Below are 72,089 nucleotides of genomic sequence, written 5' to 3'. Positions count from 1 at the left end.
CCATGGAGTTTCAATCCTGCATATACTTGAACTGATGTCCACTTATATTTTCATAATTCATTCATCTGCAATAACAATTTGCAAGACTGGAGACGTGAAGCACCTAGACATGATTTTATTCTCATCCATTTGGAAGATTAATCTTTAGTCAACAAGAAAGTTTAAAAATGGCTTAGAATGTATTCCTAACTACCAGTTTTTTTAAAATGGCTTTGTACAATTGTTTGCGATTATTTAATTTTACATGGGATAATATTTCCTACTACCTACAGGTTTTGCAAAAAGAAGAAAACTATAATTTACTACTATAGAGGAATATGATGGAAATAGAAGACAGATTTTATGTTCGTCACATCTCTGATGAGTACCCATATTCAAGACTTAAAAAATCATATTTCTTAGATAGGGAAACATATGTTAGACAGATAGGGAAACATAAAAAACAACGTATGATAAGGCAACTATTTTTGACTTTTTGAAATGTACCTTATGTGATGACATTTATTTTATTAACTAATGTTTTGGTTTGAAATATGAGTGGCTGATCTATTTAACACATTTCTGGAAGGCACCTACTGAACAAGACAAATGGTGAGGGGTATTATTTCTACACTTCAATGAATGGTTGAACCTGTTTGGCATTAGTGCTGGGTAAATAAATCAACTCTGTTGTAATTTGCTCCCTACACATGAAAAACTGTAATGTCATTAAGTATCATTTACTTGTCAAATGTTATTTTGGTGAATGATTTTAAAAAGTTTATTTGAAAAGTAATATACTTTCAGGAGATTAAATGTAGGTTATCATTGGTTTGCGAATGACAACATTTTTATACTACAGAACCAAGTTTTACTGAAGTACCAATGTTTTGAAGCACTAATGATATTCTCAATTAATATTTTACTGAATTGTATTTGACTTCTAAGTCATTTATCTAGCCTTGGTAGACCAATTATGAGTCTATCATTCCAGGAAATATTTTTTGTCCTACTTACTCTGTACTGAAATTTTTCATTAATCATTAGGGGAGGGATATTAAAAATACTTTTGTGACATTTGTGATCTTGTTCACTCATATGGGCTGGTCATTTGTAAATTGAAATTTTGAATTACTATTCATTTTCTCAGATTTTGTGATATCATCTTTCATTTTAAGATGCCTTGCACTTCACAATTGCTTACCGCTACTTTCTGTGTCTTAAGGAATTGGGGCCCTGAAATATAGGAAATGAGAAATTGAGATGAGTTTTCAATTATTTTTTGTTGGCATGTTGCATGGGCTTAGGTGAGAAGTCTTGCCCTTGTTATCTGATGATGCGGATAACTGGGACCTGGGATCCTAAGACTTGTGGGTCCTGCAGAAGAATAATAGCTTTTAGACATCATATCAGCAAAATTAGGGTATAATCAGTAGGAATGCTTCAGAAATATGGAGAAAAACATTTTGAGACCGGCGAGTTAAAACAATAAAGAGAGCAGCAGAGTAAAATCCCTTATAGATTAGAGGAAAACAACACATTTTTTTACCATGTGAATTCAAAAGACCAAGTACACTTAGAACATATCACAAGTTTATACCGAAGACATTGCATTGATACTTTTTATATTCTAATATATATTCTAAACCTATTTATTTATATTCCAATCTATTTATTGGCATAAATATCAATTTATTTGTCAAATTATCAATTAATTTTAGTAAGATTCACTGTATGAAATATACAATATAAAATATATATATTTATAAATATAAATACAAAATATATAACTATATATAATATGAGAAAATGTTTTGCATTGTTCTGTTATGGTTAGGGTATCAAAAGCAACTCTGTTTTAAAGTATTATTTCATTATCTCTACCTCAGTGTTTGGTAGAGTTAGACCTAATGTTTTACCATTTGTAGTTGTACAACCTAGAGGCAAGAGGAAACACTGTGATTAAACATTACCAATTTAAGGCCTAATATCGAGGAGAAACATATGGACTTCTCCTGGAGCAATGGAAATATTTGGTGAAAGAAAGTCAGTAGTGTGAGTTCCTGCCTGGTTGGATGGTAGACAGGCCAGGACACTAGGTAATCATGCATATGAACAATTTTTTCATCTTCTTGACTTTAGCTACTTTGAAATGGTAGGTATAATAAACAATTAGATTTTGATAAAATACCTTCTAGTCTGAATAGTTCTGTCTTAACCGTTCATCTCTCTATGATCCCTTGTAACATTTTAGTTTTGTTCCAGTAAGACAATCTATGCTGTCAGGGTAAGATATTCTGGTTGCTCTGTTCATACATGGAAGAAGGGTAAAGGGTCAGGTAGACATTTGTGACAGTAAGACCTCATTTGGGAAATTTTAAACTGCAGAAATTTAGAAGTAGCTCTTAAGCAAGGCTTATATTGAATCCATTAGCTCCACAAAGGTAACTCAGTTGATATATAAGTACTTGAAAAGCCATCACTTTTTTGGGGGGCTGGGAGGGCAGGTCGTAGGGCTTGAACTCTGAGCCTGGCCACTGCCCCTCAGCTCTTCAGCTCAAGGTTTGCGCTCTACCACTTGAGCCACAGTGCCACATGCCCCCAGCCCTAAATTATCCTGATTAATTTTCAGATAGAATCTGGCTTCCTACTTGTGTATGATCATAGGCACTATCCATTTGATGTTATTCTTCCTGGAAATTAGAATAACTGGTGCCTGGGATAGTGTATAGATCTTTCTGTCCTGTCTGGGCTTTATCCACTAGCCTCACAACAGTAGACTACCATACAGTCAGGATTTTCATAAGCTTATCATACCTGATTTTTAAAAAATCGTTGCATTTCCTGCAGGTTCTTGAATACTGAATTAATTTGTGTTTTCTTGGGTTCTTTTGTTTCATTTGAATATATGTGTTGACTTATTCCTCACTTTTCCTTTTCTTTCACTCACGTTCTTACGTAAAGTGCTGAGAAACCAATTCTTCTTTCTCAAGATAGTCAAGGTGAACATTATTTAGTCCAAAGCAATTTAAGTAATATTTAAACACCTGCATATTTATGAATGGTATATGAATGCTAAGCGCTGACAAGGGTCTTTTTATTTTCTCAGCCGTCTTTGGCATACACAGACAGATCATGAATTATATGCAGATAATAAAGCTACAGATGCTTGCCAGGAAGAGAAAAATCTATTACTAATTGTTTGATAGAGGATTCCTTCTCATGAAAGAAATATGCTGCTTGATGCAGGATTTCACAAAATCATATTGCTAGGAAGAACCTAAACAATCTCCTAACACTACAGATTTGAGGGAGATGAACTGACCTCCTGCATAATTTACTTTTGAGTCAAATAAAATCAGGCTTCCAAAAACAGAGTAGACTTTAGAGAAACACAGTGTAAATAGGTGCTTAGCTGTTTTTGTCAATTGGTGAACTAATACAGGGAAAGTACAGCAAGGTAAAAATATAAAGAACTTTGCATTGAAATACTCATTTATATGTGTGTGTGTGTGTGTGTGTGTACACGTGCGTGTACACACACGTGCATGTGCATGTGCTCCTGCATGTATTCATCATTCCTGAGGCTTGATAGTGCCTGGGCACTATCCCTAAGCTTCTGTGCCCAAGGATAGTGGTGTACCACTTTGAACAGAGGTGTCTTCAGATCTCAGCCTCCTGAGTAGTTAGCTAAGCTGATTCAGCCTCTGAGTAGCTAGTTAAATTCTTCTTGTCCTCTATGATTCATTGCTCTTTTATTCTTTCCTGAGGTAATCACAAGCCAAAGTCATAATATGTCTAATTGCTTTAAAAATACTATTACTGCTTGGCAGCAGGGGCTACAATCTATACGCTTAACTACTTAGGAGGCTTGAGAACAGAAACCAGGCCAAATTTTAGTGGACTTCCTTCTCAATCTATAGCTGGGTGTATTGGATCATTTCCACCATCCTGCACTATCTAGAGACTAAGATTGGAAGGACTGCAGGATCAAGGCCAGCCATGGTCGGAAGCTAGAAAGTTGGTGTGCAACTCTGATGCCATTGATGATGGGAAGGCTAAAAGGACAGATCAGGTGCATATTCTTGTGGAAAAGGAACCCCTATCCCAAAATTAACCACTGATATGACGCCAGCCTAGCAAGAACCATACCCCAAGTTGAAATCCCCATAATTGCCCACAACCAAAATAGGTATATACATTAACATCCAAAAACATATTACAATCTGTTCTTTGCTATAATATAATCTTTATCTGATTATCATATGATGTGACAGAATAGTTTCTTCATTTACTTATGATATATTTAAAAAGATCTAGAAAATTCTTTCTCACATATTAAGTGAAAACAAATGGCAAATTGCCTCATTCTTTACATATTTGACTACCACTAAAAATTCATCTAATGATTATTATAGTAATATATTCTGATTTATTACTTTACTTTGTAAGTTTTTAAACTTTTTGCTTCTCTGCTGAAGTTTAAGAATTCAAATAGTATCATCAAAGTATATTCCTCGGGTACTTGGGGGAGTTTTGTACAAGGTTTTTAACCGATGGCTTCTAAGAATTCTTAATTGGTATATTATTTGGTTTATTTTTAATTTCAAATTAATTTCATTGTAAAGGTTATGTACAGAGGGGTTACAGTTACATAAGTGAGGTAATGAGCACATTTTTTATGGAAAGAACATTGTTATCCACTCCATCGATTTTTTTTTTGTACACTCAAACAACTACTGATGCTTTTGCTGTTGCTATTGATCACTGGGTACTTTTGCTTTCTTTGTTCTTGCATTTTTTTTATTACAAAATTGATATACACTGGTTTTACAGTTACTTAATTTAACTAAAGAGTAAACTTCATTTTATTTTATAAATTTCAAATTTTGAACTTAATTATTTTCTTTTGTTTTTTGAGGTAATTCTTTTTTCAGAGTTGTAGGATTAGTTAATTTAATTTTGCATGATTTTTACACATGTAAATTATTCAGATATATATTTTGCTTTAAAAATGTTTAACATGTGAATTTCTAAGATTATTTTCTTAATTTTTATATGGTTGGTAAATTTAAATAAATTTATTTTCTTAAGGTACTAAACATATTTTTCCAGTTAACAAATACTTACTGTATTTTCAAGAAAGACAAACTTTATTATGAAGGGCTTCATTACCTGGTCACTTTTTTGTAAATATTTGTGCTTGAATTAAAAAAAAAAAGTTTAATCTGGGCATGGTGATTTGTGGCTTCCATTTTCTAGCTATGGTAGGAACTGCAAGTAGGGTTTATAAATAGGGAGAGCCTGAGAAAATATGAGACCTTAGTACAAAAATATCCAGAGTGGGGCTGGGAAGGTGGCTCAGTTGTAGAGTGCTTGCCTTGCATGAAGCCCTGGGATTGATTCCTCAGCACCACATAAGCAAAAAGAAAGAAGCTGGAAATGGCGCTGTGGCTCAAGTGGTAGAACACTAGCCTTGAGCTGAAGAGCTGAGGGACAGTGCAAAGGCCCTGAGTTCAGGCCCCACAACAGGCCCCACAAAAAAATATCCAGAGTGAATTAAAAAAAAAAAATATCCAGAGGGGTTCCGGGAAGATGGTGGAAGAGAAGCTGGAATCTGAACAAGCTCTCTCATAGAAAGCAGTTTTAGAGTTCCAGTGAATAGTCTTAGGCCAGAGAATCACACCAAGTGTGCCATCACAGGACAGAGAGTTAGACAAGAGAGGGAAAGCCAAGGCAAGAAGACACATCTGAGCGCTTGCTAGCAGCTGCCACGGCGGCAGCGGCGGCAGGGTCCCAGCGGAGACCGCACCCGGGGCCATACCTGAGCACTCACACAGAGAGTCTGGGACGAAGGAGCCAGACGCAGCGAGCGAGCGGATTCTACTCAACACCAGCAAGAACCAACAAGGAGCGGACATCTTCATCCTGCAGTTTTCAGACCAGAGAAGACCCAGGATCCAAGACTCGGCGTGAGTAGAAGCTCGACGTCCTCACTCCTTCTCAGGGAGCAGAGGAGGGAAGACCACCCCTCCCCCACCCAGCACCGGTGATCTCCATCTTGGATACCGACAAAGCTCAGAGGAGCTGCCAGCTCCAACTCAGGCCTTGGAATAAAACGAGTCATTTAGCAGGTCACAAGAACTTAACGGCAAAGTGACCTGCCAGACTCAGCTCCATCCAGGGAAAAGTCACCCAGCTCAGGCACCAGCCATTGGAGTGGCTTTCCTCACTGGGTAACCAGAGCCAGAGGCTGCCCCTCCCTCTAGCAGCCTCATCAATCAATTGAAAAACAGAAACCCTGAGAATGGCTCCAGGCTGGGCTCTGTGAGTTTTTTCACAAAATAGCCCCAGGGAAAAGCTACTGTTTGTTGAAAGGCCTCAACTCTACCCAGAACCTAGCCTCACCACTGCATCCCACTCTTTTCTGATTCTCAAAGCAGATCACCCTCCCATTAAACTAATCTGGGAGGGGATCTCAAAATCTTGGGTAAAGCAGAGCATTTTTCTGCCTGTTCCAACAAACTGACTTAAGAAACCAATCAAGCCACAGGACCTCAAGCCAACCAGAGACTCGAACAAGAGGCTGGTTACAGACAAAAGGGAGATACAAGATTCTTCCCACCCCTCCCAAAAAAATCAAAAAAAAATCAAAGAACTTTTTTTTTCTTTTCTTCTTCTTTTCTTTCTTTTTTTTTTCTTTCTTTTTTTTTTTGGTACCATATATATATAAAAAATTTTTTCCTTTACTAAAACTTTTATTAATCTTTAATTTTTGCCTTTTGTGAAAAAATAATTGTTTTCCAGTAACTTTTTTTTCCTCTTATAATTTTTATTTTAGGAATAAGTGAATGTGCGTTTTCCGTTCTTTTCTTGTCTTCTTTCCCTTTTACTTTCTTTTTTAACTATCTTTTTGTTTTTTGTCTAGCTCTACTGAACTTCTGATCTTTTTTTCCCCCTTTCTTATCCTTTTCACCTTTTCCTCTCTTTTGATCTTCTTTATGTGACTTAACTCTTGTCCTGCACATCCTCAGATAAACCCGTAGTTAACTAGTAGACCCTATCCCCCATTGTGTACACACTTAATCCACAAATTTATTACTCAATTCAAAACCTCTGAGACTTAAATTCCTTAATAGCAGTACTACGTCTTTATACCTATATAATATTTTAAGCATTTTTTTAACTTTTTCACTTCTCCTCTATGTCCCTTCCCTTCTCTTAATATACTCACATTCCTCTCTAAATAGATGGTCTTTTAATCTCCATAACAATATTAATTTTTACGTTTCTATTTTTTTCTGGTCTCTTTTCATTTCCCTTTCCCTTTCTTCTTTTTTTCTCTCTCTCTCTACATGCATCCTACCCAACCTAATTCCTGCATTGGGATTAGGACATAGTTAACTCTCCCTGTGCCTCCCCACACCAATCTATTCCTATTTTTTACCCACATCTCTCACTAACCCTAATAATTTCTGGTTTTCCAAATTCTTCTATGCGGTTCGAAGCCCATTGACATATAGTTATTTGATGTTGAATAGATGTATCTGTTGAACTAGATTGTATCTGTAAACTATTGACTGTACAAATGCAAACTTTGATTGATGGTTGCCTCAAGATAGTGTTCTAGCACAAAACTGGTGCTATTTTCATCTCAAATGGGCAGAGTAAGCCGGAAAAACACAAGAAAAATGGCAAATCCGGATATCTCAATTCCCAATCTTCATAATCAGGGGTCAGAACAGATAATGAATAATCCAGAGGAGAGTTCCCAAATAGCTCTACAAACACTGCTGGCAAACATGATAAATGAGAAGTTTGACAAATTACAAAGGACTCTGTATGAGCATGAAAGTGAGAGAGAGGAGGCATCCCAAAAGCTTATACAGGAATATCATAAGGGTGAGGAAGCTACTCAAAAACTGATACAGGATTTGCGTGAACAACTTGAGAATACTCAAAGAGAAAGGGAGGAATGGCATGAGCAGGCTGAGAACACTCAAAGAGAACTGCAGGAATCCCACGAACGGGAGGAAAGAGAACTACAGGAATCCCACGAACAGGAGGAAGCTAATCAAAGAGTAATACAGGAATTGAGAGACCAGGTAGAGAATACACAAAGATCACTAAAGGCATTCATGGAATCCATTAACTAAGAACAGAAAGAAGTCAGGGAGACCACAAAGGGAATACTGAATGGAACCCAACAGAAGGAATGGGAGTCCAAAGAAACCATAACCAATCAACTAAGTGATTTGAGAACAAACACTGAACACCAAATTAAGGAAGTAAAGAAATTCATACAAGACCTAAAACAGAGCTTCAACAAAGAACTTGAAGCCATCAAAGCTGACCAATTAGAAGGAAAAGAGATAAAAAACAAAGTGGAGAGTCTTGACAGCAGGTTAGACCATGCAGAAGATCGAATCTCAGGGATTGAAGACAGCCTAGATATTATAGAGAAAGAACATACAACCATCCAAGACAAGTCCAAGAAATATGATAGATCTATCCAACACCTGGAAGACACCATCAGAAGGCCTAATCTAAGGATAATGGGTGTAGAGGAGCAACTAGAAACAGAAGTTAATGGTCTAGGAAATTTGTTTAACAGGATCCTAGCAGAGAACTTCCCAAACATACAAAAAGATAGGCCTATTCAGATACAAGAAGCTTTTAGAACCCCAAATAGACCAGACCAAAATAGGACATCCCACCGCCACATTATAATCCACACAGGATCAACTCAGAACAAGGAAAAGATGCTTAAAGCTGTCAAGGAGAAAAGGGTAATCACCTCTGAAGGTAAACCAATTAGAATCACCTGAGATTTCTCAGCAGAGACAATCAAAGCAAGAAGAGCCTGGAATGATGTATGCCATGCCCTAAAAACAAACAACTATCAACCAAGAATACTGTACCCAGCTAAACTCTCCTTCATAACTGAAGGCCAAATAAAAACCTTCCATAGCAAAGAAAAATTGAAACAATACATCTCCACCAAACCAGCCCTACAAAAGATTCTTAAAGATGTCCTACACATAGAAAACCAACAAGACCGCAATAAAGGCCAAGAAACTGCACCCAAACTGAGAATCCAAGAAACATAGGAAGAACCCTGTTTTTACAGCCCCCAAGAAGGTGGTAACATGGCAGGAACTCCCAAATACCTCTCAGTCCTATCTCTTAACATTAACGGACTGAACTCTCCAATTAAGCGACATAGACTGTCTAGTTGGATTAAAAAACAAGACCCTTCTATCTGGGCCTGCAGGATTCACATCTTACGGGTAAAAACAAACACATTTTCAATGTTAAAGGCTGGAACAAAATCTACCAAGCAAACGGCCCCCATAAACAGGCGGGAGTTGCAATCCTAATATCAGATAAAATAGACTTCAAATTAAAATTCCTGAGAAGAGATAAAGAAGTTCGCTACATACTAATTAAAGGATCTCTCCTTCAGGAGGATATTACAATTCTAAATATCTATTCGCCAAACAATGGAGCACCCAAATTTATCAAAGAAACACTACTTTCCCTCAAATCCCATATAGATCCAAAGACATTAATTGTTGAGGATTTTAACACACCACTATCCCCACTAGATAAATCAACTCGGCAAAAACTAAACAGAGAAACCGCAGATCTAAACAGCTGCATAGATCAACTAGACTTAACAGACATCTACCGAACATTTCACCCAGCAGCATCAGAATACGCGTTTTTCTCAGCAGCACATGGAACGTTTTCTAAAATAGACCACATTTTAGGCCACAAAGCAAACTTGTCTAAATTCAGAAACATTGAAGTTATACCTTGCATCCTCTCTGACCAAAAGGGAATAAAATTAGTACTCAATACCAAAAGCCACCAAAGAAATCCGGCATCAGATGGAGGCTGAGCAACACACTGCTGAATCATGAGTGGGTCATGGAAGAGATTAGAAAGGAAATTAAAATGTTCATGCTATTCAACAAAAATGAATACACAAATTACCAGCTCCTCTGGGATACAGCAAAGGCAGTACTCAGAGGCAAGTTTATAGCTCTGAGCTCCTATATCAACAAATTGGAGAGATCTGAAACTAACAATTTAATGACACATCTAAACCTCCTTGAAAAAGAGCAGCAAGATAAACCCCAATCCAGTAGACGGAAAGAAATAATCAAAATTAAATCAGAATTAAATGAATTAGAATCCAAAAAAACTATAGAAAGAATCAACAAAACAAAGAGTTGGTTCTTCGAAAAACTTAACAAAATTGACAGACCCTTAGCAAATCTTATCAGAAAAAGAAGAGAACACACCCAAATTAGTAAACTCAGAGATGAGAATGGAAACATCACCACGGAAACAACCAAGATTCAGAACATTATAAGGAAATACTTCTCAAAACTTTATGCTACTAAGTTTGAGAACTTGACAGAAATGGACCTTTTCCTAGCAAATATTGACATGCCAAAACTAAACCAAGATGAGTTAAACTATTTTTACAGACCCATATCAAGCACTGAAATAGAAACAGCAATAAGAGACCTCCCAGCTAAGAAAAGTCCAGGACCAGATGGTTTTACAGTGGAATTTTACAAGGCCTTCAAAACAGAGCTCACACCAATATTCCTCCAACTCTTCAATGAAATTGGAAGAGAAAGCTCACTACTGAACACATTCTATGAAGCTATCATAACCCTCATCTCAAAACCAGGGAGGGACTCATCAAATAAAGAGAACTATAGACCCATTTCTTTGATGAATATTGATGCAAAACTTCTCAACAAAATTTTGGCCAATCGACTTCAACAATTCATCCAAAAAATCATACACCACGATCAAACAGGATTCATTTCAGGGATGCAAAGCTGGTTCAATATACGCAAATCAATTAATATTATTCATCACATCAACAGGAGCAAGAATAAGAACCACATGGTTATCTCAATAGACGCAGAAAAAGCATTCGACAAGATCCAACACCCCTTTATGATGAAGGTTTTGGAAAAATTAGGAATCCATGGAACATTCCTCAATACAATAAAGGCTGTATATGACAAACCTACAGCCAGCATTATACTCAATGGTGAAAAACTAAAGCCATTTCCTCTTAACTCAGGAACAAGACAAGGATGCCCACTCTCTCCACTTCTCTTCAATCTAGTATTAGAATGCCTAGCTACAGCAATAAGACAAGATGCAGTCATAAAGGGGATCCAAAAGGGAAAGAAGAAATAAAACTCTCCCTCTTTGCAGATGACATGATCTTGTATGTAAAGAATCCCATAGACTCCACTCCCAAATTACTCAAGCTGATTCAAAACTTTGGCAAAGTAGCAGGTTATAAAATTAACCCCCAAAAATCAATGGCTTTTCTGTATGCCAACAATGAGAAAAGTGTGGCTGAAATTAGGAAAGCAACTCCATTTGTAATAGCCCCACAAAAAATAAAATACCTAGGAATTAACTTAACCAAAGAAGTGAGGGACCTCTATGATGAAAACTTTAAAATCTTGAAAAAGGAAATCAACTCAGAACTAAAAATATGGCAAAGCCTCCCATGCTCCTGGATTGGAAAGATTAACATCGTGAAAATGGCAATACTTCCCAAGGCTATCTACAAATTCAACGCAATACCTATCAAAATTCCAACCTCATTCTTCAAGGAAATAGAAGAGGCAATCCAAAATTCATATGGAACAATAAAAGACCCCGAATAGCAAAAACCCTTCTCAACGGAAAGAACACTGCTGGAGGAATATCAATACCAAATTTCAAACTCTACTATAAAGCCATAGTAATCAAAACAGCTTGGTATTGGCATAAGAATAGACCTCAGGACCAATGGAATAGAATTGAAAACCCAGAAATGAACCTACAGACCTATAGCCATCTAATCTTCGATAAGGGAGCTAAAACAATAGAATGGAACAAAGACAGCCTCTTCAGTAAATGGTGCTGGCAAAACTGGTTAACTACATGTAGAAAACTAAAGCTAGATCCTTATATATCACCCTGCAGCAGAATCAACTCCAAATAGATCAAAGACCTCAGAGTCAAAGCAGACACTCTGAAAACGTTACAGGACGGAATAGGAGAAACCCTAGGTCTCCTTGGCTCAGGCCGAAATTTTTTGAATAGATACCCGGAAACACAACAAATCAAAGAAGTTTGGACAAATGGGATTGCATAAAGTTGCAGAGCTTCCGCAGGGCAAATGACATAGCTAGCAAGATCAATAGAAAGCCCACGGATTGGGAGAAGATCTTTACTAGCCATACAACGGACAAGGGTCTCATATCTAAAATATACTTGGAACTCAAAAAATTAAACCCCCCAACAACAAATCCTCAAAGAAACAACTGCCCAATAAATAAGCGGGCGAAAGACTTAAAGAGAAACTTCTCTGAAGAAGAAAGAAGGATGGCCAATAGACACATGAAGAAATGTTCAACATCCCTAGCCATAAAAGAAATGCAAATCAAACAACATTGAGATATCACCTCACTCCAGTTAGAACGGCAAAAATCAGGAACTCTAACAACAGATGCTGGAGGGGATGTGGACAGAAAGGAACCTTACTTCATTGTTGGTGCGAATGTAATCTTGTTCAACCACTTTGGAAAGCAGTATGGAGGTTCCTCAAAAGACTTCACTTAGAGCTCCCCTATGACCCAGCAATTCCACTTTTGGGCATTTAGGCAAATGTTTACAAACAAGACCACACTAAAGCTACCAGCACAACAATGTTGATTGCAGCATTATTTACCATAGCTAAGATATGGAACCAACCCTGATGCCCCTCAGTAGATGAATGGATCAAGAAAATGTGGTATATATACACAATGGAATTCTATGCCTCCATCAGAAAGAATGACATTGCCCCATTTGTTAGGAAATGGAAAAACTTGGAAAAAATTATATTAAGTGAAGTAAGCCAGGCCCAAAGAAACATAGGTCCCATCGTTTCCCTTATTTGCAATATCTAGTATATGTATGAGTCAAGCGGAAAAGGTCAGATAACGTGATGTCAGGAAAATGAACCCTTAGATATGTATTTTAATGTTTTTTTCTTTCATGCATGTGTTTCTAACGCATTTATGAGATTATCTCTTTATGTCCCTCCCCGACAGTATAACCCCTGCTTTCACTATATTTGATGTCAGTATAACTTGTGGAGGAGATGAGGAAAAACCAGTTGTTTGAGGATACAGGTGGACCTGTTGCAACAATGAGAAGTACAAGTTGACATGTCCAAAACGAGCTTTACAACGTCGGTGCGGGGGGGTGGAAGGGGGGGAAGGAGAAGGATTGGGATTGGGGGGGAGGGTGGAGGCTGGGAAGGGATGTGAAGGGTAAACCAAAGAAGGAGGCTGCAATGCTTTGTAAGAAATGTACGCATTATCCTGCCCATGTGATTGTAACCCCTCTGTACAGTATGTTCACAAATAAAATTAAATTAAATTAAAAAAAAATATACAGAGTGAAATGAATAGAGATATAGCCATCCCTAGCGCAATATAGAGCACCTGGTTTTCATATTCTAAATCTTGAGTTAAAACTCCAATAACATCAATCTTTTGTAAAAATAAAAGGATACATGTTTCAAAATGTTTATTGTTTAAAACTCTTTGCAAAGGTTCTCATGTCTTCTATTTCTTAATTTTCAATTTACTTACTCTATAAAAATCCAAGTATATCGTGACTATTTTATTTCTACTAAATTTTAAATAGTACAAACAATCCTATGATTCAATATATTAACCTACTTTTACTATTTGTGATAATTTACTCTGTTAATATGATAATATCAATATTCCAAAGGTGTGTATGTGTTGTGTGTGTGTGAGTGTTTATGTGGTTTGTGTGTGTGTGTGCTTTGTATGTACTTTGTAATGCTTCGATGATCACTCTATTGTTTCACATATGCTGGGCCAAGTTTTTACCACTGAACTATACTGTCTAGTTATAATATAAGTATTGTTTTAAATTATGACTTTTAAATTTTCATTCCTAGTATGTTTCTTTCAAAATTATATATGATAAAATGTGATCCATATTCTATCCATGATAACAATTTTTATTCTTATTTTATTGTTTTTTAGAATATTTCCACTGCTTTTCTACTTCCAAACTCTTGTGTTTGTTATTGATAAAGGTTTTACTTTTCTACTTTTCTCTCTTCATTCTTTTTTCCTTTAGAGTTTATCTACTCTTTCTTTTATTTCTTTGGAAATTAGTGATCATATTCTTATTACAATTTCTTTACATTGTAACAGGTCTATATAATGCTTTATTTTCTATTTTATTTTTTCCCATCTTCTTTGACTCTTAGTCCACACTATTAGGTAGAATGAAAAGAAACTTGATTCAGAATACTTTGATTATTTTCCTCCTTCTCTTCTCTGAAGTCTTTCTGTACTTAGAAACACAATAGCATTACATATATCTCCTACGTAGTTCATCATTCTATTCTATCCCCTCTCACTCTACTCTGTAGTACAGTTCAAGTCGTTATCATTCAACTTTATTATGCTATAGGGTTAACTAAATCTTAACTCATTCCTAAATTTATTTTAGATGCTTCAAACATTCTCTATAGACATTTTTCTCTATATAATATCTGGGGTCTTGTGTTTTCACAAGGTGCAAAATGTGAGTGACTATCAAACATCTAGATATCTCTGTAGAATATTGGTCCACCTGTTCAATAAACTTGTATGTAAATTCAAGGAATACAGCTCAGTCAGAACAATTTTGTAAAATGGTGTAGCTTGAGCCCTCATACTAGTTTTGAACCTTATTACCATGTTTAGTAGTAAAAGAACAGACACATAGAAGAATGTAACAGATTTATCAAAAATAAATTCTTAGTTTTATGGTCAATAGATTTTGTAGAGAATGCCACGACTTCATGAAATAAAAATAGAATCTTAAATGGGTGTATTGACACCATTGCATCTCTAGATTTAAAATGATCTTAGACTACTACCTCAAACCTTATACAAAAATTTAAAATAAAAAATGATTATCAAACTAAATGTGAGATGTAAATACCTATAAAACATAAATATACAAATTCATGACATTGGCTCAGTAAAGGTTTCTAAAAATTTGGCATGTAAAGCATTAGAGGCTAAAGATAATCAAGAATTAACTGGTTAGTATCAAATGATAACCTTTCATAATTCTATGAAAGTAATGAAAGCATATCCAACAGATAGAGCACACATATTTGTTAATGCTACAATGTTAATGTTACAATGATCCTGAGTCTTAAGTAAATTCATATCTTTTAATTCTATATAAAATTTTTCCTGAACAGGAGATTTCTTAAAGAATATATGTAAATTAGTAGTTAATAGGGGGAGCATATGAAATAATTTAGTATCTAAGAATAAAGAAAAAAGAAAATTCACTAGTATGACCATAATATAAAAAAATGACACAAAATATAATAATGCATTTGTGGAGAAATGGATATACTCCACATAGCACAATGATTTGTATAATACTGCAATCATTTTAGCAAGCAAGTTTTCAAGTCTTCATAAGGTTAAAGAGAATTGTATATTATTCATCCATTACACTTCTATGTATGGATTAAAGAGAAGTAAAAAAAAATGTTTGGACAGGGAATGTAGTTCATTTACAGTGCACTTGAATAGTATGTGTGAGATCCTGGAAATAATCCCCCAAAACAAATTTGAAAAGACACACTATAGAGGATATATGCTGGACAAATTCCTGTAACTGAATTTTATATCTATTTTAATGTCTGTTCTAAAATTTACAGCATTTCTATTTGAAGAAATGTAAGTTTGTGAAACTTTGGCCTGGAATACCTATAATTGTACAATTCACTTCCAAAGCACTAAAATGAATACAATAAAAGGAGATAATATATTGCATGTGAATTTCATGTCAGCAAAAAAAAATTGTTAAAAATACTTCACACAAATTGCAGAATACCTGAAAATATGTTTTCGGTGTTGGCTAAAAATTCTTTTAAACTACAGCTTTTACAATGAAGATGTGATTTCTGTTTATTTTGAGGTTTTTTTGGTCCACTTTTTTGTTTATGCAGAGATAACTCAATCAAAAAGTGCATGTGATAACTGGAATATCTAGGAATTATGCATCACTTAATTAATTGATAACCTTTTCTGGAAGAAACTTTTAGCAAATGACAAAATACACTAATCTATGTATTTGCATTTTATGAAACCTAAATGCTACTTGCTCAATCCAAATGCTTTTTTCTACTTTGCTAGGAAAAAAGTATTCTCAAGATAAGAGCAAACAGCAGTGAAAAGAAGCAAAATACACAATCATGTTGATTTATTTGTGGAAATAACAAATGAAATAAAACAATTCCAGTTAAGCAACCCCAATGTTAGTATCTATGAAGATGTTCCTGAATGCCAACAGACATTGATTTTTGTTTTTGGAGTTTTAATTTCTACTAACATATGAAAACTAGAACACGAAAACAAATATAGTCTTAAAGCAAACCAGCCTTGGAATAATTTTCTTAATTGTTTTGAAATCACAAAAGAATTGATACCATTGAGGAAATGATCATTTCCTATGGAATTAATTTAAAAATGTTTATCACTTATTATAATTCAAAAACCAAACAAGAGTAATTTTATATAATCATTACAAATATCATTTTATTACTATTATAAAGTAGAATAAAAGACCAGTCCAAATATATTATTCTTCTTCTTAATTTCTAATCATTACCTAGATATCTCAATCTAAATAGTCATGTCTTTAACATAGATGTAAATATTCTATAATTTTTACTTAACATTTTTCCGGGGCATGTATTCATGTTTCTAAAAAATGTTCACAGCAGTTAAAAGATGCTTTTGTGAAATTAATGTGATATATATTGTTGTTGTTGTTTGCAAGGCCTGACCATTGTCTCTAAGCCTTTTTATGCTCAAAGCTAGCACTATACAACTTGAGGCACAGAGCTAATTCCTGTTTTTAGTGGTTAATTGGAGATAAAAATCTAACAAGTACTTTTCTGTGTGGACTAGTTTTGAACACAATTCTAAGATCTAATTACACAGAATAGCTCGAATTATAGGTTTGAGTCACTGGCACTTGTTTTGATGTATTTATTTAATTTTAATTATGTCTTAAGATTTTTTCATATAATGTACATCATTCTACACAAAAATTTGGATATATGTATATATTTCTGATGACAATCTCCAAAAATGTATGTCTTTCTACACATTTTATATACATATATATATATATATATATATATATATATACATATATATATATTTCTGAAGACAGACTCCCTATAAAACTTTATGCTACTATTTTTGATCTTTTTTAATTTAAAAGATATGCAGTCTATTTTTCCTACAGTTTCCTAGAATAAAATAACTAATATTTAAATAGAATGTAGAGTTTATTATTTTCAAGGGAATTTTCGATATACCCATGATATTGTAGTAGCATTTACAGTATATTACTTGAAATAATTCTGTTCAAACTCTTAAATATTTTTGTGTAGTGGTGGGGATAGAGGAAGTTAATTCATACTGGTTAGGAATTTGCAATACTTCAAAAATCTATTCTACAATTTGTTATAAGCATATAGTCAAGTTACCTGTTATGGTTTAGTTTTTTATTTCTTTTTTTGTTCTAAATTTTAATATGGATGCATGCACAGTGGTAACATTAAAATTATTAATCAACAGACAAATAATTGCAAAATCACAAATACATATCAGACTTTCAATAGTTAGCACTTATGATGCTAGTAATAATTTTGGTGAAGATGATGATGACCACAGTGTACCCTGATAATTACAATATTGTGATTGAAAAGGAAAAGACTTCACACATTTTTGAAGCTAGATTTCCCACATTGAATACATGGTAATAAACAGCGTTAGATTACATACAGTATGAATAACAAGAGGAGAGTTTCAATATCAAGAAATAGAACCACATTAAACAGGTAGAGACAGTAAAACCCTAATGTTATTCCTGCAGTCTCTCTAATTTATACTCATTTTTCCTGGTGGTATTATTTTCTTATAAATAAATTCGTTAATTTGCACATTTTGATGGACTAAGATGTAGTTTTCAACTTAGTGTGATTAGTTCAAATAACATTCTCACATAGACACTATTCTATAACCTTGTTTTCCAATGATATATTGAGTATGTTCTTCAATACAGCTGTAAACATATGACACAATTTACATAACACCACTTACATATCTGTAGTTACCTTAAAAAGACATACACCTTAGAGCCAGGAGGTGAAATTTATTTTTATTTCTCCAGGAAACAATTTGTGACTTTATACCAACAAACTGAATTTGACTCTTTCCATATTTGTAAGGTAAGGTGGAAAATGTAAGGACTCTGGAGTTCAAGCCCCATGACCAAGAAAAGTAAAAAGGGAAAAAAGGCGGTAAAGCAACATTTTAAAGCAAAAATTGTCTAGAAATAAAATTATAACAGCCCCTGAACTGGCAAAAAAAAAGATGAAAATGAAATTGCCTTCAACCATTCATTTAAACAATCTATACTGAGGGCATGCTATTGGAGCTCACATCACTAACTAGAATTTGAGAAGATCACAGTTCAGAACCAGTGTGCAAGGAACGTAATAAGATTCTCATATCATCCTAAGCCTGGCATGCTGCAATGCATTTGTGATCGAGTTACTTGGCAGACAGAGGCGAGGAACTTAGCCTCTGTTCAGCCCTCAGCAAAACTGATAAGTCAATGAGCAAATAACTAAATTGAAAAAAGATTGTTCTAATGGTAGAATACTAGTTCAGCCAACAAGATATCTAAATTCATACTCACTTCCTAAAAGAGGAAAAAGGGGAAGAAAGAGGAAAGAAAGAGAAAGAAAAGAGAGTAGAGAAGGAGGAGGAGAGAAGGGAAGGAAGGAAGCAAGGAAGTTAGGAAGATAGGAAGGAAAGAAGGAAGGAAGGAGGGAAGGAAAGAAGGAAGGAAGGAAGGAATGAAAGAAAGAAGGAAGGAAGCAAGGAAGGAAGGAAGCAAGGAAGGAAGGAAGGAAGCAAGGAAAAGAAAAGAAAAGAAAGAAATGGTGGAATAAAGAATGGGAGGGAAAATGAGAGGTATAAATAAAAACCTCAGCATGTGTTAGATGTTAATAATGACACTAAATCATTATAGCTATAAATGCCATCATTTAATTCCCTGGGAAGAGACATTTTGTATCAAGCCCTATTGTATGGACTTGGAATCCCTGAAGGGCCACCAGAGACCATGACCAATGCAAACAGCAAAAGAGTCATATATTTGCAAGCTTAAGCTTGATTCTTGGCACATCCGGTAACCAGTAACGCTGAGTCCCCGAGCACAAAATCAGCACAGCTTTTATAGTATTGAACAAACAAGTTTAGGAAACTTCCACACAAGCAGTTACATGATTGTTTTGAGTCCACGGTAACCACATTGCCCTTTTTCTGAACTATTGGTATGTTCTGTTCCTGGAAGACTTGGGCAACTGTTCTGCTTTCTTAAGTTTGGGCAGGGTTGGTGGCAACCTGTGGTTTTTTTCTCTCTCTTGGGGTTACTCTGAGGGAAGCCTAGCACAAGTTGGTGGGGGTAATCTTAAATTGGAGTTACTGTGGCTCTTCATTCTCTCCTCTTCTAGAGCATCAGTGACCAATCATGGTCCCTTAATTGGCATAGTCTTCTATATTTACAGTTTGGTATTGGGATCTCAGAAATAATAGATGGACTGTGCTGATCTACAGGGTCTACAAGGTCCAATTGTGAGTAACAAAAATTAACAGTACCAAAGGTCCTTACATTTTCTTCCAGCAATCCTGACTCCGTATACCACAGCTAACTTACCTTTATACCAGCTGAACTCCTAAGCTCCAATTTTAAGACATACTCATACCATTTGCTACATACTTAAACTTTCTGAGGTTTGTCTTCTTTACAAACACTTTAAGACAATCCTTACTTTTTAAATCCTTTCTTATCTAGAGGATATCAATTTTTCCCCAATTCCTTCCTAAGACTTTCTTTACTACACTCCTATTCTTTACAGTTCCTTGAGCTCCTTTGTGACTAGAGTTTAAAACCGCAAATTTTTCCTTTTATTTGTGGAACCAAGTTATCTTAGAAAGCCTTAAGGCACCAGTGGGATGAAAAGCTTGCGAGACTTTAAGGCTAAGATTAGGGATGGGTCTCACTCATCCTCTTACCACTATAGATTAAAAAAAAAATTCTTTCCTCTATCTTTTAAACACACCCAGGAGGAAGCAGATAATTACCATACCAGAGCCAAACTAGGCTGTAACCCTGAAGTGCCTAAGGCAAGGCAGTGATATCCTTGCCCCAAATATCCACTGTGGGAGTAGAGAGGTTACTGGATATCACCAAAATAATGTCCCACAAGATCTTAGTTTTAGCAGCTTTCAACCAGGAAGCATTCTCAGGTGATGGAATCAGGCAGGAGTTCAGTCTACTTTTGCCAGGGTGGAGATGGTCTGGGTCATGATGTAGATTTCCTCCAGGTCACTGTCAAGCTGTCGTTGAAATTTACTCATTAGGGTGTGCAGCAGCAGCAGCAGCAGCAGGGACTCTCTGTGGCTTCAAGGGACAGTCACACCTGGTTCTGGGCTGCAAATTCCTACAAAGACTGGTTAAGGATTCATTGCATAGGCTTGGCAGGCTATGACTCAACTAATTTTTTTAAGACTATTTACACAGTAGCCCAAGACAATTAACCAAGATGACAATTTTTTAAACTAGATTATAATTTTAATAAGATTAGGATTTTCTAGGCAGATATAGAGGGCTCAGGCCTGTACTATTATTTCCCATGCCTTTTCCTTCTATCTATTCTGTCTATTTTGTCACATTTTTGAAAAAAATACTCTGGTCCCTTGTTCTTAAATGGGGATGATGGGCGAAGATTCATCTTCTGTCACTTCTTCAAGCTGACTCAGGGGTGCAGATCCTACCTAACCAGGAACCTATAATCTTAGCCTATTTTACAAAGAGGTTACCAGGGTTAGATGTCAATAAGAACAACATTTTAACTTTTGACAAATGTACAGACCTTTTTTTCTGGCTATAGCAATGCTACTTATTTAGCCTTCTGCTTTGCAAAAAGATCTTTCAGGTTGGCTTAGGAATGTGATCTTTTGTAATCCTAACAATGTCTGAGTTACCTACGCAGGCCTTCAGACATATATCAATAGAAAAACCTCTCCGGTATACAAACTTTTCCTGAGCAGATGAATTTCATGAAGCTGGTGTCAGCTCAAAAGTTACTGCCAATTAGAGCTTTTGGCAGTAACATCGGTTGGGTTCTAAACTATCCTCCACATTTTACAACCTTAGCCTTTTAGTACTATCACAGATGACTGACAAGTTCCTGTCCCTTACAAGGTAGATAGTCATAGACATTAGGCTTGCTTACAAACTATCTTTCCATGACCTCCTGGCTCTGACCAATTTTTGAAGGTCCACACACAAATGACTCTAGGATCTGACATTATTTCTGCCATCCATGCATAGGCTTACAGTATCTGGATGCTCCTCAATTGCTTTCATCTAAGTAGTCTCTTCTACACACTGGGAAAAATGCCTCATTGGCATTTCTCTTAGTTGGTTGCTGGACTTGAACTTGGAGCCTGAGTGCTGTCCCACAGCTCTACAGATCAAGGCTTACACTCTGTCACATTGAATCCTAAAGTAGGTCTGCTTGCTCTTTCAGCCTTCTGGTGGCTGAGTAGAGGTGACAGTCTCACACGGACTTTTTCTGCCCCGGCTGAATTCAAACCAGTTACACATCAATGAGTCTCATAAAAGGCCACTTTACTCCAATTAAAAGCAACGGGGGGGGGGGTCAACATAGAAGTAGTTTTAAGCATATTCTTACCTGAAACATATTAAGAGCCAAAGTTACGTCTGACAAACTGACAAAAATCCTCACTCCTTTTTTTGGGCCTGATGAGAACTGTTACAAAAAACCATGAGAGCAAACTGAAATAGGAATTAAGCAATTATTTTGGTAATCCTAATTTTTCCTTTCTGCACTTTGAGGCAAATGTTTAGAACAATTATACATTTAAACTTTATATACAGAAACCCATTCCTAATTTATAAGCCTCCTATTAATCTGTTTTAATATTCTATACTTTAGTTTTTAGTTGCATTTTGAAAAATCCTTTGAACTTTCAAGGCTAAGTGTGTCACTAATTTCCTCTTGGCTGCTTGTTTGAAAACAGATACACATGAAACTTTTAAACTCAAATAATATTTTTTCTTAATGCAAAAATTACAATCACCATCACTGTACCAAGGAGCTAGACTTAACACCTTTATGTCTTTAAAAAAACATACACAATGGCAGAATGTTATTGAGAGCAAATCACATTATACAAATAAAATTTTAACCCTCTTTTTAAGGCCTTCTCAATTTTAATTTTAACACATCCAAGGGGCAGTTTTAGCAATGCTAATCAGATCTTTACATCACTCATTTTTACCATCATGTTTCCAGTGTCTATGTGAAGGGAAAAGGGACAGAATAAAGAGGGGCCACTTGGCCCTTCCTGTGGAATGTGCACACACACAATCCGACTCTTTAGGGTTAGATGAACTGCTATTGAGCCAGTTTGCCCTCTTTCACCATGGGTGGACTTCCCATGGCCTGTTCCACCATGCATGACCAGCTGAACTGCACTTCTGCCTGTTCACTGTTCACTCCTAAAGATAAGTTTTTGTTAGCTTCTAAGTTTCTCCTTTTTGTTAAGCCAGATATCTGGATTACAGTATAAACAGCCTTATGCATTCTGAAATACCAGATTTTCTAATTTTAAAGTTAAAATATACTTAAAAAGCTATTTAAAACCATGTGAAAATGCTTTAAAAATGTTTCGGTAATGGCCAAACCTCATAACCTTTTGAATTTTAAACTTAATCTCACCCAATTGTTACATCATGCTGACAATTTCTATCATGAATATGTTCACAAACACATACAAAACACACTCAGATCTTTAAGCACCCAAAAATCAAAATCAGTTTTACATATATTTTCTAAAGTTTTCTAACAAAAATTTAAGACAATATTTCTTTTAAACTAAGTAATTTTGTAGAGCTTCATTTTCTCAGGGCCTGATTGTTTAGCAAGTCATTTCACCAATTGACCTTTGACTCACTTCTGTTGGAGGAAGGCTCCGGGGGTGGGGGGGTCACCTGAAACTAAACTGTCCTCATTTTTATCCAATTTTATTTTTATTTATTTATTTTTCTTCTTAATGTGCTTTTTTTAATTGTGAAAGTACTGTACAGAGGGGTTAAAATTACATGGGCCAGATAATGAGTACCTTTCTTATCAAGGATTGTAGGCTCCTCCTTTGATTCGCCTTCCCATCCCTTCCCATCCTCTCCCCGCCCCCTAACCCAATCCTCCTCCCCTTCTCCCCCTCACCACCAAAGTTGTAAAGTTCATTTTTGACATAACGACTTGTATATCTCATTGTTCAAATAGGTCCACCTGTATCCCTATTTAAACGATTTGTTTTTTCCCTTGCCCTCCACAAATGATACTGACATCAAATACAGTGAAAGCAGGGGTTATACCGTGGGGGAGGGACATACAAAGCAATGAAGAAATAATCTTATAAATGTGTTAGAAAAAATCCCATGAAAGAAAAAATATTTGAATATGTATTCAAATTATCTGACTTTTTCTGCTTGACACAGACATATACTAGTTAGTGCAAATAAGTGAAACCATGGGACCTATGTTACTTTGGGCCTGGCTTACTTCACTTAACAAAATTTTTTCCAAGTCTTTCCTTTTCCTAACAAATGGGGCAATGTCATTCTTTCTGATGGAGGCTTAGCATTCCATTGTGTGTATATACTACATTTTCTTGATCCATTCATCTACTGGGGGGCATCTGGGTTGGTTCCATATCTTAGCTATGGTAAATTATGCTGCAGTAAACGTAGTTATGCTGGTAGCTTTAGTGTGGTCTTGTTTGTGAACATTTGGGTAAATGTCCAAAAGTGGGATTGCTGGGTCATAGGGGCGCTCAAGCTGGTTCAAAACTTTGGGAAAATAGCAGGGTATAAAATTAACCCTCAAAAATCAATGGGTTTTCTGTATTCCAACAATGAGAAAAGTGTGGCTGAAATTAGGAAAGCAACTCCATTCAGAATAGCTCCACAAAAAATAAGATACCTAGGAATTAGCTAAACCAAAAAAGTGAAGGACCTCTATGATGAAAACTTTAAAACCTGAAAAAGGAATATAAAACAGAACAAAGAAAGTGGCAAAAACTCCCATGTTCCTGGATTGGACAGATCAACATTGTGAAAATAGCAATACTTCCCAAGGCTATCTACAAATTCAATGCGATACCTATCAACATTCCAACCTCATTCTTCAAGGAAATAGAAGAGGCAATCAAAAAATTCATATGGAACAATAAAAGACTCCCAATAGCTAAAACAATTCTCAACAGAAAGAACAGTGCTGGAGGAATATCAATACCAAGTTCCAAACTCTACTAAAAAGCCATAGTAATTAACACAGCTTGGTATTGGCACAAGAACAGACCTCAGGACCAATGGAATTGAACCAAAAACCCAGAATTGAACCCATAGACCTTTAACCATCTAATCTTCAATAAGGGAGCTAAAAAAATAGATGGAAGAAAGAGCCTTTTCAGTAAAAGGTGGTGCCAAAATTGGTTAACTACTTGTAGAAAACTAAAGCTAGATCCTTATATATCACCCTGCACCAGAATCAACTCCAAATGGATCAAAGACCTCGGAGTCAAAGCAGACACTCTGAATTCATTATAGGATTATGTAGGAGAAACCCTAGGTCTCCTTGGCACAGGAGGAAATTTACTTAATAGAGATCCAGAAACACAACAAATCAAAGAAAGGTTGGACAAACGGGATTGCATAAAATCTCCGAGCTTCTGTATGGCAAAGGATCAACAAGATCAACAGAAAGCCCATGTATTGGGAGAAGATCTTCACTAGCCTTAAAACAGACAAGGGTCTCATATCTAAAATATACCTGGAACTCAAAAGATTAAATTCCCCAACAACAAACCTTCAAAGAAACAACTGCCCAATAAATAATTCTGCTAAAGACTTAAAGAGAAACTTCTTTGAAGAGGAAAGAAGGATGCCCAAAAGACACATGAAGAAATGCTCAAACTCCCTAGCCATAAAAGAAATGCAAATCAAAACAACATTGAGATAGCGCCTCACCCCAGTAAGAATGGCTATAATCAAGAACTCTAATAACAACAGCTGCTGGAGGGGTTGTGAACAGAAGGGAACCTTACTGCATTGTTGGTGGGTGTGTAAACTTGTTCATCTGCTTTTATCCAATTTTAGACAAGAGCACTTTCCATTGTCAGGACTAGCTGAAAAATCAAAACAGGCATATATCTTCCTATGTGACTGAGCTCAGCTGGAGGCTGGAATTTTCATTTCCCCAGAGATTTTCAAATAAATAACAAAAACACTAAAACAAAAAACCCACATTTAAAACTGGTACAAATTCGAAAACAGAACTAGAGAAGACAATAACCAAAGGCTGAGTTTATCCGTACCAGAACTCTGTGTCATTCTCACTCAGCAACCTGAATCCAGAGTCTGCTGAGTGAGCCTACCACTCTCAACCAGAACTTCCCTATCTCCAGAAACATACAACAGAGAACAATAAGGTCTCAGTGAATAGGGTGACATCTCATCAACCTTTATTGACCCAGGGGCCTTCCAAGGGGGAAGAGAAGTCCAAGTCATTTTGGGGCTAGGGAAATCAGTCCCTAGAGGCCATCCCCTCGGACTTGAAGATTCTCCCCCATACTCCGACCTCCCTGGGCCAAGGCCTAAGGCTAAGATAAACCTCAAATGACAAGCAGAACACTCAACACAAAGACACAACTTACAAAGGCATACTGCAGCTTTGTAAATTGCCAACCAAAAAGTGCCAGTCTACAGACTTATAGTTTCCCAAAAATGTCCGTCCTAAACAGCAATCTACCCAGAGTGGTCTAGGGACGTCTACTCACAGACCCCATTGGCAGTCTTATAGCGTGTCTACCAAGCCATCTTGCCAACCAGTATATAGACCCCTCGGGAAACCAGAACTACAGATACAGAACCTGCTGGCAACCAAATATACAGAAGGACAATGCTTGACTTAAGAGCTGGGTTTTTTGCGATTCTTTGTTGGGGCGTCTAGAGGGTCCTATGAGGCAGTTTCCTGATGAGCCCCCAGAAATGTTGTATGGACTTGGGACCCCCAAAAACCACTGGAGACCATTACCAATGCGAACAACAAAAGAGTCGTTTATTTGCAAGCTTTAGCTTGGTCCCCCGCACACCAGGAAACCAGTGATTCTAAGAGTCCCCGAGCACAAAATCAGCACAGCTTTTATAGTATTAAACAAACAAGTTTAAGGAATTTCCACACAAATAGTTACATGATTATTTTGAGTCCACAATAACCACTCTGCCCTTTTTCTGAACTATTAGTATGTTTTGTTCGTCGAACACTTGGGCAACTGCTCTGCTTTCTTAAGGCTGGGCAGGGCTGGTGGCAGCCTGTGTTTTTTGTCTCTCTGTTGGGGTTACTCTGAGGCCAGCCTTGCAAAAGATAGTGGGGTTAATCTCAAATTGGAGTTACTTTAGCTCTTCAGCCTGAATAAACCATACCATACCACATACAAAGCTCGGTAAAACACAGGTCTGGTTTACACTGTTGGACCAATAGGAGGGTATGTCTAGTGCTGTTGCAGGTGTGTCTTAAGGTGTGTGGAGTTTTTCATCCTGATGATCTTGAAATGATGAAATAGACTAACTACAGAATTACCTGGGCAGATACCTGCTGAGACCTATATCAAATCACAACTTAACAAAGAGCAATATTTACAATGAAATACATTGAACAACAAGACACCACAACCAAAATTATTTTTTTCCTGAATCACTGTATTTTTTACACTATATAACTCATGTACAAGTTCCTCATTCCCTTCTGTCTCATTATGTTATATTTGTTTTGGTTTTGTTTTCAGAACCATGATATAAAAGGCCATTTCTTATATTTTTGTCTTCTAGTTTTCAGAAAGTCTGCAGTTAAATAGGTTTACGTTCCTTTTGTTAGAAAATAAAAAGCATATTGGGAGAGGTCTTCATCATAATTTTGTTATGATCTCAAATACGTTTTTATTTCTGGCATTTGACCTGATAATCTCACTTTAAACTTTTCCAAAGGGCACTTTAGTGGAAGGAGGAAATTCAAAGTGGATTCTGGTAGAGAATTTCTGTTACTAAAATCTCTGGTACATCGTAAGGTAAGAAACTCAAAAATTATTCATTAGAGAGATGAGTTATAACTCATCTTTTTACACACTAATACTCTTTCCTCAACGAAACCAGAGGATTTAAAATAACTAATATTTTTTGGAGTTAATGGGCACAAATGTGCACGAATTTTCTAGAAATAAAATGATCACTCATGAAACCTTACTGATACTTCAAATAATGCTTTCCAATAAGGGGAATCACCTTCACATATTTTCACACAATATGTATCTGCCGGGTAACAGAACCCCAAACTAGACTAAGGCATCTAAGAGCTATCTAATTGTTGTTGCCTTTATGCAATACTGCTTTCCTATCATATTGATTAGTATGAATTCTATGGCCAGTATAAAATCACATTTGTAATAAAAGTTACTAGATGGGACCTTCATGGATGAAAGAGGAGTGGGGTTTCTGGTGGAGACCTGGCAGGTGGACTGATTTTCAGTGGAAAAAGGACTGGTCACTGGGGAGGAGGCTGTTTGGGGCAGAGCTTTGAGAAGAAAGAACAAGGCTACAAATGAGGAGGTTAGTTAGAGGAGGGGTGCAGATAGAGCACTGTGAGCCCTTGTGGGATATGTAGGGTGAGGTTTCCCATCAGACAGGGCAGGAAATGGAGGCAAGAGGCTGACAGGAATGTGGAAAAATGAGGGTGAGGCTTTTCAGGGTCTGGCTTTGAGAGGGCATGGTAATACTAGGAAGAAGTGGGCTAGTAAGGGGTGGAGTTTCTGGTGGAGAATGGCAGGCCTTTGGGAAATGTATTAGGGTGGAGGTGGGGTTTCTGGTAGAGCAGAATATAGTCCCAATGTATGGAGGTGTTTTTCAGAACCAGGGCTTTGTGAGAGCAGTGATAGGATCCAGTGCACTAGACTACTTGGGATGCAGTTCCTGTTGTAGCCAGTCACCACTTCGCAAAGAGGAGTAAGGTTGGGTGGGAATTTTAGTCTTGCAAGGCAGGACATGGACTTTGGACAGGGTTTCAGGTATGGCAAAGCAACCTTCCAAAAGGGACTATGGAGGGACAAGGATTTACAGTTGAGCCTGGTGAGGCTTCCAGAAGGAGGCCAACTGGTGCCGTGGTTTCCAGTGGAGCAATGTGGGTGTCGAGAGATGGGATAATGTGGTGGGGGTTTTCTAGGCTTCCAGAAGGAGGTCAACTGGAGCAGTGGTTTCTAGTGGAGCAATGTGGGTGTCCAGAAATGGCATAGTGTGCTGGGGGTTTTCTAGTGGGGTTTTTCAGGAGCAGGGCAGTGTTTAGAGCCATGGGGCTAGTTGGAGGAGGGGCTTTGAGAAGGAGTGGAAGGGCTGCAATGGTGTAGAATAATTATGGGACGGGAACCTGGTGTAGGAGGGTGTGGATCTGAGGGAGGAGCCAATAGGGGGTGGGTTTATCTGTGGAGCAAGGCAGGGCATTGAGAGAGTAGATGTGGGAGGTAGAGAGGCTTGTGTTGGACCAGGGCTGGCTTTCCAGGCAGGAGATGGGCTGTGCAAGAAGCTCTGGCCAAGTGAGGCGGGGCTTCAAGGGCAGTTATAGGGGAGGTGAAGGGTTTTTGGTATAGCAGGATAGGCTTTGTGGGAAGAGGTAGGTTCAGGGCTGTGTTTGAGAGGTTAGGCCACTTAGAAGTAGGCTAGTTATTGGCGGAGTTTCTGATGAAACCAAAAGGGGCTTGAGGGAGAACGCTGGTTGGGGTTGGGGTATGAAAGGGATGGGAGGAGCTTGGAGGTACTAGAATAGGGGAGCAATGGAACTATGAGGGACTAGAATAGTTAGGGGCGGGATATCTGGTGGATGAGGTGGGGATTTCAGGGAGGACCCTGATGTAGGCTGGGTTCTTGGTGCAATAAGTCGGGACATGGAAGGAGATATGGATGTGACCTTGTTTCTGGTGGTGCAGAGCAGGAATTCCAGGAAAGGGTGGAGTGGAAGAGGGAATTCCCTATAACAGAGGAAGGCTTTCAGGAAGGAGTCTGGTTGCAGTCAGGCCTTTGAAAGTTTATAGCAGGTCTACCAGGAGGTACATTAGTTAAGGTTAGGCATTTTAAGAGGAAGCTGCCTGGAAGTGGGTTTCCAGTGGTTCCAGTCAAGTATTATGGGAAGGGGGAATAGGAAAGGGACAATACTTAGTAAAGAGTGAGGCTACAAAAAATAAACAGTTACCACTAATAAATACCATATAAGAACACCATTTTCTGTCAGTGTGGACTTATATAACTTTTATGTATGCGAGAGATACTGGATAAAGGAACCAAGTAATAATTCCTTCCTAGTGAAATTTTTCTTTATTCCAGTTGAGTGAAAATAAAACCACAGGTCAAATCAGGCTCATAGGCACAAAGTAGACTAAGCAAATGAAGGACTAGAATTGATTCCCAAGCACCAACATTAAGGACCACAAATAAAAGTTTAAAATGTCTCACTTGGTCATAATTGACAACATTGTCTTAAAGTTATGAATGAATAGAACTTTTACTTTGACCACTTTTGAAATCCTAAAACTAAGTAAATAGTAATGTTTTAACTTTATACAATGTTGGAAAGTATACTAAAATAATTAGGAAAACATAAAATTGTACACAGAATGTTCGTTCTCCAGTATCAATTCTAATCTAAAAGAATTAAAAACCAGAAAATTGTCATATAGTGAGTTTGCAGCATGGTTTCCTTTCTGTCATCAAAATGGTGACTTAAGCAATGTGTCTTTAGCACTGGATGCATTGATGTTAAAACATATCTAAGAATGTGAAACACTATTATAAAGACCCTGAAAATACTCAGAAGGATCTATGAAATGATGTTGGAATAAAATTAATGACTAATTATAGTAGGAATTGCTCTTCACTAGGTAGGCCTATAAATACTTTCCAGAAGAAAAGGCTACATTGAAAAATAAACAGTGAAAAGGAAGCAGGCAAGCAGACCATGAAGTAAATATTATCCAATGAACAACATCTATTGAAGCTTGATTGCAATCTTCTTTTACCTAAGTTAGTTACTCACCTATGTTCTTATCTAATGACAAATAACAAAGTCATGAAAATGCAGTAATCATTTTCAAGACATTAGACTTTACAGAAAGAATTCAATGAATGTACTGCTAGAAAGTAAAGATAGATGTCTGAGCAAAAGAGTGAAAAAAATATCCCCAATCTCTGGCCCTCCGCTGTGAGAAGGGTACAAGATGAACCACAAGGAGAATGGACAGAAGTAAAGTAGTGCATAACAGTAGTTCCCAAGATGCAAAGATGAATGTGAAAGAGAGAAAATCAACAAGATCATCACAGGACTTAGCATGGGAGAGTAGAGACAAGAACAGTGAAAATGCAAGGAGAATTACAAAGAATGCCCTTGCATATTTGGCAGAAGAGTGCATGGCATTGAGGTCTAAACTATGTGGAGGTATTGTAGGAAGCTACCTGTACTCATATGGTGCCACAAGAAGTGAAGAACTTGTATTTACAAGACATTGAATAATCATAAAGGTCTTGCTTCAGTAGTGCAGAGTTAAACCTTGATAAATTCTGTTTTGAAACACCTAACAAACTATAAAACCAAGACAAGAAGATTCAAATTGTATATAAGTGACTTGACTGTTTGCAACAATAGAGTTCAAAAAATCAAATCACATAATGTGAATGCAAAAGCATAACATTATTAAGGTAATCTTTAAACAACACACATTTTATGGCAATAGTCCTGATTATAAATGATTTGTTTTCCTTACAGATTTTGGATGTACAAAATCAACAAAAAACAAAAACAAAACAAAGCAAAAGACAATAGAGGATACGAGTGCCTCATCCCTATTCCTAGTTAGTCACGAGCCTGAGATTGGAAGATCATGTTTCACAGATGGCTAGAGTAGCAATCAATGAAACATTTATGTTAAATTATTCAATCAAAGCAGAATGAAACCTTGGTTCAAATAGTACAGACTCAGTCAGTCATGAGTGAAAAAACCAAGAATGAGTTTGAGGCTCCGAGTCAAGTTTAATTACTGTGTTTGCATGCATGCATGCTCACACATGCACACACACACACACACACACACACACACAAATGGAATGAGAGAGGAAGAGGGAGAGAGAAAAAAGGAATATTAAGAGTTTAAAGACTATCCTAAGCATATATTAATTAATAAAATGAGGGAAATCATGGAACCTATGCTTCTTGGAATTTGGCTTGCTTCACATAATATGATAGTTTTCCAAATCTTTCCATTATTTTGTGAAAGGTGCTTTGTCATTCTTTCTGATAGAAGCATAAAATTCCATTGTGTATATACACCATATTTACTTGATCTACTCATCTATGGAGGGGCATTTTGATGGTTCTAAAAATGCTGCCAGAAACTTAGTTGTAGATTTAGTGTATTTTAGCTTGAGATCATATCGACAAATGCCCAGGAGTGGGATTGCTGGTTCCAGAGCTATGTACATTTGACCTTCCAAAATTATGCTAATTGAAATGAACTCCAAGACATAGAAAAAAATTCTTTTTTTTTTTTCAGATATCAACCTTGATGTCGGTAAAGTAGAGTATCTAGATCTTATTTTGTTTCATTTGTCTTTTGCCGTTGGTTTATCCCTGGCAATCTCTGTCTTGATTCTGGTACCTTCAACTTTGTATATACATTTATCTGATTTGGAGAAGGAAAGGGAAAAATTATAGTGATGAAAGAAGTACAAAGAGTGACCCATTGCAACAATGATATTCAAAAGACACTATATCGGAAGTGAACTTTACAACTTTGGGGTGGGTTGGAGGTGTGGGGGATGGGAAGTGATAGGAGAACAACAATGGAGTGGGTAACAATATTCAATAAGGAATGTACCTTACTCACTTAAATGTAACCACTCTGTACAGTATTTTTGAAATAAAATAAAATTTTAAAATTGAACCTATCCTAGAAAAAATATAGTTTTCAAAATAATACATCTGTCACAGTACTTGTGAGGGATTCAGAAGTCAAGCTGTTAGACTTGGCAAAGGATAGATTGGGAAGCTATCGCAAACAACAATCAAAAGGCTGAAAACTGTGCTCTGGAAAGGTCAGACAGTCAAGGGAAGACAGGGGTATGAGTTATCTCAAGAGTATTTAAGTTCGAGCTGTTGGACACTAAAATATTAAGATTTGGAGACAAGATGGATGTCTGTGTTATGGTTCTAATGACTATTACTCCCTTCTGATCTCTAACAATAAGGGATTCAATTATCACTATGTTTACAAACAATACCTCATGTTAATAGTTGTAACCACAAGCTAGATTGATGCCTTAGTTTGTGGACATACCTTTAGCCACTGACCACCCCCCTTGCAAGTGCCTGCCTTTTTTCTTGAAATTCTTCAGCCACTGGTGGTCTCATTTCTCATCGCCTGTTTGGGTGGGATTTGAGACTCCTTCCTCTCCTCACCCAGCCACTCTGAGGCCCCAGGGGCCAAACTCCACACCTCACAGGCACTCCCCAGAACCCAGCTGCATTTGGGGCTGCTGCTTCCTGAGCCATTGGCCTACTGCCTCCTTCCTCCCTTCACCAGCCTCTGCCAGGGCCTCCTGTACTCTCCCTACTACCCCCATCCTCAACCCTAGCTCGGCCTCCCCCGAGGCCTCCCCTCCCCTCCACACAGCTCCCAGTGCCAACCCCAGCGGGGCCACTGCTCTGGGGAAGACAACTGTGGACCTGGCCCAGCAGAATCAAAGGTTCCACAATGTGCAGCCAGCTTAGAAATGGAGGCAGCATAGGTCTCTGATCAGTGTCTTTCACTTCACTTACACAAGTATTAGTTGTATTAATTTGATATTTAATTTTGGATTTTGTAACTTCTTATTAAGCCTTTGAAGAATAGCTGGTAGAAATATAGTCCCAAAATTCAAATTGTCTCTTGTTTAATTCTTTCAAGATTAAGAGATGTTTAAGTAGTTATAACCATCATGAACTCTCATTTCCATAGCAGAGTCTATTCAGAAAATACTTGCTTATGCATCTGTTATCAATTATTTACAAGACTTGAAAGTTTTAAAGTTTCAAATATTACAGGAAGATCTTTGATTCATGTTGAATATATGTAAGTAGGTTGAGCTGTTGCATACATTCTTGTGTGTGTGTGTGTGTGTGTGTGTGTGTGTGTGTGTGTGTGTAGAGGGGTGTATGTGTATGTGTATCGTTGAAATCAAGGATAAGAGTGTCTGGTCTGAACTTGTCTCCTTTTTCTGAGATATAATAATGGTGTTTTTTGGTTCATTGTATGATCTGATTGCTTGCCTTTGCCTGATGTGCACATTCAAGCTCAATTTTTCAATTAAAACTTCTTATTTATTATTGAGCATAAGGGCTCTGATATTAGTTTGTCTTTAGTCTGCCATCTAGTATCTTTGTTTCCTCTTCAAAAATTAACATGAAATATAACTTTTAACTCCTGACTGATTTTCCCTTTAATTTGCAATTTGAAATAAGTATTATAAGACCTTTGATATCTGTGTTCATGAAGAAAAATCATTTTGAATTCTCTGTTTAATGTAATAACACCTGGACAGATTTGTTTGCACCAAGATCTTAAAATTTATTTTGTAGTTTTAGTTTAAAATACCTCCTCCATGTTTATAGCGTGGGGAGACAAACAATTCCTAGTAACAATGATAACTGTTTTATTCGTTAAAATATCTGATAATTCATAATTTTGAATATGTCTAGTTTCAAATGAATGCATTTGCTCAATAGCTTTGCTTGATAGACACATGCACAAAAATACCAGTCGTAGGGGCTGAGGAGGTGGATCAGAGGTAGACAGCTTATCTTGAATGCACAAGACCCTAGGATTGATTCCACAGCACCACCTAAGCAAAAAAAGCTAGATGTGGAACTGTGGCTCAAGTGGTAGAGCACTAGTCTTGAGCTGAAATGCTGAAGGACAGTGACCAGGCCCAGAGTTCAACAACAACAACAAATTAAATAAATAAATGAAAGTCATACTCAAGTACATTAATTTCAAAGGTTGATTACCATTTTGGGTAGGGGCAGGGTGCCAAGATACAGCACCTGAAAAATACTAAAAACAGAAAGTAAAACATCAGCTCTGCCAACAACATGTAGAATTGCCACTCAAAGAGAAACCGGTACTAGGAATGAAATACTTTTTATAACATTTCTTAAGAAATTATGGCTTTATGATAATTATCAAATAAATTGACCTTCAAAAACTCCATTGGCGGGCCTGAGTCTTAAGGGAACCTACAAAAACTGGAGGAGAAAATCATCAACCTGTTTTTTAAAATTGTTATTGTTAAGAGAATGTACATACAGATAAACATATTTTAAGTCAGGTAATGAGTTCATTTCTTGTTTGACAATCCCATCCCTCCTGTCCCTGTCCACAGTGGTATAGCTCATTGTGAATACAGTATCTACAGAGTACAAGTGCTGCCTTTGTTTCCCTGTTCTCCTTGAATATCTCTGACTCCCTCAATGCCTATAAATGGATAAACTAGAACAGAAAAATTCCTCTTGTTTCCAATTCCTGGAATACATTTCAATATAAACATCAGTAGTTTTCTCTGTACACACATCCCAAACTCATATACTTCCTGCACCCAGTCATAATTCTCACCCAATTCTAAGGTCCACAAAGTAATTATTTTCACTTTCCACACAGGAAGAAACCGAGATTCAGAAAGATTAAGTAACCTATTGGAAATACAAGGCTGAGCACAGTGGATCGCTTTTATACCTTACCTACTCCAGAGAGTAAGATCTGAATATCATAGTTTGAAACCAACCCAGGTTGGTTTATCTCATGTGTATCTCCAGTTAAACAGAAGAAAGCGAGAATTGTGTGTTTCATGTGGTAGAGCTACAACGCCACCAGACTTGAATGGGAAACGTAAAAGATAGTGTCAATATGATGATTTTCAAGAACCAATGCTGTTCCATACATAATCTCAGACACCACACACACACACACACACACACACACACCACCACCACCACTACCACCACCACAATCACATCCCTTAAAGCAGATGTTAGTACTGAAATCCAAATAGTTATTTTTAATTATATAAGTTTTATTTTTTAGCTTTAGTGAGGTTTGACTTGATAGTTTCAACTGATGAGCCACAACTTAGAACTTTGTTATAAATATACCCCTGTCTGTATTAAGAAAAACATTCTCCTAGTTAAGTCTTCCTCCTTTTCCAGCAATGATAAGTTTTCTCTTGTTGGTCCAGTTTCTTCTTTTGGGACTCAATCTCTTAGACTTTTCTGTCTTGCATTGTCTGTAAGTTCATTGATCCAGTAGATCTCAGTCATCCTAATAACCTGGACAGAACCTGCCTTGGGAAAAGTGTACTAAGCTCACCATTCAGTGGAGATTGTTAGTACTCACCCATAATCAAATTCTCTTCAGAATTGGGAACTTGTTAGGTCCAAGAATTTAGGGAAAGCACTCACTGTGTGCTATTTCATACTTTTTGAATTAATGACAACTTCCATCTATTGTCTACTTTAAGCATTGTGTGAAGAGAAGGATTGCCCTTAAGAGACAGAAGTACTGTACTAACTGTTGCTGTCAAAACATAGGAGGGAAAGAAACTCTGAAGGAACCGTAGAGCCTAGAAACTGATTTCGTAAAACCCAAACTGCCTTTTATCTTACCGTCAAAATAGAAAGTCAGAGACTGCAGTTACTTGTAAGCTCCATTTATATTCTTGAGCATGGGGCTCCCTTCCTCTTTGTCCTTCTGACCATTTACATCAGGGGCAGGTGGGAATATGTAACAAGAACACTTAGAGTTTGGGCCTGGGATTAAAAACTCCTTTTGTGATCATAAACATTCCACCACTTCCTGAATTGTACCTGAGGTGCAGAAGGAAGTAAGGTTAGTAATTCAGAAACTTATAATTACTTCTAACTTTGCTACTAAGTTTGCTATCTAAACTCATCCATATCCACCCCCAGAATACTATTTCCCAACTGTGTAGACACCCTTACACTCTGTTCTCCTGGAGCATTTGAGTGTAGGCCATCTTCTGCTTCTTATGTGTACTGCTTTATAAATGGAGATTTTCTCCAAGGCTCAAAATTATTTCACTGATTGGGACATTGTGCAATATGCTAAAGAGAGAGTTACCTGGAAGGAAGGTCCTAGAAGGCAAAGCATCTGCTAGGACAATGGAAACCCATGGTTTCGCATGCTTAATGTTTTAACTTGTGCACTGAGCTAACAGGAGAAAATGACACACTAGGAAATCTGCCAATTATGCCAAATAAAGAGATATGGTGAAGGTCAGAGAAAGGAAATTGATTTCATCATAGTTATGACAAGACAAAACCTTAGCACACCATCAGAATACTAATCCATACTCACCTACTTTCTTATTCACCCATATCATTAGGTCTGAGTTGTACATAAGAGTCCTCAGGAACAGGAAGATCTCGGGGACAGCCTCACGTTGTTCTGCCATTTTGGACATAAAATAACTAGTTTGATGAAAGCCCTTAGAAATATCCACAAATATGTGCACTTATCCTACTACACTTGATAAGTATACCCTCAGTATATTATCTTTGGTTTGGTCACTTGCTGACATAGCAGCTGTCTGGTAGCTCCATTTTGACTTCACTTTATTCACCAGAAATGGAGAAGGAAAGAATGACTACAACACATTTGCATTTTTCTCAATGAGCAGTGAGTGAGTGGCAGGGGAGTATTCACAAAGCTCCCCATGTTCTCAGTTAGCTAGTACCACCTAGATTCCAGCTCAAATCTTGATAAACAGATACAGAACATACATGTAACTTATTGTGCCAGATTCACAGCTAGAGAGGTAGACAAGAAAGTGGAAGGGCTTGGTGTGAAAGCCACAGGTTGATATAAAGCAGGATTCAAAGGATGTGAAGATGAAGCGAGCTACCTGGAAGGGAAAGGAGAGGCAGCTAAAGCAAAAGAGCACCTAGACAGAGAAGATAAAGCACATTTGAGGCCACCTGGACATCAAGGTAACCCATCTGAGGTACAACAGTCTGGTTGTGCAAAGCCACAGAGAGAAGTTGGAAGAACATCAGCAAGTGCTCTTGCCCATTTCTAGGGAGCTCTCAGAATGACAGGGTAAGAATTGGTAGCTACAAAGAGCACTGCTCCTGAGCACATCTCAGATCCCTTGCAACCATGATAATTGACATTGGAGAGGAGCAGCAAGAGTTGTATGAGGTGATTGCAACTCACTATGTGGAGGCTGTTCTGCAGCATTGTGGAGTGTGGTCTCAGGATGCTTCGAGCAATGATCTTATAGCTGGTGTCAAAGAATGCAGTCTACTTGGAGTAGACATTTATAGATGGCACGTGTCTGAACACAGCAAGCTGATAATGAGCTGCTAGAGGTAGTTTCCCTAAAGATCTAACAGCCAAAACTGGAGAGGCAAATCCAGAGCTCTGCACCACATCAGGCCACCATGACAATTGCTTCTACCATAGTACTAGCTACCCAGTTTGCACACCCATGACCTTTTACCCTGATTGTGCCCCACAATCCCTCACAACTTTTACTCTTTCACTTTGTCTATGTTTCCTTTTCCCTGCTAAACACTTCTGGATGCTTGTATTAGCTACCGCAACCCGTGCAAAACTGTTGCTTCTAATCAATTTCCTGACTCTCTAATTCAAATTACAGTCACAGTTACCATTTACCTGGTATCCTAGTCTCTACTACTCTTTTCTGTTACCCATAATTCATAACACCATGGTTCCAACCATCTGAACACTGACACCCCTGTCTCTGATACCCCATTCCCAAACAAAGCAAGGGAATAGTGAGCACAGACAGTCGAGTTTGATACTCCTTTTGCAGGTGCATTGGGACAAGTTATTCCTCAGGTATTTAACACGAGGGACTAACTGGTGGTGGAAAGAAAACAGCTTACTCAAAGATGACTAAAATCCAAGGACATGACTTATAACTTATTGCTAGGAAAAGAAGGTCTTGCAGTGAAAGTTAAAGAGAAAGAAAATTTTAGAAAAAATATTGGGAATGATGCAAAAGTTGAGCTTAGTCTCTTCTACTAGTGGTCTGAATTATTTTATGACATAGATACATAATTACTTTGCATTTAAAAATTATATGAAGATGCACATTTATGCGGTACTTATATTAATTGATGGAATAGTTGCATAGTATCACGTTAATTATTTTCAATAGTTTATGCTCTTTGATATGCTCATGAGTCTGCCTTTGGCAATATGAATTGAGCTCTCTAACAACAAATGGAATTTCATTGTCAAATACTACAATGAGATTACAGATGATAGTACCAAAATGAAACCTGGAACAATAAAACTGAATAAAGCTACATGTTTGCAGTGAGAGGGTCAGTGATAAGGACTATGATAAAAGAGAAATTCTTCACCATGGAATCTTGGAAAAATAGAAGGTGTTTTCTTGAATTACTAGCTTTTAAAACATTCTTAGAAAGCAAAACATTGTTTTTTATTCTTGCTATTTGGAACCTCTTTAATGAATGGTTTAACAAAAAATTATCAAAACGACTTTGAAAATTCAATGATGTGAATTATCACATTAACATTATACTCAAAGTTGCCTTGAGATGCAGGAAGGCTGTATTCCTTTTCTATTAAATTAATGGAATAAGCTTCCTGTTGAATGATTGGACAGTCCATGACACTTGTTCCAAAACAAAAAATATACTGGAGAGAAAAAAAAAGAGGAGTAGTTCCGGGAAAATGGCGGAGAAAAGTGGGAGGCTAAACAAGCTCTCGCATAGAAAGCAGTTTTATTGTTCCAGTGAACAGTCCTAGGCTGGAGAATTACACCAAGTGTGCCATCACAGTACAGAGAGTTAGCCAGAGAGGGAAAATCCAGGCAAGGAGACAGATCTGAGCACTTGCTGGTAGCTGCGGCTGTGGTGGTGAGCCGCGGCCTCCATACCTACAACACAGAGAATCCTGGACAAAGGTGCGAGACACAGCAAGCTAGTAGATTCTACTCAACACCAGTAAGAACTGACAAGGAGCAGATATCTTCATCCTACAGAATGCAGACCAGAGACCTCAAAGGAACCAAGACTCTGTTCCACGGAGGAGAAGTCACTCAGCCCAGGCAGGGAAAACTCTGCCCCCAAAGGAGTGTCTTTCTTCACTGGGTACACAGAGCCAGAGGCTGCCCCTCCCTAAAGCAGCCTAGATAATCAATTGAAATTCAGTAAACATAAACCTTGAGAATGGCTCTAGGCTGGGCTCTGTGAATGTCTCAGAAGCTAGCCCCTCAAGGAAAAGATACTGTTTGCTGAAAGGTCTCAACTCTACCCAGAACCTAGCCTCATCACAGCATCTCCAAACTAGAGGAAACAGCCATCTTCCTCTTTGTGACACTCAAAACAGATCTCCCTCCCACTGAACTAGCTTGGGAAGAGGATTACAAAATTCTGGGTAGAGCATTTTTCTGCTTGCCCAAACAAACTGATTTAAGAAACCAATCAAGCCACAGGAAAACCAAACACCGCAAGCAGAACAGAGACTCCACCAAGGGATTGGTTATGGACAAAAGGCAGATACAGGATCTTGCCATTCACCCCCCCCCCCCCCGGAAAAAATCAAAGAACCCTATTTTATACCTATTTTTATACCTATTTTTATTATTAATTAAAAAAATTGTATTCTATTAATCTTTTTTTCCTCTTATAATTTTTATTTTAGGTGAATATGCATGTGTATGTTCTTTTAAATTTTTATTTTATTTCTACTGAACTTTTGGTCCTTTTTCTTTCTTTCTCATTCTTTTTATTTTTTCTTCTCTTTCATTCTTTTTTTGAGTGACTAAATTGCTGTTCTGCTCATCTTCAGATATACCTGTCATCGATTATTAGACCTTATCCCTCGTTGTGTACACACATAATCCAGAAATTTATTACTTAATTCAAAACCTCTTAGGCTTAAATTCTGTAATAACAGTATTATCTCTTTATATGTATATAATATTTTAAGTATTTTTATTTTTAGTTTTTCATATCTCCTTTCTACTCCTCCTCTCCTCTCATCCTATCCACGTTTTTCTCTCAATATTACTTTAATAAGCTTGCATAATTTTTGTGTTTCACTTTTTAAATTTAAATTTTTGTTTTTCCATTTTTTCTTGTCTCTTTTTTACTCTTCTCTTTCTCCTATCCTTTTGTCCAATCCATTTCCCTCTTTAAGTTTAGGACTTAGTTAATTTTACTCCTTTTTACCTTTACACATCTCTCGGATCCTATTTTCCCCCACATTTCTCCCTAAACCTAGTAGTTTCTGGTTTGCCAAATTCTACTTTGCTGTTCTTAGCCCATTAATACATAGTTGTTTGACATTCAATAGATTGTATCTGTTGAAATATATTGTATCTGCAGACTTTTGGCTGTACAACTACAGGACTTTGGTTGATGCTTGCCTTAAAATAGTGTTCTAGCACAAAGCTGGTATTACTTTCATACTAAATAGAGATATTCATGGAATCCATTAAAAGCCAGCTGAAAGAAGTCAGGGAGACCAGAAAGGGAATACTGTATGGAACCCAGCAGAAGGAATTAGAGTCCAAGGAAACCATAACCAATCAACTAAGTGATTTGAGAATAAACACTGAACACCAAATTAAGGAAGTAAAGAAACTCATACAAGATCTAAAACAAAACTCCAACAAAGAATTTGAAGCCATCAAATTCAAGCAATTAAAAACAAAAGAACTAAAAAAAGAAAATAGAAATTCTTGACAGTAGGTTAAACCATGCAGAAGATCAAAATTCGGAGATTGGAGACAGCTTAGATATTATAGAGAAAGAACATACAACTATCCAAGACAAACCCAAGAAATATGATAGACCTATTCAACATTTGGAAGACACCATCAGAAGGCCTAATCTGAAGATAACAGGTGTAGAGGAGCACCTAGAAACAGAAGTTAATGGTCTAGGAAAATTGTTTCATGGGATCCTAGCAGAAAACTTCCCAAACATGCAAAATGATAGATCTATTCAAATACAAGAAGCTTTTAGAACCCCAAATAGACCAGACCAGAACAGGACATCGTATCACCACCTTATAATCCCCACAGGATCAATTCAGACCAAGGAAAAGATCCTCAAAGTTGTCAAGGAGAAAAGATCATTCACCTATAAGGGAAACCAATTAGAATCACCTCAGATTTCTCAACTGAGACAATTAAAGCAAGAAGAGCCTGGATTGATGTAGGCTATGCCCTAAAGACAAACAACTATCAACCAAGCATACTGTACCCAGCTATACTCTCCTTCATAACTGAAGGTCAAATAAAAACCTTCCATACAAAAGAAAAAGTGAAACAATATATCTCTACCAAACCAGCCTTACAAAAGATACTTAAAGATGTCCTACACAGAGAAAACCAACAGGACCACAATAAAGGCCAAGAAACAACACCCAAACTGAGAATCCAAGAACCATAGGAAGAACCCATTTGGCCCAGCCCTCAAGAAGGTGGATTAAATGGCAAGAACTCCCAAATATCTCTCAGTCCAGTCTCCAAACATTAACAGATTTAACTCTCCAATTAAGCAACATAGACAGTCTAGTTGGATTAAAAAGAAAGATCCTTCCAGCTGCTCCCTTCAGGACTCACACCTGGACCATAAAAACAAATCCATTTTGAAAGTGAAAGGCTGGAACAAAATCTACCAAGCAAACAGCCCCCGAAAAGAGGCAGGTGTTGCAATCCTAATATCAGATAAAATAGATTTCAAATTAAAATTAGTGAGAAGAGATAAAGAAAGTCACTACAAACTAATAAAGGGATCTCTCCTTCAGGAGGATATTAAAATTCTAAATCTCTATTCACAAAACAATGGAGTACCCAAATTTATGCAAGAAACACTACTTTCTCTCAAATCTCACATAGATCCAAAGACATTAATTGTTGGGGACTTTAACACACCACTTCCCCCAATAGATAGATGAACTCGGCAAAAACTCAACAGAGAAACCGCAGATATAAACAACTGCATAGATCACCTAGATTTAATATTATACCCAGCAGTATCAGAATACACGTTTTTCTCAGCAGCATTTGGAACTTTTTCCAAAATAGACCACAGTTTTAGGTCAAAAAGCACACTTGTCCAAATTCAAAAACATTGAAGTTATACCTTGCATTCTTTCAGACCACAAGGGAATAAAATTAGAACTGAACACCAAAACCACCAAAGTCCTGTAACGCATGGAGGCTGAAGAACACACCATTGAATCATCAGTGGGTCATGGAAGAGATCCGAAACAAAATTCAAATTTTCATAATATTCAACAAAAATGAACACAGAAATTACCAGCTCCTCTGGGACACAGGGAAGACAGTATTCAGAGGCAAGTTTATAGCTCTGAATACCTACATCAACAAATTGGAGAGATCTGAAACCAACAATTTAATGAGACATCTGAACCTCCTTGAAAAAGAGCCGCAGGATAAACCCCAATCCATTAGATGGAAAGAAATAATTAAAATTAAATCAAAATTAAATGAATTAGTATCCATAAAAACATAGAAAGAATCAACAAAACAGAAGTGGTTCTTCAAAAATTAACAAATTGACAGATCCTTAGCAAATCCTGTTAGAAAGAGAAAAGAGGTGCTGGGAAGGTGGCTCAATGGTAGAGGGCTTTCCTTGCATGCATGAGGCCATGGGATCGATTTCTCAGCACCACATAAGCAAAAAGAAAAACGCCAGAAGTGGCACTGTGGTTCAAGTTGTAGAGAACTAGCCTTGAGCTAAAGAGCTGAGGGACAGCACCGAATCTAGTATTAGAATGCCCAGCTACAGTAATAAGATAAGATGCAGATATAAAAGGGATCCAATTACGTAAAGAAGAAGTAAAACTCTCCCTCTTTGCAGATGACATGTTCTTATAATTAAAGAATCCCACAGACTGTACTCCCAAATTACTCAAGCTGATTCAAAACTTTGGCAAAGTAGCAGGGTATAAAATCAACCATCAAAAATCAATGGCTTTCTGAATGGCAACAATGAGAAAAGCATGGCTGAAATAAGGAAAGGAACACTGTTAATAATAGCCCCACAAAAAATAAAATACCTAGGAATTAACTTAACCAAAGAAGTGAAGGACCTCGATGATGAAAATTTTAAAATCCTGAAAAGGGAAATCAAAAGAGAACTTAGAAAGTGGCAAAAACTCCCATACACCTGGATTGGAAAGACCAAAATCATGAAAATGGCAATAATTCCCAAGGCTATCTACAAATTCAATCCAATACCTACCAATATTCCATCCTCATTCTTCAAGAAGAGGCTATCCTAAAATTCATATGGAACAATAAAAGACCCTGAATAGCTAAAATGATCCTCAACAGAAAGAACAGTGCTGGAGGAATATTAATACCAAATTTCAAACTCTACTACAAAGCCACAATAATCAAAACAAGTTGGTAGTGGCACAAGAATAGACCTCAGGACCAATGGAATAGAATTGAAAACCCAGAAATGAACCTACAGACCTATAGCCATCTAAATTTCGATAAGGGAGCTAAAAAAATAGAATGGAAGAAAGACAGCCTCTTCAGTAAATGGTGCTGGCAAAATTGGTTAACTACTTGCAGAAAATTAAGCTAGATCCTTATGTATCACCCTGCACCAGAACCAACTCCAAATGGATCAAAGACCTCGGAGTCAAACCAGACACCCTGAAAACATTACAGGATGGAATCAGAGAAACCCTAGGCCTCCTTGGCACAGGCCGACATTTTCTTAATAGAGACCCAGAAACATAAGAAATCAAAGAAATTTTGGACAAATGGGATTGCATGAAACTGCAGAGCTTCTGTATGGCAAAGGACATACCTAGCAAGATTGATTGAAAGCCCACAGATTGGGAGAAGATCTGCACTAGGCATATAACAGACAAGGGTCTCCTATCTAAAATATACCTGGAACTCAAAATTAAATCCCCAACAACAAATCCTCAAAGCAACAACTGACCTGAAAATAAGTGGGCTAAAAACTTAAAGACAAACTTCTCTGAAGAGGAAAGAAGGATGGCCAATACACACATGAAGAAATGTTCAACCTCTCTAGCCTTAAAAGAAGTGCAAATCATACCAGCATTGAGATACCACCTCATCCCAGTTAAAATGGCTATAATCAAGAACTCTAAGAACAACAGATGATGGAGGGGATGTCGGCAGAAGGGAACTTTACTGCATTGTTGGTGGGCATGTAAAGTTGTTCAACCACTTTGGAAAGTAGTATGGAGGTTCCTCAGAAGACTCCACATAGAGCTCCCATATAACCCAGCAATCCCACTTTTGGGCATTTACCCAAATGATCACAAACAGGACCACACTAAAGCTACCAGCACAGCTCTGTTTATTGCGGCATTATTTACCATAGCTAAGATATGGAACCAACCCAGATGCCCCTCAGTAGATGAATGGATCAAGTAAATGTGGTATATATACACAATAGAATTCTATGCCTCCATCAGAAAAAATTGACATTGCCCCATTTGTTAGGAAATGGAAAGACCTGGAAAAACATTATATTAAGTGAAGTAAGCCAGTCCAAAAGAAACATAGGTCCCATGGTTTCCCTTATTTGCAATAACCACTCTGTGTCTGAGACAAGCAGAAAAGTTCAGACAAGTCCATGTTAGGCGAAATGAACCCCACGATAAGGATTCAAATGAGTTTTTTCTTTATTGCGATTGTTCCTAACATATTTATAAGATGATTTTTTTGTTGCTTCGAATGTCCCTCCCCCACGGTATAAACCCTGCTTTCACTGTATTTGATGTTGGTGTCATTTGTGGAGGGGATGGGAAAAAACAAATTGTTTAAATAGGGATACTGGTGGGCGCATTGCAACGATGAGACGTACAAGTCATTATGTAGAAAAAGAACTTTCAACTTTGGCCAGTGAGAGTGGGGGGTGGGCAGGGTGGTGTTTGGAGAGCCGGGGGGGGGGTGGGTATGAGAACGGATGGGAAGGGGAAAAAAAGGAGGATGCAACAATGCTTGATGAGAAATGCACTCATTAGCTTGTCCATGTAATTGTTACCCCTCTGTATGGTATTTTCACAATAAAATAAATAAAGGGATGTGCTACAGAATAGATTCTAAATGTAATATTTAATGGTATTGGATTACTTGAAGACAAAGGTTTACAGAAAAATTTAAATTTCAGATAAACTGTAATAGTCCAATAAACACGTTAAAGAAATATAATTTAAAAATTCATGGTTCAAGGCAAACCCTGACAGAAAAGTCTGAAAGACGCTTATCTGAAAACAAAAAGTGACACTGTGGCTCAAGTGGTAGAGGGCTCCTATTGAGCTGAAGAACTCAGGGATATGTTTACACCCAGGTCCTGAGATTAAAACTCATGACTGACAAAAAGAAAATAAAATTTAAAGAATTAAAGCATTAGGGCTGGGAAAGAGATTCAGTAGTAGAGTGCTTCTCTTGCATGCATGAGGGTCCTAGGTTTAATTCCTCAGCACCACATAAGCAGAAAAAAACTGGAAATGGCTCTTTGGCTCAAGTGGTAGAGCACTAGCCTTGAGCTGAAGATCTCATAAGGGACAGTGCCCTGACCCAGAGAGCAGGCCCTCCTACCACCACCAACAACCACAACAAATTAAAGCATCAAACAACCTGAAGATGTTGTCCAGAATAATGAGTGCGGCATTATCCATTTACATGACTTAGCGACTTTAAACCTAGTTTACCAGGGGAGGTGGTGGGCAATTTGTGTGTTTGCCAAAACCTGCAAAATTATTTTGTAACCAAAGCAACAGTGATATACAGGCGATATGTTAGAAATGGACTTTACAACTTTGGGGGAGTAGGATGTCAGGGTTGGGGGAAGGAGGACAAAATGTGGAAGGGGTAATACTGTTAAAAAATGTACTCATGGGGGTGGGAAGGTGGCTCAGTGGTAGATTGCTTGCCTTGCATGCCTGAGGCCCTGGGTTCGATTCCTTAGCACCACATAAGCAAAAAGAAAAAAGCCAGAAGTGGCCCTGTGGCTCAAACTAGCCTTGAACTGAAGAGCTGAGGGACAGCGCCCAGGCCCAGAGTTCAGGCCCCATGACCAGACCCCCCCCCAAAAATGTACTCATTACTTATGTAACTGTAACCCACCCCTCAGTATATCACCTTCATAATATAAAATCCCCCCCCCAAAAATAAGAGAACTCACCCAAATAGAGAAAATTAGAGACAAAAATGAGACATCACAACATAAATAAGAAAAAATTAAGAAGTTTATAAGAGACTACTTTGAAAACTGTATGCCAATCACCTGGAGAATCCTGGAGAAATTCATGCTTTCCTATACTTGATCTGAACCAAGAAGTAACACATAAGAAGTAATGAAAATGAAATGTCAATAAACCACTTTCCATTGCAGAAAAATCTAGGACTCAATGAATTTACCATGAAATTAAGGCCTGCAAAGAACTTACAATACTTAGAACTAACTCTTCAATGGAATAGAAAAGGAAATGGAATTATCAAAACACATTCTATGAGGCTAGATTTAGACTCTTCCCCAAATCACATAGGGACTCACCAAAGAAAGAAAACTATGAAATCAGTTCTTTGATAAGCATTGATACAGAACTTCTTAAAACATTCTCACCAACCAATTTCTGCCAGTAACAAAAAAATCATATTGTATGATCAAATAGGATACAGCCTAGGATACAATTCGATTCAATATTCTTGTCACTAAACATAATACAAACCATCAGCGGAAGCCGGGACAAGAAACATGTTATCGTCTATATGGAAGTAGAAATAGCTTTTAACAACCTCCAGTACCCCTTTATGATTAAAAAGTTATGAGAATCTAGGAATGCATTGAACGTTCCTCAGTATACTACTGAATATGTATATGATAGTGATAATTAGCAATTACGTAACAGTGGAGGTATGAAGACATTAAAATCAGGAATGAGAAAAGGATGTCCACTTTCTCTACTACTCTTCAATATGGTAGTGAAAGCAATAGGGAAGAGAAAAACATAAAGAGGATTCAAATAGGGAAGAAGTAAACCTATCCCTTTTTACAGATGAAATGACCCTATAGCTTCCTGCCTTAAGATAGTAAAAGTGATGTTAACCTTTGGCAATGTAGCACGGTATATAGCCCACAAGAATCAGTAGTTTTTCTGTGTTACCAACAATGGGAACTAGGCTGAAATCCAAAAAACAACCTCATATGTATTAGCCTCAAAATAAAAACAAATCTAAACAAAACAAAAGAACAACAACAAAACTGGGAATTAATTAATTTAACCTTTACTGTGAAAACTTTAAAAATATAAAAAGGGAAACTGAAGGAGATTCAAGTAAATGGAAAGTCTTTCAATGCTCCTGGTTGGAAGAATTAATATAGTGAAAACTACAATACTGCCCCCAAACTATGAACAATGCAATACTTATCATAATCCCAACAATATTCTTCAATGCATTCGAGAAAGCAATTCAAATTTAATATGGAATTACAAAATTACAGATGAAACAGAAGGTTTAGAAATGAACTCATGGGCCTATAGTCATCTTACACACACACACACACACACACACACACACACAGACACCATGGAATTCTATTCACCCATTAGAAAGGATAACTTTTTACCAGTCTTAAGAAAAATGAAAGGTTTAGGAAAATTCTACTAAGAAAAAAGAGAAAGGAATGCAGATAGAATAATATAGGTTTCATGGATTCATTCAGTTATGGTATCTACAAGTAAACAAGACAGGTTTTACCTCTTCCCAGTTAGAACGGTCATTATGAAGAAAGCTAACAATAGCAAATGCTGGCATGGATGCAGCCAATTGGGAACTCTATTACAGTGTTGGCTGGAAATTAAATTGTTCAAACACTGTGGAATGCAGTATGGAGTTTCCTGAAAAGAGTAAATATATATCTCCCTTAAGACCCTGTAATTCCCCTCATGGGCAGTAATCCAAAAATTAACAAACAAGCTCACATGAAAGCTACAAGTATAACCGTGTTCAGTGCCCAGGTCCAGAGTTCAAGGACTGGAAAACAAGTTACTACTGCTGGCATTTGTTTCCACAAATATGAACCCTTTGACGTAAATACCAAATCATTCTATGCAGTAACTAGCATAGGACTTAAAGGTAGTGGGTGACAAAATGGCTTCTTTGTTGAATATTAGGAAAAGATGTTGGCAGTCCAAGAAAAGGGAGATTTTGTTGTTTTTGTTGTTGTTGTTTGAGGGGCTTGAAGTCTAGGCATGGGCACTGTCCCTGAACTCTTCAACTCAAGGTGGGTACTCTGTCTCTTGAGCCACAGTGTCACTTCTGGTTTTTGGTGGTTAAATGGAGATAAGAGTCTCAGGGACTTTCTTGCCCAGGCTGTCTTTGAACTGCAATCCTCAGATGTCAGCTTCATGAGTAGCTAGGATTACAGCTGTGAGCCATTGGCACTAGGCTAAAAATGGAGGATTTTTAGAAAAGAAAATCCACCTCTTCACTTGTGTCTAAATCTCAGATATCACTATTAGAACACTTCACCTTCAACTCATTTCATCAGATATTTGTAAATTTTCTCTTTTCCTTCATGCAGGAATACTGCAGCCAGTATCAACTCAGCTGTGGGACTGAACAATTGTATGGAAATTGCTAGCACCTAAATCAAGAACTTTTACATCAAAACAAATGATTCCCACTTTTGGAATAATTGTTTTCTCTTTTTATAACAAATCTTTGCTTGATTACTTCTTAATGTGACTGATGACATTTTCATTCTCTTCAACCTTCTCCCACATGATGTCAAATATTTAAGAATTCAAAGATTTCCATTGATAATTCATTAAGCTGACCTCTAAGAAAATGTGCATTTCTAGAATTTGGTTTTCTGTCTTGTTCTTACATGCATAGGCTTTCTATGATTTATTTGTTCTACAAGGAATTCTACTTTCTAATCTTTATGTGATCAATTTTAGTCTCTCTGTTCAGTCTTTCTGACACACTCTCTGGAGTCTCCTTTGAGTCTGCCTCATAAAAAATATATTATTTATCAGCTAAATGACTTTCAGTTTCTGTTTTTTGCTTGACTTCATTTAGGATGTGATCAGACCTGACTGGCTGTGCTTACTGGAGTTTTTTATTTTTTTTATTTTTTGAGTCCGGTCATGGGGCCTGAACTCTGGGCCTGGGCGCTGTACCTCAGCTCTTGAGCTCAAGGCTAGCGCTCTACCACTTGAGCTACAGTGCCACTTCCGGCTTTTTTCTTTTTGCTTATGTGGTGCTGAGGAATCGAACCCAGGGTCTCTGGCATGCAAGGCATGCACTCTACCACTGAGCTACCTTCCCAGCCGTTTGTTTGTTTTGTGTGGTATTTTTTTGTTTTAGAGGTCTAGGATTACTATTCAAGGTAGTTGCTTCTCTGGGTTGCAGTGATCCCCTGACCTAGAGCCAATGGGTTTTTCTCCTAAAGATACAAAAAACAGCTGACTAAATTCCTGTTAATTGTCTCAAAATGAGGCAATCTGGCATCCTTGCAAAGCCATCAATAATCCTCTGTAACCACTTATAGAAATGGTCTATCAAGATGGCTTTTCAAGGTTGACAGTGAACATTGTTCATTTCCAATTCAGCACCATGAAGCAGATCACATCCCATGGAGCAGACTTTTAGAAGGAAGGTCCCCTTCCTTCCTTACCTTATGATACATGAAACCATAATATTCTGCAGTTGTGGCCAGCCTGGAGCACATTTTCCCAAGAATATTCTGTAGTGTAAAAGAGGACCAACTATGAAAATAAAGAAGAAAATAGTTGTCTACTACAGATTGATTTATCTTGCTTTTATCTGTTGTTATTTTCATTACTTCATACACATGGATAAATTATATTAGGATTAGACAAGTGGCAAAGGATTAATGGAATAAACATTCAGTTTACTTTCATATATCCAATATAGTGCACTTAACCCCTTGTGGAAAATTAAATCCGACTCTAGAAACAATGTCAGAAATATAAAAGCCTCAATATGAATAATCTGGCACATATACACCATCATCTACTCAGAAATTCAGTCTCTCTTTAAATATTTATTTGGTACAAAATAATAAAAATTTAATTAATGAATGTGACTTTTAAGTACCATCTGAAATACTCCTCGTGTATAGGATTGTATATGTTTTAGATGTCACCTAGACAGGAATTAAACATGCATGTAAAATTCAAATTTCCACAATTTAAGCTAGATTAGAGGAGTCATACCCTCCTGTAATGTGTGGTCCCTTCCACCTAATACCAAGAGTCATGTGCAATAATTTATTTTTTCATGTTAAGATGAGTGCTGAGTGTAGGATACACTTTGAATTATTATATTAATTTATTAAAATTAGTTTCACTTTTTTCTTTTCTATACACGCATAAAGTAAAATTATATATTAAACATTCAATATGAAGTAATCAATAACAAATAAACTATTATTAAAATGATATACTATTAAACTGTGATTTGAATTATAGTTCTAACAAATTGTGATGTAAACAACATTTAATATAATTATGGGTAATGTTTTTTAAACTTACCATCTTGTTAATGTTTTCTAATTGTGTCATTTGTTATTCTTGATCCATGTCATCTCTTCACCTCAATTGTTTAGTTTTCTATTTTATCTCTATTGGTTTGTTGATTATGCATTTTGTTTTCCTTTTTTGTGACTGACATGAGGCTGAAAATCTGTATGCTAGTTTATTACTTCCTACATTAAAATCAAATTGCTGCTCTCCACAGCTGTTCTACTTTTTTTGTATAGTTCAGAATTTCCCCTAGTGCCACCGACTGTATTGCTGCTCTCATATATTATATTTTATTTTTTATTTAAATTTTGTTGTCAAGGTAATGTACAGAGGGGTTATAGTTACATAATTAAGGTAATGAATTAATTTGTTTTCTAACTTGTTACCCCTTCACCCATTTTTCTCCCTCTTCCCTCCCAACGCACCTTGCAAGATCGTTTCCAACCTATTGTTTTGTGAATATCACTGTTGCATAGATTTTCCCTTTGTCCTTTGTCTCACTATTTTGTTTTTGTCCTTCCCCTTCCCCAGTTCAGATCAACATATTTAAAATACCCCAGGTATCAAAATCAAATACAGTGACTACAGGGGATAAACCATAAGTGGGGAAAACACAAAAGGATAAAAATAAATCACGTAGTACATTAAGAACAACAACAACAAAGAACATGTCTTGGAGTTCATTTCACTTAGAATCACCTTGTACGGTCATATGTACATAGCTATTGAGCTATTCTACTCATCTACTAAGATTATCCTTGATGTACACAATAAAGCTCCCTCAGACCCAGTAATCCCACTTCTGGACATTTAACCAGATGACCACAAACAAAGCCACACTAAAGCTACCAGCACAATTATGGTTATCACAGTAATATTTACCATAGCTAAGATATGGAATCAACCCTGATGCCCCTCAGTAGATGAATGGATCAAGAAAATGACACACACACACTCACATACACACATACACACACATACTATGCTTCCATCAGAAAAAAAGATACCACCTCATTTGTAAGGAAATGGAAGGTCTTGGAAAACATCATATTAAGTGAAATAAGCCAGACTTAAAGAAACATAGTTCCCATGGTTTTCCTTATTTGTAATGATTAGTTTACATCAAGGATAATCTCATGTATTTTAATTTGACAGGTTTTTCTATGTTGAGTGTGCAACATTATTGCTATATTGTTGGTTATCATTTCTGTAAACTGGCAGGTATATTGAAAGAATTACATTCATCTTATCCATTGCTGAAAGGAGAACAACTAAAAGAGCAACCCCTACTAGGAAGAACAACTCCTACTTACTTTGCTTCATTCCTATGTAAGGCCATTGTTGTCCTCTGTATCCTCATGTTGTACATTTCAACCATATACCTCATACTGTATATCTAGTATCTTCTACATTGTGAACAAAATGCCTGAGAAGTTCCACTTTGCTTTACTTTAAAACAAAAAATTCTGTCTTAATATTTGAGGTTGGTGTGTGTGTGTGTGTGTGTGTGTGTGTGTGTGTGTGTGTGTGTGTGTGTTTACAAAGATCAGAACACAACACTTTTCTTCATTTCGAATACATCTTTCAGGTCATTGTAAGTTGTGGCTAATGGGAGCAGTCTCTTGTTATTTTAAGGATGAAACAGAAAAAGATATTTGTGCATGTACCACAGTTGCTTTATTATTCTGTAGTTGAACACTGTACATTGACTTATATCTTTGCTGCTCTTGTGAATAATGTGAATAACAATGAAATACAGATATATTTACGAGTTACCCAGAGAGAAATAATCACATGATTGGTGGGTCAGATGATATCTCAACTTTGGATTTCTTTAGAAACTTGCATACTACTTTCTATAATGAGAATATTAATCTGTTTTTTGACCAATAGTGTAGAAAATTTCCTTTTCTCCACACTCTCACCAACATTATTGCCTTTTATTCAAAGGTAATAAAGGGCAGGTTTTAACTATCTGCAGTACCCTAAACTGGCTTTAGACTTAAATCCAACCTCCTAAATGCTTGGAATTACAAGCCTTTACCACCATAACTGGTTCCATTGATTTTTTGATGAGTTATAATAGTTATGAAGTTGTATCATAGAAATTTTGAGTTATATTTCTCTAATAACTTCTGCTCAAAATCCATTAAGGCAGCATAGATGTTATATTAAACATAACTCTGTAAACCCACAGGCAATTTTCAGGGCTTTATGGAGAACATGTATATTCAGACCTTTTGTCCATTTTTAATCCAGTTTCTGGTTAATCTCATCTTTAATCTCGCTAAACCAGATCAATAATTAATTTGAGGTAGTAGAAAAGAAAAAAAATGCAGCAACTCCTAACATTTTTCAGTTTTCAATAACATGGTATTGCTTAAATCATTTTCTGTTAACAACTGACACTATATAACTCAATTTAGTTAGAACTGTTACAAGGCTGTAGTTTATTTATTTTACATTGATTGCTCTTTCCAAAGCCTGTTTGTCTAATTTCCCTTGGTTTGTTTCAGTCTCAAGTAGCTCAGATTTCAAACTGAAGAATAAATGGAAGGAAGCAAACAAAAAAATTTACAGTTCCTCTCATTCGATGATGCCTGTATAAGAATGAGGAAAGAGTTCATCCTTCTAAGGACCTATGATAGGACAACAAAAAAAGAATTTATTTTTCTATGTCTTCTTTATCTTTGCGATGTAACTTAAATGTTGTAAAACACATTATACTGCTCAGATACTATTATGTTTTATCAGTTTTGCACATTTTTACACTATCAAGACATAAGATAACCAGTTTGATTTACAGCATGAGAAATTATCCACCTAGCTTCCTTGGAAGCAGCATGATCAATAGATATTACTTCTGGTTGCTTACTACCTGTAATGGTTTCTGTACTACTTATCACATTCTATTTAGTATTTTAAAAAGACTGCTGGCTAAACTCAAAGCTCATTCCTAGAAGTTTATGTTAAGTATTTCACAAGTTTTATTCCCTTAATTGTTAATATAACATTTGCTATAATGCTAATGTTATTACCATTTTAGTGTTGGGAAAAATTGTAATTAAAGGCAGTAAGTGCATGGCCTAAAGACACACACAGTGAGGAAGGAAATGAGTCAAAGTTTCCGAAAGTCTTCCAGCAATACACAAAAGGTAGATAAAATCTCTCCATTCTATGACACTCTCAATTCAATATTCATATTGTCCAAGAAATAATAGCATACTAAATATTGCCCATGGTGATTGTTTTCTGTCACATTTGCCTTCAGCACAGATTGTGTTGGTGACATTGGGTTATCATGCACAGAACTGAGCTTATACATTGAGGTCCAAAGAGAGGCAAATATCTTCTGTCCCACAATTACAGTATCCTTTTTAAAAAGTACTAAAACTTTTCAATATAATCACCTACTGTCTTATAAGTATCCAAAAATAAAAAATCATAAATAATAACTCCAAAATGCTTTAAAATTGGAGATGCTAAAACATGCCCCTCTGAAGTAAATTTTCTTCTACTTTTAACGTTATTCTGAAAGCCTTTGCTGGTTTGTCATACCTATAATCCTAACTACTTGGGATATCTACTCAGGAGCCTGAGATCTGTGGATAAAAGTTGGAAGCAAATCAGGGCAAAATAAATTCATGAGATTATTTTTCAAAAATTTTAATGAACCTGCAAAGGGCCAAGAATGGAGATATAGCTCATTTAGTAGCTCACCAATCTAGAGAGAAAAGGCCTAGCAAGACCTTGAAGCCCTGATTTCAAACTCTGAGCACACCAACACACATGCAAATGCTTGAGCACATGCGTGCGTTCACACACATATTTATTCAAAATACCTTCATATCGGAGTTTTTCATGAATTTCTTTGCTAACGATATTATATGAGTAAAATAAAGGAAATAAACTCTTCCATCTCAGAACAATTTTACTTTCTTATTGTAAAAATACTGTACAGAGGGGTAACACTTACATGTGCAAGGTAATGAGTACATTTCCTAAGAAGTATTGTTACCTCCTCCTTTATTGGTTCCCTACCATCCCTTCCCTCCCACCTCCACAAGTCCATTAACCTCCTCCCTTTCCCCGCCTCAATTGTAAAGTTCACTTTACAACATAGTGTCTTGTGCATCTCATTGTTACAATGGGTCAACCTGTATCCCTATTTAAGGATTTTTTTTTTCCTTCCCCTCAGAAAATTAGAGGAAAATATATACAAGAAGTAGGCACACCAACTTCAAATACAGTGAAAACAGGTGTTATAGCATGGGGGAGGAACATATAAAGAAACAAAAACAAAAATAACACACTGCACGTTATAAGTACATGAGAAACGATATCAAGAAAAAAAAAAAAACAAAACCACTTGTGTCCCTAACTTGGGGTTCATTTCCCTTAACATAATCTTTTTTTTTTTTTTTTTAGCTTTTTTGTTTGTTTGTTTTGGTCGGTCGTGGGGCTTGAACTCTGGGCCTGCGTGCTGTCCCTCAGCTCTTCAGCTCAAGGCTAGTGCTCTACCACTTGAGCTACAGCACCACTTCCGGTTTCCTGGTGGTTTATTTTAGATAGGAGTCTCATGGTCTCTCCTGCCGGGGCTGGCTTTGAACCGCGATCATCAGATCTCAGCCTCTTGAGTAGCTAGGATTACAGGAGTGAGCCACCAGAGCCCGGCCCTTAACATAATCTTATCTGGTCATATACACATAACTTTTGACCTTTTCTGCTTATCCCAGACATATATTAGTTATTGAAAATTAGAGAAACCATGGGACCTATGTTTCTTTAGACTTGGCTTACTCCACTTAATAATTTTTTTCCCAAGTCTTTCCATTTCCTAACAAATTGGGCGATGGAATTCTTCAGGAATTTGCCTGTCATCTTTGGGCAGGGGCCATGCTAATCTTCTCTGTATCATTCCAATGTTAGTGTATATGATGCTGAATTGAGCACAGAACATTTTTATATATAAATTGTAGTTGATTTTTTAAACTAGACAAATCAACAAAAAGTAAGTTTAAAAGAATTGTTGTGAAATTTGAGAACCATGTACTTCTTACATAAGTACACATTTAAGAATAAAGTCAAGATTTACATGTCAAAAACAAAATAAATCCAGATATTTGTTGTTCAAGAGATGTGTAGGAGGAGGAAATCAATTATTCTATACAAGGGACCTGTCATAATGAACACTGCAGCAAGTGTTAAGGTTTGTTAAAAGTTTTAATGTTTTAAATATATTTACTTTTGGATATTTGCTTATATATGCCAAAACTGGGACTGTATGACAGGTCATAATACTTTTCTATAAAGTATTTAAGATTTATGGTAGCAGATAAATACTACTAAGTATGTACATTTCAGAGTTTATAGAAACTTTACTAATGAGAAGTTGCAAAGTCTTTGTGTAAAGGAGCAGAATAAAGAGTTGACTATGTTAACTACACAGTTTCTGTTAAAACTGTAGGCCTTCCTTACTTTATATGTTAGTGAGGAACAAATGATGATATAAGCCATATACAAATTATGAGATGAACTATAAATGGTAATCTTAGTGGGTGACTTTAAACACTACTCATAGCCTATAAAATTCTTGTTGAACATCATAATCTTAGCCAGTGTTAAATGTAAAGAAATATGACAATAATAAAATCTAATTTGTAGTACACTTCAAATACTGAAAACACTGGTAATTGTTTCGTTTTTTATTTTATTATTCGTTAATATTTAATTATTGGTTTTCTTTATTTGTAGCATTGTTTTCCTTGTTGTAATATAATAGAACTTTTTGTAAGTTGTCATTAGGAGGTACTTTGAGAAGGTTACTGGGATGGCCACACCGTTTTTTATAGGTGCATGTGAATTTATAAAGAGGAAAATTAAGAACAAAATATGTATTTAAAAAATGATTAAGTAGAGTCTGATTCAGGAGTGTTGATAAATGTCCACACCTAAAATATTAGCCCTAGGCTGAAGCAGAGTTATTACAGAGTTGAGGTCACAAAAGTGAGAGACTGTGTTTTGTTTTGTTTTTTATTTTTATTTTGTTGGTCATGGGGCTGGAACTCTGGGGCCTGGGTGCTGTCCCTCAGCTCAAGGCTAGTGATACCACTTGAGCCACAGCACCACTTCCATCTTTTTCTGCTAATATGATGCTGAGAAATCAAACCCAAGGCCTCATGCATGCAAGGCAGGCACTCTACCATTGAGCCACCTTCCCAGTACCTGAAAGACTGGGTTTTAAAAAATCATCTAAAAAACATTTGCTTTCTACTTTGGATTATATAATGAAATATATGAGTATTTTTGATGTTTTTGTGCATTGCCATACTTCTAAATTAATATTAACTTTACCCACTTTATCATTGTCAAAGTCATGAAATATCTCTGGGAGTTTGCTTCTATGAAGATTGTTTTTGCATTTATAATTTCTTCTGAGTTATTTTTATTTTTTATCAAAATCACTTTATATTTCATGTTGATGCGTATTTACTCAGAGACAGGGATATAGAGGATTTAGTTTACCAAGTGAACATTAAAATTAGAGCTCAACAATAAGACAAGATGTAAACATAAAGGGGATCCAAATAGGGAAAGAAGAAATAAAACTCTCCCTCTTTGCACATGACATGATCTTGTATTTAAAGAATCCCATAGACTCCACTACCAAATTACTCAAGCTGATTCAAAACTTTGGCAAAGTAGCACGATATAAAATTAACCCCCCAAAAACAATGGCTTTTCTGTATGCCAACAATGAGAAAAGTGTGGCTGAATTTAGGAAAGTCCATTTGCAAAAGCCCCTCAAAAAATAAAATACCTAGGAATTAATTTAACCAAAGAAGTGAAGGACCTCTATGATGAAAACTTTAAAATCTTGAAAAAGGAAATCAAAACAGAACTTAGAAAATGGCAAAACCTCCCATGCCCCTGGATTGGAAAGATCAATATCGTGAAAATGGCAATACTTCCCAAGGCTATCTACAAATTCAATGCAATTCCTATCAAAATTCCAACCTTATTCTTCAAGGAAAAAGAAGAGGCAATCCAAAAATTCATATGGAACAATAAAAGACCCCAAATAGCAAAGATGCTCCTCAATGGAAAGAACACTGCTGGTGGAATATCAATACCAAATTTCAAACTCTACTATAAAGCCATAGTAATCAAAACAGCTTGGTACTGGCATAAGAACAGACCTTAGGACCAATGGAATAGAATTGAAAACCCAGAAATGAACCTACAGACCTATAGCCAACTAATCTTTGATAAGGAAGCTAAAATAATAGAATGAAAGAAAGACAGCCTCTTCAGTAAATGGTGCTGGCAAAATTAGTTAACTACTTGTAGAAGACTAAAACTAGATCCTTATATATCACACTGCACCAGAATCAACTCCAAATGGATCAAAGACCTCGGAGTCAAAGCAAACACTCTGAAAACCTTACAGAATGGAATAGGAGAAACCCTAGGCCTCCTTGGCTCAGGCCAAAATTTTCTTAATAGAGACCCGGAAACACAACAAATCAAAGAAAGGTTGGACAACTGGGATTGCATGAAGTTGCAGAGCTTCTACATGGCAAAGGACATAACTAGCCAGATCAATAGAAAACCTACGGATTGGGAGAAGATCTTCACTAGCCATACAATGGACAAGGGTCTCATATCTAAAATATTCTTGGAACTCAAAAAATAAAATCCCCCAACAACAAATCCTCAAAGAAACAACTGCCCAATAAATAAGTGGGCTAAAGACTTGAAGAGAAACTTCTCTGAAGAAGAAGGAAGTATGGCCAATAGACACATGAAGAAATGCTCAACCTCCCTAGCCATAAAAGAAATGCAAATCAAAACAACATTGAAATACCACCTCACCCCAGTTAGAATGGCTATAATCAAGAACTCTAACAACAACAGATGCTTGAGGGGATTTGGACAGAAGGGAACCTTACTTCATTGTTGGTGGGAGTGTAAACTTGTTCAACCACTTTGGAAAGTAATATGGAGGTTCCTCAAAAGACTCCACATAGAGCTCCCCTATGACCAAGCAATCCCACTTTTGGGCATTTACCCAAATGTTTACAAACAAGACCACACTAAAGCTTCCAGCACAGTTATGTTTATTGCAGCGTTATTTACCATAGCTAAGATATGGAACCAACCCTGATGCCCCTGAGTAGATAAATGGATCAAGAAAATGTGGTATATATACACAATGGAATTCTATGCCTCTATCAGAAAGAATGACATTTCCCCATTTGTTAGGAAATGGAAAGGCTGGGAAAAAATTATATTAAGTGAAGCAAGCCAAACCCAAAGAAACATAGGTCCCATGGTTTCCCTTATTTGCAATATCTAGTATATGTATGAGTCAAACAGGAAAGATCAGATAATGTAATGTTAGGAAAATGAACCCTTAGATATGTATTTAAATGTCTTTTTTTCTTTCATGCATTTGTTTCTAACTCATTTATAAGATTATTTCTTTGTAACTTTGTATGTCCTTCCACCACAGTATAACCCCTGCTTTCACTATATTTGATGTCGGTATAATTTGTGGAGGAGATTGGGAAAAACTCGTCGTTTAAGGATACAGGTGGACCCAATGCAACTATGAGCAGTACAAGTTGTCATGTCAAAAACGAACTTTACAAATTTGGTGCGGGGGGCGGGGGGGATTGGGTGGGGGGGGGCAGGGGGAGGCTGGGAAGGGATGTGAAGGGTAAACAAAGGAGGAGGCTGCAATGCTTGATAAGAAATGTACTCATTATCTTGCCCATGTAATTGTAACCCCTCTGTACAGTATGTTCACAAAAAATAAAAATTAAAATAAAAAAAATAAAATAAAATTAGAGCTCAAAAATAAAAATCAGCTTCTTAAACTAAGGTTCAAAGCCTTGCATCCTTGGATCAGCTAGAGGATCAATCCAGGCTTCAGACTTAAAGTGGGCAGCTGAGGGAGTTTAGTGGGTAGGACTTTTTGAATTCCCCTTTCAGGATATAAGATTTAAAACACACACATGCAAGCACATATTCATAACAAGTTTTTGTTTGGAGAAGTGCACATTATGGTGCTCCATAATGAAAATCATACATTATTTAATAGTGTTCCCAGACCTTTGTCCACATTCTCCCAATGGATTATCAGAAGCAGGTCCTTAGATCATTTTTCTTGGGTTCCTTAGGCCTAGAATTCTTATTCCCCATTTCAGCAGGTCTGTTGTGATTTCAGTTTTTGGTGCACGTAATCCTCCATTTTGTAAGTTTCTTGTGCACCCTTCTCATATTTAACTCTCCCATTACTGGAGATTTCTCAACAATGGATTCCTCCAGCTAGCCCATTTTTATTCTTGGGCCAGAGAATGAAAACACACATCGAGACTCAAGTTCTCTTTGTGCCTAAGACACAGTCAGCCCAGAAAAATCCCCAACCAACCAGGTATTATGCTCTAGTCCAATTTTTTCTCTCATGGGTGATGCATGACATTACTTTTTATTGAGGTGCTTCCTTGGACCCTTTCCTGAAATTGCTGATACACTTTCCATCCTTTACCTCAACGGATGGTGTTTAACCCAACCTTGAGCTATCTCAACAACTCAGGATGTGTCTTCTCCTGAGGGTCTCCCTACATCCCCCTTGCATAACATGGATCCTGGACTAGTCCCCACATTGTTGGGAATACTCCCCTACTGTAACCCAATATCCCAAGAAATACCACCAATTTGAAAGGAACTTAGCATGGCAATGTTTAGTTCTGTTAAAAAGCATGTTATTGACAGAAAGCAACCAGTATGAGTAGGAAGTCTGCCCAGATTATACCCCTAATGAGTTACTACTTCTGGTATTGATCACAAGTTGTGTTCACAGTCTTGCTCTATTGGCTCTTTTGAAGCTCAGCTGGTTATTTTGAAAGGGGTTAACCATATCAGAGCAATCCACTAAACCAGGACACCCAGGCCAGAAATTGTTAGAAAATTCTTACTCAGCTTGTGCTTTATGAGTTAAACTATTCCTCAAGTCCCTAGAACGATTTTAGTAACAGGATATATTTTAGTTATATAGCTTTTTGGAAGATGATTATGCTTAGTCAATACTTTCCCTTAATTCCATCATTTTCAGAGAAAAAGATTATTCTAACTCCTACACAGTCCATTCCCAGACAGAATTTATTATAAGCAGCTCCCTTTTTGGAATGGAGGCTTATGAGCTTCCAGGTGAAAACACCTTATTTGCATATTGCCTTGGTTCCCTTAGGAAACTCGCCTCAGCAAGTGGTTATGAAACCAACAGCTATGTGTGGCTGCTTCATTATAAAGAACCTGTCTGTACTTGTGTTCCTACTGCTAATAGAAAGAGGAAAGTCTGCTCTCTGGAAGCACGTAGCTATGGATTTAAGCACGCTTACTGAACTCTGAGCACAGAGCACAGATTGAGCTGCAGGATTTTAAGAGCCATAGATGAATCAGTCAGATACCAGCTGCTTGGCTGACCACAGGGCACACTTTTGATGCCACATTTCTGAGGTAAAGCAGTTCTAAGCTGCCAAGACACTATGGTAAGAAGAAGCCTGAGGGGGAATTCTTGGTGGGAAGGAGAAGGTGAAAGTTTGGATTTAGGTTTTAGAAAATGCAAGCCACTTTCTGAATTGCTTGAGGCTGCGAGCAGATCATCATATTTTCTTTTTTTTTTTTGTTTTTTGTTTTTTTTTGGGGGGGGGGTCCGGTCGTGGGGCCTGAACTCTGGGCCTGGGTGCCGTCCCTCAGCTCTTCAGCTCAAGGCTAGAGCTCCGGCTTTTTTCTTATATGGTGCTGAGGAATCGAACCCAGGGCCTCAGGCATGCAAGGCAAGCGCTCTACCACTGAGCCACATTCCCAGCCCTAGATCATCATATTTTCTAGCTCTCTAGATGCAGAGTATGAGAACACTTCCCACATATCACACTCAATCCCTCCTGCCTAGCAGTCTTCAATTCCCTCTTACAACAGTTAAGCAATTTTTAAGAAAGCAAAATTCAGCGAACCTGATCAGCTTGTGAAGAAAACATATCCTCTGGCTTTAGAATAGATCAATTTCTATCTCAGAATAAGAGGAAGAAAAGAAACCACATTCTACAGAATGTAACACCTTAAACATGCTAGTTTGCTGCATGAACTTTTCATTAGATTCATACAAGAAAAAAAAAAGAAATCTGAGAATTTCTGGAGCCTTTGTTAGCCTAATATCAAGTTCTTGTTTTTTCTTAATACTTCAGAGATTCTAGTTAGAAGAATTGAAAAAATACAGATATTAGCCTGGTTCAGATTAATCTGAAACCACAGCAACTAAGTTATCAAATTCTAAATCTAGTCTCAAAGCTGAAAGTCAAGGCTTCCCTCCCCGCAACATCTTCAGAATAGCACTATTGTCTAAGTCTCGGGTTTGTTTTCTTTAAAGAATTAGAAAGCAGAACAGTTTTTAAAGCAGTTTTTCTTCAAAGCGAAAAGAGAGCAGTCCAACAGTCTCTTCCTCAAAGCAAACACAAAGCAGTGAAACAGACTCCCCAGTGAAAAGAGGGACATAGTGTCTCATAATTGGTTTCCTAGTCTCAGAGGATGAGTATGGAATTTTTTCTTATTGGATGCCCCATCTCAGAGCACAAGCACAGAAAACACTTTTGATTGGATGGGAAGTAGAGGGACACTCCCTTGACCATAGTCAGAAAAAGCCATGTGTTAGCACCTAAAGCTTCATGTGAAAAGGGTGTGTAATATTTGCTGCATCATTCATCCTCACCATGTTGGAGCCAGTTCCAACCATTACCTTTTATCCATAACTACCCAGATGTAGTGATTTAACTCCCTCTGAGTAGCACATAACCACTTGTTACTCACAGGGCACTGTACATTGTAATGTCCCACCAACACTATGTTGACAGAGAAATTAGATTTCTAAATTGCTGTTTTGAAGAAGCAAAACCCTCTGACTTAAACTTGCACACTTAACTTAAAATTTATTGTCTTTTTTCAATTCTATTAGCATTACCTACTTAAATAAGTGTATTTTTCATTTTGATATATCCACATAGGCATACAATGTACCATGATTATGCTTAACCCCTTCATAATTCTCTCCAAAGTTTTATTAATCATTTTAAGAATACAACATAGTAGTAATAAGTACATTTACAATATTGTACAATCTCAATGTCCACACTCTTTACATCCTCCAAGATTCAAATTCTTTATTCAATAAAGCAATTTTCCACCTCTCCTCTGCTTCAAGGTATGCATCAAGTATGATTTTGCTTCCTGTCTCTATCAATGACTGTTCTATGTAACTACTGATATAAGTAGAATCATGTAATACTTGATCTTTTTATGACTGGCTTATTTCACTTAGCAGTGTTCCAAAGTTTCATCCATAATATAGCATATGTCACAACATAATTCTTTTTTTTGGGGGGGGTCCGGTCGTGGGGCCTGAACTCTGGGCCTGGGCGCTGTCCCTCAGCTCTTCATCTCAAGGCTTGCACTCTACCACTTGAGCCACAGCGCCACTTCCGGCTTTTTTCTTTTTGCTTATGTGGTGCTGAGGAATCGAACCTAGAGCCTCATGCATGCAAGGCAAGCGCTCTACCACTGAGCCACCTTCCCAGCCCCATAATTCTTTTTAAAGTTGAAATAATATACCACTGTATGTTTAAACCACATTTGCTTTAGCTATTCATTTGTTGATGGCCACTGGATTGCCTCCATGTTTTGAGTATTGTACAAAATGACTATGAGTGTACAAGATCTCTTCCAGACCTTGCTTTTAGATGTTTAAAGTATATGCCCAGAAATGGAATCACTGGATCACATGAAAACTCTCTTTTCTTTCTTTTTTTTTAAATTTTTTTTTGTCATGGGTCTTGAACTCAGGGCCAAGTCACTGTCCCTGAACTTTCCCAAAACACAGATCCACTTCCAGTTTTCTGCCCAGGCTGGCTATGAACCGTGATCCTTGGATTTCAGCCTCCTGTCCTGAGTGGTTAGGATTACAGGTATGAATAATCCTGTTTTTAATTGTTTGAAAAGATGCCATTCTGTTTCCCATAGAACGGTTCTAATTTTACCACACTTTTGGCAGTATTGTTACTTTATTTTTTGTAGTTATCCTACCTAATTCATATGAAGTGGTAATTTTCTTCATTATTTTGACTCACACTTTCGTAGTGATTAGTGATGTTAAACACCTTCTTCGTGGGCTTGTTAACACTTTGTCTTCTCTGGAGAAACATCTTAGTTCTTTGCACATTGTAAAGTCAGGTTGTGTGTCATTGCAATGATGTTTTTTATATATTCTTGATGTGAACCACTTATCAAATATATACATGCAATAACTTTATCCCATTCTGTCTTGCTTTTTTGGACACTGTTGATTGCAACCTTTGGTGCATTCTGATTTATGTTTTCCTATAATGAATGACCCTTCATTGATGTCAGTTTCCAGTATGTCTTCAGGTCCTGTAACTACGAACCATCATATTGATTTGGACTCCTGCTTTGGTAACAGTGAAGTAAAGCTACCTAATTATGCTCTGGTCACCTACCTACTGCCACTTTTGTATCTCTCTCCATTAGCTTTTCGTAAAGGCCTTGGGGCATATCCACAACTTATTTGGTCCTTAAAGACCTGTAGAATTACAGGCCTTAAATTTACTTTTAATGGAAATATGTGACGTCCAATTTCTTTTTTTTCTTTTTGTACATTTTTGATTGTAAGAATACTGTACAAAGGGGTTACAGTTACGTGACAAGGTAATGAGTACATTTCCTATCAAGCATTTTTGCCTCCTCCGGGCAAATAAGATGAAAATTGAGAGCTTCATAATATAGAAGCACACCAAAACTCTAGGTATATATTTTTCTTCATATGAGTATTTAGAATTGTGTGATGCTAGAGATTTAACCTACTTGCAAGTTAATAATAAACTTGTCACACTTTAATGGATGCTAGACGATTTATGATGCTCTTGGGTCAGAGACAAAAAGGACTTAATTTTTACAGTAATAGTGAAAGCCAGTGAGATATGTGTGTATGTGTATATTTATATATTACAAGTGTAGCTCCCATCCCTCAGTGCCACTGAGTGAAGTAAAGATAGCCATGTGAAGCCTATACAAACAATGGGTTCTGAGTTTGAGCAATTTCCATCTTTCTAATGAGCAATGGGCATGCTTGAACTTTACTCGGGAGAATGACAATAGCTTAGAAAAAGCTTGCAAATATACTATGGAATATAGAGCAGCTAGTGTTCACTTGAAGATATGCAAACACTTGAGTCTGCCGTGGAATTGTTTTTTTTCTTTTGTTTCTTGAATGTTCCTAGCTACTAAGACCAATATATATATTTCTCCTAATAAACGTTTAGTTCCCCTTAAAAAGGAGGCATGACAATTTGTTGAGAATACTTATTATTTTTCTAGCCCTAACCCCTCAGTCCTATCTAGAATACAATTCAACAAAATAAATAGATTGAATTCAAATTTAACACATCTAGAAGCTTTCTTCTTAGAGGGATTTCTTAATGTAGGTGTGGAAGAAATTAAGGAAAAAATAGGCCCACAAATATATATTATGAAGATATTGTATGTATTTTAACAGTAATAAAAGATTACATTTCTGTTTTTTAGTGTGTGAATATTTACAGAGTATGTACAGAGTTCCAACGTTTATGCCAGGGCCTATCATGGAATAGAATGTAGCAAATTTTCTCTATATTGTTTGTATATTTATAGAATTCACCTGTCTGACTTCTTTCCCATTTTGATAAAAAAGAGCACCTGTTTGATTGAAATACAATCATTATTTTTCTACCTTCAGGATTCCACACACTTTGCTGTCTACTAAATATAGAAAAGATTCATGCATAACCCTCATCTTCAAGGAGCAATTTTCAGTATCCCAAGTAGCTTGTGTTTATCTCCCACCCCTTTCCTCCCAGCTGTCAATCTAGGTGAGTGATGGCTGAATTCTATAAGACAGGAAAACAGATAATTCACAGGCATTCAGTTAGTATCTAATGGAAAATTCTTCACTTGGATTATATTTTATCATCATCTTTGTGAGAACTTCAGCTTCCTTATTTGGAAACTGAGCTGTTCAGTTAAAAGTGAGTAGATGAATCTTATTATTTAAAATTTCATTTAACTAAAATTGGAAGAATTAATTTTTCAGACACTATTCACATTTAAGATTCATTAGCCACATATAGCCAGTGGCTAGTCTGTTAGACAATGCATATATAGAATATTTCCATTATCACAGATGTTTCTGTTAGAACTGTTTTAGAGCATGTTTTAGTTTGTTAAGGCATGGTCCATGTTCATAAACTATATATGCTCCGTAGGTGGTACTCAGACTGAAGATCCAACCAGAAAGGCTAGACACCCATGAAGTTAAGATATAGGTATAAATTGTTCTACATAGGCACACTTATTTGTGAGGAGGAAGAGGATCAAACAGTCAACGTCAGCAGAATCAACCCTCTCAACTCCAGGAAAGAATAGGTAAAAATTTTAGCAGTTCTTTGCAGCTTTGCTTCTGTGATTGAAATTGACTGTGGTATTCTCAATGGTGATTTTGTTGGAAAATATAAATGTGTAATTATCACATTAGCTCAGTGAAGAATTAGAGTTTGTGCTTTGTAAATGTAATTTGATATTTATATGTGACATTTCAATTTCTCCTGGTATCAATACACCACAAATATCTTTATATGGTTTCTGAGTTGTTTCTTTCGTTAATTTTGTTGTTCTTACAGCAGACATTTTAGAAATTAGTGGAAAAGTTAAGACTTTCTGTGTTTCGCAATCCCATTATTTCTCCGTAAGCTTAATAAAAAATGAGAATCTAAGAACTATGTGAAGAAATTGTATCTCCAATCACCTGTTCACTTTCATTAATTACTAGACCAAAGGGAACTGGGTCCCCAGAATCTCACCCTCAAAATTCAAGAATGAGGTGGGAATAAGGCAAGGAAAGAGAGACATAGTAATTTGCACTGAAGTTACTGTGCTGTCACAATGAGCACTTGTTCTCATGCAATCTTTTTGAATCCCACAGTTAGCTTTTTTGTGGTTTTTATTAGTATGACAAAGATGACTGACTTTCCCAGATTTACAGTTGGAAGTGTGTGGGACACATTCCTTTATCTATGGAATCTTCCTTAAAATTGTGCATCATTCACTTTGGGTCTCAGTGCCTTTTCCATCCTTGTCACAAGTATGTATTTCTACAAATGGAGACGTTGGTTCAACATTTGTCTTTAAATGATTAAATTATGTGGATTTGCTATAGAAGGAAGGTATTATGGGTAGGAACCTTTGGTCCATGTTGACATTTCTTTATGGAATTCTTTTACGGTCCTTACTCATGGACTTATGTGTAAGTAATTCTCCACATATTCCGGTATACTCCAGTACAGTGGGGCAACGCATTAGAAATTTAAAACATGCCTATAACTCTTTTAAAGTACACTTTTAAATATAATGATATAAATAAAAGCTTTTGTTTTGTTTTTATTTTTTATTTTAATATTATTGTCAAGGCGATGTACAGAGGGGTTACAGTTACACAAGTAAGGTAGTGATAACATTTCTTATCTAACTTGTTACCCTCTCCCTCATTTTTCTTCCTCTTTCCTTCATTCTCTCAATCCCTCCAAAGTTGTACAGATCATTTCCAACATATTGTTACATTTGATTTCCTTTAATTAAATGTTTGTGATGTTCCCATCCTTGAACTCCACAATGTAAACACTGTAACACCACGGTTAGACCCCTCTGCCATGCATATATGCATATGCATATTTTCCTAAAATTTGAGGTCATATATTTGTTTGATTATTCATTTGTTTATTGCCCAAACTGGAGCTTGAATCCAGGGCCTACACACTGTTCTCTGCTTTTTTTTCCCACAGCACTAGCCACAGGCCCATTTCTGTCATTTTGGTGGTTAAATGGATATTCCTCTGGGGGCTGGCTTTGAACCATAATATTCAAATCTCACCCTTGTGAGTAGGTAAGATTACAGGTGTGAGCCTACTTTATAAGTTGACTTTTCATCTCATTATATCATTCATATATTTCCTATCCTTAGAAATTTCATACTATTCTAAGAACATCACTTACAATGATTGCATGGGAGTCCAGTGCTTATAAATTCCATAATTAATTAAACTGTCCCTAACACTGAAAATTTTGTTGTCTCCAAAATATTAAATGCATCATTAAAGTTCATTTGGATTTTTCATTCTAGTATTTATTTTTTATAATTAGATAAGTATCTGCTAGTTGTTAGAAAGAACCAAATACAAAATTTCTTGTTACATAATGATCTATATTAACTTGGCTCATCTAAAACAGTACGTTACTCCTCCCCATAAAGTTTATATTTTTCCCAGCATGCAGTTCCAGTTTTGTAACTTTTACACACCTTACCCATTATAATGCTTTTGTCAAAAATCCCTCTTGCTATCATCCAGTTTTTGTAAAAACATTTTCCATGTATTTCATTAATAGGAAGTCATATTTAACTAAAACCAACTCAACGTCATCATTTCCACCTGTATTAGCATTTTAGCCTGGATCAGAACTTGATTTTAACAATATTTTATTTTAATGGAAGAATCAGAGTATCAAACGGAAGGCTGAGGGTTCCCTTATGAACAAATTTTATCATTCATTGCTTGTTTTTGTTTTTGAATTTGAAAGTTAAAGATTAATAGCTCACATATCCTCTGTTGTCACTGCATTTGATTCCAGTTCTCTACATCATGTATATACATTTTTCTAATTTGGGAAGGGGAAGGGAAACAACAAAATGCTGAAACAAGGATACAGGTTGACCAATTGTAACAATGAGAAGTACAATAAACTATGTTGAAAACTAACTTCACAACTTCAGGGTAGGGGGAAGGAGGAGTTGGGGAAGTAAGGAGGGAAGGGAATGTAGGGGGAAAACAGAGGATGGGGTAACAATGCTCGACAGGAAATGTACTCATTACCATGCTGTAACTGAACCCTGTAACCCCTCTATACAGTTTCTTTACAATAAAAATATTTTTAAAAAGATTACCAGCTAATATTTCCATGGTTAACTTGCTATGCACCTTAAATGCTTCATACAGCTGAAAATGGGAAACCAAAAAGAAAGCAACTTTCAATATATATATATATATATATATACATATATATATATATATATATATATATATATATTGCTGTAACACTGAGATGCCAAATCCAGTGCCAAGTGCACAAGAACCCAGAGTACAGTCATTAATCTCTAGAATTCTGAGTTGTTTTCTTTGGCTGGAAATCTCTTTAGTGTATTATGCACAATATGCAGAAATATCCTGAAAAAATATTCATGGATAAAAACAATTCTACACGATCAGGAAAATTTGCACCATGTCAAAAAGTGGAAAATAAGACGAGAAAAATTCTATTCCTGTTTATATAAAAGGTAGGATTGGACATGGATCTACCAGTAGACTGAAGAAGAGAAACAATTATTTAAGTGAGTTGTTATTATAAATCTAATAATATAATGATATACATGGTAAAATAGAACCTGATGATGAGCCATGAACTCTGCCTGGGGAGTTCAAGAAAATCTTTATTGCTCAGTATCTTGATACATAGGAAGGGAGAAAACAAATATTCTGTAAAATGAAGAAAATCTTATGAAGTGCAGTAATCTCTAAATATTATGATCAAGGAACGTAAAGTATCAGGAACAAGGTACCAGTTAATTGAAGAGTGAAATTGGAGCGATTGAAATGACCATATTGCTTGGTATTATGGAAATTCCTTAATATGCACAGGGCCCTGGGTTCAATCCCCAGCACTAAAAAGGAAGGAAGGAAAGAAACCAAGAAAGATTTGCAAGGTGGGGTCTATAGTTCTCTTTCTTTGATGAGTCCCTGCCTGGTTTTGGGATGAGGGTTATGATGGCTTCATAGAATGAGTTCGGTTGTGAACTTTCTTGTTCAATTTCATTGAAGAGTTGGAGGAGTATTTGTGTGAGCTGTGCTTTGAATGCCTTGTAGAAATCTGCTGTAAAACCATCTGGTCCTGGGCTTTTCTTAGATGGGAGGACTCTAATTGCTGTTTCTATGTCAATACTTGATATGGGCCTGTTAAAATGATTTAACTCATCTTGGTTTAGTTTCAGCATGTCAATATTTGCTAGGAAAAGGTCTATTTCTGCCATGTTCTCAAATTTATTAGTATAAAGTTTTGAGAAGTATTCCCTTATAATGTTCTGAATCTTGGTTGTTTCTCCGGTGATGTTTCTATTCTAATCTCTGAGTTTATTTTTTTGGGTTGTACTCTTCTTTTTCTGATAAGTTTTGCTAAGGGTCTGTCAATTTTGTTAATTTTTTAGAAGAACCAACTCATTTTTTGTTGATACCTTCTATGGTTTCTTGTGGATTCTAATTCATTTAATTCTGATTTAATTTTAATTATTTCTTTCCTTCTACTGGATTGGGGTTTATATTGGTGCTCTTATTTAAGGAGGGTCAGATGCCTTATTAAACTGTTGGTTTCAGATCTTTCCACTTTGTTGATGTAGGAACTCAGAGCTATAAAAGTACCCCTGAGTACTGCCTTTGCTGTGTCCCAGAGGAGCTGGTAATTTGTGTGTTCATTTTTGTTGAATATCATGAATATTTGAATTTCCTTTCTAATATCTTCCATGACCCACTCGTGATTCAGCAGTGTGTTGTTCAGCCTCCATGTGTTACAGGACTTTCTTTGGTGGCTTTTGGTGGTGAGTTCTAATTTTATTCCCTTGTAGTCTGAGAGGTATAAGTTCAATGCTTTTGAATTTGGACAAGTTTGCTTTGTGGCCTAAAATGTGGACTATTTTGGAAAATGTTCCATGTGTTGCTGAGAAAAACGTGTATTCTTATGCTGCTGGGTGAAATATTCAGTAGATGTCTGTTAAAACTGGTTGATCTATGCAGTTGTTTAGATCTGCGATTTCTCGAGTTGATCTATCTAGTGGGGAAATTGGTGTGTTAAAGTCCCCAACAATTAATGTCTTTGGATCTATGTGGGATATGAGGAAAAGTAGTGTTTCTTGGATAAATTTGGGTGCTCCTTTGTTTGGTGAATAGGTATTTACAATTGTAATCTTCTCATGGAGGAGAGGTCCCTTAATTATTAGTATGTAGTGACCTTCTTTATCACTTCTTACTAATTTTAATTTGAAGTCTATTTTACCTGATATTAGGATTGCAACTCCCACCTGTTTATGGGGGCCGTTTGCTTTGGTTCCAGCCTTTCATGTTGAAAATGTGCTTGTTTTTATGGGCAAGATGTGACTCCTGAAGGGAATAGATAGAAGGATCTTGCTTTTTAATCCAACTGGGCAGTCTATGTTGCTTAATTGGAGAGTTAAGTCCGTTAATGTTGACAGATAGGACTGAGAGGTATTTGGGAGTTTCTGCCATTTTGTGCACCTTCTTGGGGGCTGCAGCAACTGGGTTCTTCCTATGGTTCTTGGATGCTCAGTTTGGGTGTGATTTCTTGGCCTTTATTGCGGTCTTGTTGGTTTTCTCTGTGTAGAAAATCATTAAGAATCTTTTGTAGGGCTGGTTTGGTGGATATATATTGTTTCAGTTGTTCTTTGGTATGGAAGGTTTTTAGTTTACCTTCGGTTATGAAGGAGAGTAAACTGGCTACAGTATTCTTGGTTGATAGTTGTTTGTCTGTAGTGCATGGCATACATCATTCCAGGTTCTTCTTGCTTTCATTGTCTTTGATGAGAAATTTGAGGTGATTCTAATTGGTTTCCCCTTATAGGTGATTCATCTTTTCTCCTTGACAGCTTTAAGGATCTTTTCATTGGTCTGAATTGATCCATTGTGGATTATAATGTGACAGTGGGATGTCCTATTCTGGTCTGGTCTATTTGGAGTCCTAAAACTTATTGTTTCTGAATAAGTCTATCTTTTTTCATGTTTGGGAAGTTCTCTGCTAGGATCCTGTTAAACAAATTTCCTAGACCATTAACTTGTTTTTAAGTGCTCCTCTACACCCATTATCCTCAGATTAGGCCTTCTGATGGTGTCTTCCAAATGTTGAATAGATCTATTATAT

General features: G+C 36.7%; 1 pseudogene; it reads right to left on the bottom strand.

Annotated features, from left to right (window-relative positions):
• Positions 1–55,794: 55,794 nt before the first annotated feature.
• On the bottom strand, positions 55,795–55,907 carry LOC122098322 (annotated as a pseudogene).
• Positions 55,908–72,089: the final 16,182 nt, after the last annotated feature.

Source organism: Dipodomys spectabilis, unplaced genomic scaffold, assembly GCF_019054845.1.
Source record: "Dipodomys spectabilis isolate Male_0828 unplaced genomic scaffold, ASM1905484v1 ptg000474l, whole genome shotgun sequence".
In the NCBI taxonomy this organism is placed as follows: domain Eukaryota; kingdom Metazoa; phylum Chordata; class Mammalia; order Rodentia; family Heteromyidae; genus Dipodomys; species Dipodomys spectabilis.
The sequence above is the reverse complement of the archived record's forward strand: the minus strand, read 5'-3'. Positions and strand labels throughout refer to the sequence as shown.